General features: G+C 42.4%; 2 protein-coding genes across 3 annotated transcripts; both read right to left on the reverse strand.

The window, feature by feature from the left end:
• Positions 1-6442: 6442 nt before the first annotated feature.
• TXLNB (taxilin beta) lies at positions 6443-39441 on the reverse strand. Its single transcript, XM_036380484.2, has 10 exons — positions 39280-39441; positions 33990-34406; positions 32006-32097; positions 27784-27954; positions 22033-22227; positions 20365-20484; positions 15313-15387; positions 10058-10150; positions 8840-8935; positions 6443-7706 (listed from the first exon to the last, which is right to left on the reverse strand). The coding sequence occupies exons 2-10, from the start codon at positions 34390-34392 to the stop codon at positions 6900-6902; spliced, it is 2052 nt and encodes a 683-aa protein (XP_036236377.1). The 5' UTR covers positions 34393-34406; positions 39280-39441; the 3' UTR covers positions 6443-6899.
• Positions 39442-56117: 16676 nt separating this feature from the next.
• CITED2 (Cbp/p300 interacting transactivator with Glu/Asp rich carboxy-terminal domain 2) lies at positions 56118-58988 on the reverse strand. Of its 2 annotated transcripts, none has more exons than XM_036381231.2 (2): positions 58758-58988; positions 56118-58121 (listed from the first exon to the last, which is right to left on the reverse strand). In XM_036381231.2, exon 2 carries the CDS (start codon positions 58112-58114, stop codon positions 57389-57391), a length of 726 nt encoding a protein of 241 aa, XP_036237124.1. In that variant the 5' UTR covers positions 58115-58121; positions 58758-58988; the 3' UTR covers positions 56118-57388. The 2 variants fall into 2 exon arrangements, with proteins under 2 accessions (XP_036237124.1, XP_036237125.1); XM_036381232.2 differs by lacking the exon at positions 58758-58988 and adding an exon at positions 58671-58751.
• Between the last annotated feature and the right edge of the window lie 13101 nt (positions 58989-72089).

The following is a 72089-nucleotide window of genomic DNA, read 5'->3' on the forward strand; positions in this document are numbered from 1 at the left end:
AAGATTCGACAGAAAGAAAAAAAATTCACTGTGAAGAAAAATCAAACATGGGAACAAGTATCCAGAGACATGCAGTCTCTATCCTTGGAAATACTCAGAACTGACAGGACCTGAGTAACCTGATGTAGTTTCGATATTCATCCTGCATCTCTTAGGAAGGGGAGGTGATCTATAAAGTTCCCTACCAATATAAGATATTACATGATTATAATTTTAATGGTATCTTAAATTAGATGAAAGCAATTAGTCTTACTGAGGAGTAAATGTTACTTGCACTCAAAATAATTCACAAGCACATTCACTACCCACATTTTACAAGCAGCAATATGCGGCAGAAAGGTCATTAATTTGTGTGAGACACAGGGTCTCAAGAACAGAGATCATAGTGCAAAATTTGCAGGAGTGCCAGGTGTACCACCACCACCTGGTGTCTGCATTCTCTGTCTCCCCCTGCTATCCAGTGGTACCTGTGGGGCTCTCCAGGGTGCAGCAAGAAACCCAGGGCCTCTCTGGAGTAGAAGGGCACCAAGCAGAGCAGCAGTGTCCCTGCAGCTGTGATGTTGCAAGGCTTACACCACTAAAATGTCTTACTACAGCTCTGCAGGTCTGTAACAAAACACCTGCACCATTCAATATGTTACATGAATACATGATTAGGATGTCAGTATGGTATCTGTCAATTCACCAGTAACTGTGGCTTAAGTTGGGCTTCATTAAGATTCTTTATTGTTATGTGTGTAACAGAGACATAGAAATAGATAACAGCAAACATATTAAACTAAAGATGTGTTGGATGGGTTGTCAGCAGCTGTTCTGCAGGCACAAGGTCACTGTGATCTTTTACAGAGTTCAATCTTCTTTTGTCCTAGCTTTGTCTGGAATAGGATTAATTTTCTTCCTAGTAGCTGGTACAGTGCTGTGTTTTGGATTCAGTACGAAAATAATGTTGATAATACAATGATGATTTAGTTTTTGCTCTTTAGTTCTTATTTGAAGTCAAGAAATTCTGAGGTTTTTATGCTCTGTCAGCAAGCAGGTGCACAAGAAGCCAGGAGGGAACATGGCCAGGACAGCTGACACAAACTGACCAAAGGGTTATTTCACACCACAGAGTGAAATGTGCAGTGTATGAACTGTGGGGAGCTGGCCAGGAGCTGCTGATTGCTGCTCAGGTACAGGCTGGGCATCAGTCAGTGGATGGTGAGCAACTGAATTGTGCATCGCTCATCTTTCTTCGGTTTTATTCTTCTCTCTCTCATTCTTTGTTATCTCCTGTTTTATCACTTTTATAATTATTATTTTTATTATTATTGTTATTACTGTTGTTGTATTTTAATCTATCTCAGTTGTTAAACTGTTCTTACCTCAGCCCATGGGTTTTACCTTTTCTGATTTTCCTCTCCATCTCACTGTGGGGATGAGGGTAGTGAAGGGGTGGTTACATGGTATTTAATTGCCAGCTGGGGCTAAACCATGACACCTTTCTGAGGAGCCAGCTGAATGTACCATGCTGTTGTGAACCATGCTTGTAAACTGCAGTTATTTCATCCAAAGTGTTATGGGTGTATTTAATGATGCAGAAAATGCCAGGTGAGATAAATGGGTTGACCAAGGCAGGTGAGAGACCTGCTGCTAAGACATCTCTCATGGTGGCAGGTCCATCTCTTTCTGACTGTGTCAAGCCACTATTTCTGTCATCAAGACTTTTCTGAATAGACTCTCTAGCTGTGCAGAACAGCACCAGTTAAAGGTGTGGGTTTGTGCAATGGTCTGGCAGTCTAGCGATGGTCTAGAAGCACAAACTTAAAATCAAAACTGTCTTCAGTTGATGTAATTCAAATATGACCTTGGATTTCAGGAGGTAACACTGCATTACCAACCCACAAATAGAGGCTGCTTCTAGTAAAAATTACATGGACTTCTTCACTGTTTCTCTTCTTTCTGTGAAAAAAGCCTCTTTTTTGACATTACATTCAGCCTCCAGTGTAACAGAAGCAGAGTCTTGTGTTCTGGGATGCTGTTGTCTATAAACTTTGATTTAATAACATTTTGTAAGAAAATGTTGAAGAGAGGAGAGGAGAGGAGAGAAGAAGAGAAGAGAAGAGAAGAGAAGAGAAGAGAAGAGAAGAGAAGAGAAGAGAAGAGAAGAGAAGAGAAGAGAAGAGAGAAGGAGAAACTCAGTACATGCGTATTGCTGAGTCATTTTGCCAATTAGCCTCTACCACAGCAATTGGGACCCAAGACATGATCCTTGAAGTTTGAGTGATCACCCTGCTGCTGGCACTTGACCTGTTCTCCTGTTTGAGATCCCAGGGTGTCTGTATGGAAGTGTGAGAGGTTTCTTTGTGTGCAGAAGATGTAACACACAGTTCCAAAGGCTGCAGCTGGTCATTACTGATGCGCGTTGGATATTGTGTCTTCCCTGTCTTTTGTGTGGGGGTCAGACTGAGATTTAAAATTCAACTTTCCAAATTCTGTATTTGCTCCAGGAGATGTCTGTTAAAATGGTCAATGGAAAGGCTGCCATTAACTCTGAGAACAACATTATCCTCCAGAGTTAACATCCAGAAATGTGGATTCCTTTATGAGCAAAGGATGGGTGGAGTTCAATTGGCAATTATGGTGACCATAATTGAGGTCATGTTTCCCTAGATACCATCAGAACAAAAACCCAATGGGATCACTGCAATGAGCTGAGTTAAAATTAGCTCTTCTTCGTGATTGTAGTGGTGTATTTTTAACCTGAATTGTTTGAGTGACCCAATTCAAATGCAGCCATGCACACTGGTGAGGGCAGCGGGTGCAGCATCTGAGTGGGAGTGATGCCTTGAATGGGGACACAGGGGACAAGATGTAACTCACATTTCTGCCAGAGATGGCATTTTATTTTTATTTCTCTGGAAACTGGTGTGAAACACATGGGAAGAGATAGCATAATGACTAGCAGCACTTGACACTTGGGACTTAAGGTTCTTTTCTGTGTAGGATTGGCTGTGATACTGGAGGTGTGTTCAGCTTGCAACTTTGTTTTTCAGAACCTGAACTAGCTGGCAATGTGCAGGCTGAAGCTTTCCAGTGTCAGCCATAGGGCACCTGGACCACCTAACCTGAGAAAACAGAAATTCCAGAAACCAAATGAATGTCAGCAGATGCTGATTTTTAAAAAGCTATTGCTTCTTAGTAAGGGAGAAATAGCTGCCATCACCACCTCTCCTCGCCCCCAAATCTGTGCCTGGAGATAAGGGAATAACTGTGTGAAATAAAAGCGAGACTGAAGGAGGCAACCACAGAACACACCAGGACTGCCAGATTAGAATAATGATGATAACAATGGACACTGGGGAGGCAGGTCTCACTGCCACTTGCTGCCTCCAAATGAGTGTTGAAACCCACAGAAGTGTGGGTTTCTGTGCCTTGAGTGCAGAGGCACCTGAGGAAGTGCAGCAGAGCTGTTGTGCAGACTGCCATCCCAAAGGCTTTTCACAATGATACTGTGCATAGTCAGATTTATATTGGGTACCAGTGGAAGAAAAGAGCAAGGGAGGCCAGAAATTAATGTTGAAGAAGAAGGAGAGAATCTAGATTAGCACACAGAAATCTGTGATGGTGATTTAATCTTCTGGTCTGATGCAGTGGATGATAAAGAGGTGCTTGGTAAAATTTTACAGATTTTCCACTTCTACTGATTTCTACTTCTTCTTCTTTCCACTTCTACTCCAGCTTTCCACAGCTCTACAGGCCATGAGATTGCATAAACCATCTCAATAGTTTGACTAAATACTCTATGCAGCCTGGGATCAGCCAGAATTTTCCCTACAATTCTCATCTCTTGTAAACACATGAAGCCAAATCCTGAAACTAAAAGCTATGGAGGTCACTCTTCTGTGCTTTCAGTATTGTATGTGTGCATACATACTGAAAATGAGGAGGAAACTGCTGGGAGAAAATACAGTTGGTACATGAGAAAAGAAGAGAAGCAACAGGTATGTGAGAGAAACTCATAGTAATAGGAGCTGCAAGTATTTGAGTGTTAGAATTTTGCAGTGTTAGAATTTCAAGGGCAAAAATGAGGAAGGTGGAAGAGAGTGGGAGTAATTTTCCCAGAAGGCTGTGTATTTATTCATGAGGAATGATGCTGTAAGAATAAATCATAACTATGTAGGAAGTTTTTATCTGCAGGATCCTTGTCTCCCTGCTTGCTGAAGTTGGAAAGTATGAGACATGAATTACATAATTAAAGATATGACCATAATGATTATGTAAAATGGAACCAACCTAAAGTTGTAAGGCCATTATTATTGCATTAAATATTTGAATGTATGAGAAAACATCAACAACTGAAGGCTATTTGAAGAAAAAGAAGGGCATATTTAAAGAAAAAGGAGTTTGTTTCATGCAGGTGGTTACTAAAATGGCAACAGAATCAAACAAGATCAAGAATTAAAACCCCCAACACATTAACAAGTATATAAATTGCATTAATTTTAAAAGTCACCCTGATAACAAACAAAACTTGTAACAGAAACTATATTTCTACCAACTTAAGTCAATGGAAACTAAAAATAAGTGTATCAGGTGAGTATAACTGTTTACCTTAGGATACAGATTTGTTATAGATTAATGTTTCCACAGGCACATAACTGGCTTGGTTTTCAGAGATGGCCATTCACTTAGGGCTTTGAATCTGAATATTTGATGGAATTCATGTTGCCTAATTTAGATACCTAATAGATGTATTAAATTTAAATTAGTTGTCTTAGGCTGGCTCTAGCATCTGAAGAGAAAGATCATCTTCAGAGAGAAAGTAATTCCTTCTGACTTGGATGCCAGTCTTATCATGGGATAACTTGTCCTCAAAAGATGCTTTTCCTTCTCCACTGTTTATAAAAGGAGCTTAAGATAACTAAGACTCAAATTATCTACTTCACATGATTAAAGACATGAGATAAATCCTGTAGGTCTTGTTATCTAACATAAGGCATTCACAATTGAAAACTGTAGTCATGATAGCTACAGGCCATATCCAAACACACTTTTGCAGTTTATGCTCTGTATACTCCTAGGGTCAGCTCTGTAGCCAAGCAGTTCACAGACATATTTAAGCAGGGTATGGGCCATGTGGGCAGTGAGCAAAGATTCAAACCCCATTTTTGAAGGGTGGCATGCTGGAAGGACTCTGTGGCCACTGTTTCCCACAGTGTGTCAAAGGGGACATCTTTCCTCTTGGTTCACCTGTATTTCAACTTTGGCTTGAACAAGCCGCTTTGTCTTCAGGGTCTTCTTGGGAATTGTCTATACACATGGGTTTATTTGATTGTAAGATTTCTCTTTCCAACCTCTAAACATCCTGCTTAATTGCCCTTTTCAAATTCTTAAGCTGTCCAGCTAAGACTCTGAAAGGCCTGGGTGGAATTCAGAGGAAAGAGATGAGAAACAAGGAATGTCCCCCAGGATTATTTTAACCTTCTTTAAGCCTACTTAGGCTTAAAGAAGGTTAAAATAATCCTGGGGGACATTCCTGGGGGACATTTTAACCTTCTAAAAAGCCTACTTAGTCTCCTTGCTTGAGACTGTAGAGCTGTCTGGGTAGGTACCCTCCCTTGCCTCCTTCCTTCATCTCTGATCTTGGCATCAGAAGAAACCAGTTGCTGACCAGGGTGGTTGCATTATTAAGCAATAGCTGTTGGCAGGCAGGTGGGAAGAGCCGGTTAGACAAGAAAGGGGATGGGAATGTGGCCAGCCCCTGGAGGTGTCTGTGAGAGGGATTCCTGCTTTCCTGGTTCTTCTTTGCTTCTGGCTTATTGACTTGTGCTCTGTTTCCAGAATGGGGTGACAGGTGAGTCCTCATCCTTCTCCTGGGAGCATTAGCCCATGCAGCAGTGCCAGGAGGAAGCTGTGGTTCATGTGGCTGTAACTGGGAGGGACAGCACCATCCAGAAGCACGATCTCAGGATTATTGTTCTGTATTCTTCTGGAATACATCCTGGTACCTTCCACTCTGCTTTTTGCTCCTTGCCTAGAAACTGGGATCTGCAACCAGCTTCTAAACTTCTCACCTCGTTTGTGTGCTGGAAACAGGCATGATCCCCACTGTGACTCCAAATAGTATGATAATGTAGCAGTTTTCTGTTGGATGTAGAAAGTAGAAAGAGAATTGTGACCCCCTACCTTGGAAATCGCCATCAATTTGGAAATTGCTGTTTTCAGTTATTTTATGTGAATCTAGAAAAGATCTTTTCCCTTTCCCTGTAGTTCTGTTGAAAACAAAACCTATTCTAGAACACTGAGCAGTAAAGACCAATGGAAGATAAGGCTGAAAGCTTGTGGGTGTTTAGGTTACAGTGCTGAGTGGTCATTTCCTTGCCCAAAAATTCTCCTCTGGTTGTTGCACTGCTCATTGGACATGGCTGACCACATTTATGGTTTCACTATTTTACTTTGTAATTACAGATTCCTTTCACCTCATTTATTAAAATCACAGTGTGTCCAAGTAGGCCACCTTTTATGCAATGTCAAAATAAATAGATAGAATTAATTATGAGTCTTTAAATATATGCATGAAAATTGCATTGATTTTTGAAACATGGAAGTGCAACACTAAAATTATTTTCCTGAATGAGATGACTCATCATGCCTGGGAAAAAGAGATCCTGTGATTTCATTGTATTTCCATGTCATTAAGAAAGTATTATACTTCAAGCAGATGAAGGACTGCAAAATTTGCAGACCCATTATTACTGGATAGTGGTAGCAAAGAGAAGTGCATTACATTTGCATACAAATACGTGAGTGTGTTTTAGGAACCAATTTTTGTTTCTTAAAAAAAAAAAAAAGGTATCCGTTTAGAGGACAAAGCAGAGCTCTGGTTTGCCAAAGACAAGCCTGGACACATGGTGTCTTCAATCCACTGCTTCCATGTCTGTGTCCCCTGTTTGCTTCCCAGACTGACCCTGGACAGATCTATCTGCTGGGCCATCCACACATTCTGCAGCTTTTGGTGGCCCCTGAATGGGTACTGGCATATTCCCAGGGGACATGGGTGTGTTTTGTGTGGGGGTTGGCACGTTTTCAGGGGTTGCTGGCATGCTTTCAGTGGGTATTGGCATATTCCCAGTGGGTACAAGCACACTCTCAGGAGGCATTAGCACACTTTCTGTGGGTGTTGGCACCCTGTCTGGAAGTGAGGGTGTGCTTTTGGTGGGCTTTGACCCGTTCTCAGTGGGGGCTGTCATACTTTCAGTGGGTGCTGGTGTGTGTTCAGTGGGTGTTGATGTGCTCGTGCTGGGCTGCTCACAGGTTTTCCCAGCCTCTGAATGTGGAGTGAGAGGAGCAGGAGGTTCTGGCACCAGGATGGCATTACATGTTTGAGTGTCACAGGTCTCTGGATTGCTGCTGTTGCTTGGGAGGGACTCCTCTGCCCTGTGGGACACCCTGAAAGCTTCAGCCAGCTGCTTCAGCATCCTCTTGTCACTCTCATGCAGCTCCATGCTCTCCTGCTCAGAGGGGGAAGGGGTTGTTTTAGTATCATCTTCATCATCTTCTTCTTCTTCTTCTAAGATGCCATTTCCATTCACCTCTTCTTGGAACTGTGCTTGCTTTATTTTTTTGTACAGTTCATTTCTCTCTTCCTGCAGAGCACGACAAAGGTTCTCCAGTCTCTGGATTTTCAGCACAAAGCACTCATATTCCTTGGACCTCATGGCTTTCTGTAGTCAAAGACATCAGGCAAAGGTACAGGCTCAGTTTGGGTGCATGCAATTCATTAGTGGAACTGGCAATTAGGAAATGATTTGAGAGCAGCCTTCAGAGGATGCTGCCAGGTGGCTGGCTTTCACCAACTGCTCTTCAATAACTATGGTGTTTTGGACCAAAAATTCAAGAGGAAATTCATCCCTGTAACTACAATGTATTAACATTCTGGATACATATTCAGATCAATTTCACTCAAATATATTTGCAGGAGTACTTGCTGATGATCTGGAGAGATGGAAAAGCATAGTGGATGTCCATGCAGACAAGCAACCAAAAGCCTGCTTAGACTTTTGGTTGGTGTGGGTGTGAATTTGGAAGCAAATGAGCTTTTTTTTGTTTGTTTGTTTGTTTTTGTTGGTTTTTGTTTGTTTGTTTGTTTGTGTTTTTGTTTATCTTGCTTCTGGGCTCTGTAAGAGCATCCTGAATTGGAACATTTTCTACACCCAGTGAGGAAACAAACAAGAGATACAGAAATCCATAAAAATAGAAATAGCAATAGCACAGAACTACAAAGCTAACCAGAAAGATCTGGTCCCAGTTCAGCTTATGTTTGGGGTGAAACTTCAGGCAGCCTCTTATCTTTGAATGAGTTCCAATGTGCTTATGAACTTCCTTTGCAATGCCCCTGGGACAGCACATTTTAAAGTATGGTGAGACACAGTACTTGCTTTTGACTCTTAGAGTCTGACTACACAGGAAGTTAATGAAAGGCATGATTTTAAAGTTCATTAGCTAGAACACATTAATTCCCTGAGTGGATGCTCTTATGCAGAAAGTAGCATGAAGTGAACTAATGCCAATTTGCTTGTATGGGAGAGCATTGAGAATCACCCATTTTTAGAGCACTTAAAATTCAGAGTTACATAATTCAGTTTCTCATGGATGCAGTGGATTCCTGCACAATCTAAAAGCACTACCAGTTGAGATTGTCTTTTTCTCTAAAGAAATCCAATTATCAAGGTAGCTTGAAAGAAAGACCCTTAGATTCAAGAAGAATTTTTTCACTGATTTCTGGGATTATCTCATCTCCTAGTTAAAGTTTTACGTGGGGAAAAGGATGCATCTTGAGATGGGAAAGACTGCTCACCTCTTCAATCATGTCCAGTAATGCTCTGTTACAGTTCTCAAACCTGGATTTCCATGTAGCAGTATCCTTTTCTAACTTCTTCATTTTCTTTGTCATCTGTAGAATCAGGAAGAAAAGCTGCATCACAACAGAAATTCCATGCTAAAGATGAAATTAGGGCAGCCCCTTTATTCAAGTCTTTGGCCCTGCTCAGAGCTCTGCTACCGGCAGCTGTAGTGTCTGTGCTAAGTAATAATTCATGTTAGGGGATGGATTTCATTTGAAGTAGCTGCTATATCACTTTCAGCCTCTAGTCTGTAGTCCCAACAGTAGCACCAGTTGATTATAGCCAACTTCCAGCATACAAACCCACAAAAACAAAAGGCCAAGAATTTGCTGGATTCTCTTTGTCTCTTTACCAGACTACAATGTTAGACTGCTGGGAAGTTAAAGATGGGCTCCTCTGAGCCCTCAAGGCCAGGGAAATTCCTGCTGGACTACTCACCCATCTATACTACCTCCAGAAAACACTACTAGCTAAATAGCACTATTTTTCCTGTTGTTTTTCTGCAGGCAGAACTCTCTGTGAAGAATTATTAGGTGCTGCCTGGATCAGGGCATGAGGATTTTGAGCCTTGGTGGCAGAGCAGAACATTGTTTATTACAAATATGTACAATATGTAGATGTGTTTGGTTTTTAACTCCCATTCATTACAGGAAATAAGAACCCCAGCTGCAAGGAAACAGTCTCTTGGACAGTTTCCACATGGTGTAAAGGGGTTGGTGGGCTTCAGCTCTGCCTACACACTCTAGTAAAAGATGTGTAGCCTATGTCAAACTCTCTGTACCAGTGTCAGTCACCCAGAAGGTTCTGGGCACTCCTGGGAATATGGTCTGATAAATGTGGCTCCAGACTCCCCCTCTGGTATGTCTCAGGGATCTGTACCCAACCACCACATTATATTTTAAGTAAAATATTTATTCTTCCAGGCATTTTCAGCTTTACCTGAAATTGAGAGCTTTCTACTCTCCTTTCTGCTGTTCAGCTTGCAAAGCTGAAATCTAACCTGCTGTCAGTCGTGGCTGAGTGTGTCCTAAATCTTATTTGAACGTTGATGAAATTATTCTTCAAAAATATGCAGAGATGGTCCCATCACAGGTAGAATTATTAGAGTGAGAAATATCAAAATCTAAAAGGAAAGTATCAATTACAGAGTTCAGGCATGAGCTCCTACTCACTTTTTCCATCTCCTGTTTGAATGTGGCAAACACTTCATTGCTTTTGGCCAATGTTTTCTGAAATTCTTCAAATCTTTCAGAGTAGAGAGTGATCTGTATTACAGAGAGAAAAAAAGAACCTCACTAATTTCAGAACATCCGGGATGGTGAACTTCTTCTTTGGTAGAAGATAATGAAATAAATATTATGTTTGGGCATGGAAATTAGTTTCTGTTTGGAGACTATGAAAGCACAAACATCAGGGAACAGAAACTCTTTGCAACTTTTTATGGTTGCAAACTATTATGATTCCTCCATTGCAGAAAGATGAGTAAGAATAGAAAGAGCCAGGCAAGTGATTTTTAGAAGACCTGGGAGTTATGGATGCCCTCCTCTCCTGAATGTTGCAGCTGTGGTATCCCTCTACAGGGTGTCCAGAAGAAAAATAATTCTGTAGATATCAAGACTTGTGAAAACATTCCCCTTGCTTTGATCCCTGGCCCATCTCCATGGGCAAGGACTAACCTGAGCTGGTCCAACCACTGATGCTGTGCAGGACCATTCAGTGTGATTAAATCAAGGTGAGAGCCAGCGTGAGCAGAGCTGTGCCTGAGCTCCAAGCCTTGCTTCACCATGCAGATGTCACCAAACCCCAGCTTTAACCTGGGGGTTTCAGCCCTGGCAGAGGAGGTCAATACTGTGTGGCTGCCTGGCTGTTCACCTGCCTTGTGGATTTCTCTGAGCACTCTTCCAGCCAGGCTGGGACCTGGGTGCTACCCTGGCTAGGATGCTTTTGATGTCCAAGTGAGCTGGGGGAGAGGCATTCCCACACCACGCTGCAGTCGTGGTTTCCCTTCTTCCATCTTTCCACCTGGTGGCTCAGGCTGTGGCTAGGAGCTGCACAGGCAGTGCTTGATGTGCTTCACTGCACTCCCCTGTTGAAGAGGAGTGTCACTGCTCACTTTCTATGTTACCTGGCATGTAAACAAAGCTCACCCTTCACTTTCACACTGCTGTGAATCTGCACTGGATTCCTTCAGGATGCATCCCTGCACCACAGCTTGAGCAAGCTGAGACCTTGTCAGCTCTGTTTTGGACTGCAGCTGTAGGCAAGGCCAGCGAAGACAGAGCAAACATCCCCAGCCAGCCTCTTTTACCAGTTTCACTTCACTCTGAGAAGCAGAGCAGAATGAAGTTCTGTTGCAATGTGCTAGCATTTCAGACTACCAGACTCCATATTTTGCTATCAGTTTATACATGGCAGCCATGTGAAAGTTTATCTGTTGCTGTATTTTTTCATTATTATAATTTTTTTCATATCTAAAATCATCTGATGGTTTTGGGGGAACAAATGTTCTAAAGATCTGAGTTAGTTTTTCTGTAAGATTTTCTCGTTTTTGGCTTTTCCTGCACAGTTTGGTTTTTGTTGTTGTCTTTTTTTTGTTGTTGTTGTTGGTTTTTGTTTGTTTATTTATTTGTTTGTTTGCTGGTTTTTCCCCCTTTGGAAAAGAAGACCAGCTCCAGCTTGTTCCATTCCTTCTGGTGCCAGAACATCCCTAGAAATACTTAGGTCGTCAGACATTTCATCTGTCCAGCCTGGCAGCTCTTAGGAAAAGTGTCACATGGTGTCACATGTGGTGGCTGAGGCAGGGTGGCTGCTGAGCTCTGGGAGGGTCAAGAGCAGCCTGCAGTATTCCAGTATGTGGGTGGAAGCTGGTTGCCTTCTTTCTCCACACCAGCAGGGAGCTGGAAAAAGATTACCTAGGAAATTTTCTTTAGTGTAGAGGTGGTGTAGCCAACTCACCCCTGATACTACTGTGAAGTCACTGAAGGAAAGAAGATTTAGAAAACGTTGCTAATAGTGGGGTGGGTTTCATTCTGATTTTGAAATCAAGTACAGTTATGTTATATATCATACTTGTTCAAGCTAGTTGTTATGGTGCCCCTTGCCACAGCCACAAATGCAGAGTTCCAGGCAGGTATAACCTGGGCTGGAAGGGCCTTGGAGGCTGAGAGGAGGGCACAGGCTGCAGCCCTTCCCCACGGAGCTGGGAGAAGACACAGGAGGTTAACCCATGCAGAGCACTCCATGGTGCCAGTATCAGAGCTAGCTGACATGAAGCTTGCATGTTTGTGTTCATACAAGGCTGTAGCCAGAGCTGTGACCTAGGCACAAACAAAAACTCAGAGGGATTTGTTTTAGCAGCCCAAGTTCCATAGCGTAGGTGGGACACTGCTACCTGGTGTAGTAGTGGAATGTTGACATTTGGAAGAGATGTCACAGCTCCAAGGAGAAATGCCTGAGCTTCCCAAAGCCAGGTGATGGAGCAGAGGTGGGAATCAGAGAACTGAGGCTCTAGCCCCGATCTGTTTTAAGAAAGCTCACCTCAATTCTGTCTCTGCTTTCCCTTCCAATTTTTGCATATTGTTTAATTAGGTCAAAAACATTTCCCATTTGAACAGGGCAAGCTGTGACCTCAGCTGGGTCCCTGAGGAGCACCACAGTACTAAGAATAGCTTCTGCAATTTAAACTGAATAATAAATGAACGTTTTCACAGTGGCTGGAAACAGGCTGTGAGAGATGTCACTCACTGGGAGCGTGCACTTGTGCTCCAAGATCAGGGAGACGAGGATTGCCTTGCTGTATCCAGCAGGACTGTATGGGGAGGACAGAGGCAGCACTGCTGTGAGTGCAAGGCTCTGGGAAGTGAGGGGCTCCTCAGCACTGCCATGCTAAGAGGGTGCTACCATGGGGCCACCTCTTTGGCCTTGTTATGTTCTTCTTGGTTGCCATGATTTAGTGGTTGCCCTGTGCTGGCTACCAAATATTAAAGGTCTTGGCCAGCTTCTATCTTTTTATTTGGTTTCAATGCATGAAGCTAAAATAGTCTGCCTAAGCATCATGCCTGGGGAGCAGCACCCTGGGAAGCACCACCACAGTTTGGGTGTGCCTCCTCAGCTGGTGTCAGATCCCTGTCACCATTTGGAGCACTGGATTTGGCTGTCGCTGCCACATTGGCCATCCAGAGACCGGCTGGCATGAATATGATGTCCCCAGTTCCTTCCAGCTCAAGGAAGAAGTGAGTGTTCATCACCTCCTCTGATATTGAGTGATATCTCACTGTGAAGGCAATATTATGGCTTCTCCCTATCTCACTGACCCAACATCTTCTCATAAATTTCCATGCAGACGTTTCTCTGTTAATCATAGAATCATAGAATCATAGAAAGACTTGTGTTAGAAGGGACCCCAAAGACCAGCAGGGACACCTTCCACTAGACCAGGTTGCTCAAAGTCCCATCCAACCTGTCCTGGAACACCTCCAGGGATGGGGCATAATATCTATTTATTGCTTTGTGTTTGCATCAAGGAGCTCTTTATGCTCTTTCTGTTCTGCATTTGCACAACACCTTGCATTATAGCATCTGGTCCATGAGGGAGGTCTTTTGGTGCTACCATACTGGAAATAATAAAAATTTTAAAAAATAATATTAATAATGTTATTATTCCTGGTAATTCCAAATGAAGGCTGGTATGTAAGTGACAGAGCTCTCACACTTGAGCAACACACTTAACTGCATATTTCATTTCAGGAAGCAAATCAAATTTTTGTCTGTACAAGCCTGGGAGGAGCACATGTATTCTCAATGCTTTTACAGACTTGACTGGTGTTTTCTAAAAACAGCTTTTCTCTTTCAAATGTTCTATTTTTTTATCAATAACTCCAGCTTTATTAAGCTGGCTACGAAGGTCTGCCTGCATAATTTTTTTCTTCTGGTTGATCATAAGAGTTTAATTAAAACCACTCTGAGAAAATTGGGAGCAGGTTTGCAGTCAGGACAGACTCAGTGGGGTCTTGGAGGTTTCATTGCAGAACCTGTCAAACTATTGTCAGCAGCAGTTTATATGATGTTCTTCGGTGTGCCACTGGCTTATCTCAGCCTCTGAAAAAACACACAAAAAACTAAACTCCTCTTAGCAGGTGTCCAGGTTATCAGTTCTACACTGAAATTTCTTGGTGGCTCAAGAGGCAGCAATTAGACCATCTGCAAGGAAAAGCTGGGACAACTTGCCTGTATGATTAACTGTGAGCAAGAGCTGGGAGGCACTTCCTGATGGGTGAGGAGATTGGCAGCTGCAAGAGGGGCTGACAGACTGACACCATCCCCCTCAAGGTTCTGCTTGGGGGGAACCTTTCTCACAGACATGTCAAAGAATCTACATAATTGTTTCTTAAATCTAGAAAAATTTACTGATACTCTTTTTGATGTCATCTAGTGTTCTCATTGATTCAAGGTCTCACTCGAATATTCAAGGTGATTATTGCACTGCTCCCAAAGTGTAGTATATTCTGCCTATGGCTTGGTTTTACTGCCTTTCACTCCAGCTTGACTCCTGGTGTAATTTTGGCAAGTAATTTTATTTTATTGAAAGTTTCAAATTACAGTTAAGCACTGAAATCCTAGAGACCCCTCTCTATAAGCCCTTAGTAGACAGAATTCCTGTTAAAGTTAATGAAAATGCTGCCTTTGCACCCCAATTCAGAAAAGCATATGGGCACAGCAACTCCAGTTTGGTAAACTTGTTTCCTGATATGTATGTACTCCAGTGCTTTGCTGTATAAGAAACCTGCCTGAAGGGTAGTTATGGTGAATAATCAAGGCACACACATTGTTCTGTGGTTGAGCACTGTAAATACTCATAAATCAGCACTTTAGAATGATTAGAGTCAGAAGGAACTTTTAAAGATCAGGTAGTCCAATCCTTCTGCCTTAGGCAGGGACACTTCCCACTGACCAGGTTACTTCAAACCTCATCCAGCCAGTCTTGAACACTACCAGGCACAGGGCATCCACAACTTCTCTGGGCAGCCTTTTCCAGTGTCTCACCATCCCACAGCAAAGCATTTATTCCTCGTATGTAAAAGAAGTCTCTCCTCTTCACTTTAAACCTGTTACCTTTTGTCCTATCACATGCCCTGGCAAAAAATCTCTCTCCATCTTTATAAACCTCTTTTATACCAAAAATTTGCAAAAAGAGCCTCTTCACTTCTTTAGACTACACAACCCACATGTCAGAGTATGATTTGCAGTATGGGCATTACCTTACAGTTGGCTCGAAAATAACCTGCTTCCTTTGCAATAGTCTACGGGATGTAGAATGAGGCTAGAAGGAATACACAGAAAGTAGTTTGGATACTTTACCTGGGATGTGCCTCATGGGTTAAAAACTGGCAAACAAAGGCACACCATGCAATCACCTCTCCTACGTCACCTGTGCCTGCAGGACAGTCTCTTGCTCCTTTAACATTTTGGCCTGGAGCTTCCATTCTGCAGCTTGGTTCAGGAGCTGTGTTTTGGGCAACAGAGAAAAAATTGTTAGGTCCCTAGATTATCAGTTGGAAATCCTCATGCTCCAGCTACTCATGTTACTGTGATAAGGAGTGGCCTAACTTTCAGGTGAATATAGTTAGAGCAGTTAGGTAAGGCAGACTATTTAGTGTTATCCTGAGACATGGGACAGGCTATTTGCATTCCATGGGCATATTTGAATAGGAGTTCAAAACCTACTTGGAATTAAGTGTGCAGTACAGTTGGCTATAAAAACCGTGGCATTTAACCACATCTTCACCAGACTTCCAGAGAATGGTTATGATACTTTCTGGCATATTCATTTCAGCACAGCTCCAGCCAAATTCCTGCTCTCCAGTGAATGGCAAACTTCCTTTCGCATTACCAACCATGAGTTAGCATGTGGGGATGGCCACAGTCAGACCTGCATCAAAAAATCTGGGAGTTTTCAGAAAGCCAGTGCATAGCAAATGTCATACATTTACTGCTGTCTGTTATCTTCGGGCTCTGTTTGCAGTGGCAAGTGGAGAATTCCAGCTCAGGGTGATAAATGTCTCAGGTTAAGTAGGCAGCCCAGGAGAAGCTTAACTGCAATTTCTTCCCTGGCTTTTCCTGGGAAGGTGTGCTTCCCTACCCCAAGGTGTTTGGCAAAATCACATTCTGATCTGCAGGCTGCAGATAAAACAGGTGGAGGATTGGTTAAGGCTGAACAAACTGTAGGATGAGGTTTGCAGAGACCTTTCCTGGCTACAGTTCTGAGTCAGCACTTCCAAAGTACACAGTAATATTTTAGCAATTGGTTTAATCTAAAAGCAGGAAACATTTACCAGGGTGTTAAAGAAATGTCTCTGTTGTCTACCAAACATTTATAAAGTGTTTTATTAGTCAGGCCAAATATATTTTAGAAAATGAATGCTAATGATAGCTTGAGAAATGAGACATAAAGAAGTTATTTTACCACAGGATTTTGCTCTGTTGGACTAAATTGAACTTAAATTGTACTCTAAATTGTATTTAAAATAGCACAGCTGGGCTCTGAAAATATATTGATAATTAAAAGGACTGTGTACGTCTGGGGATTTTATACTGGAAGTGAAAGGCAAGTAGAAGCACATGCTGAAAATGAGTAAAAACTTTTATTCTAACCATTTTATTGGAAATAACACATGTAAACTATGCAAATACCACCTGGTAAAAGAGCTGAGGATGAACCCTAAAATGCTGACGGTCTCCAGCTGTTTGTGGCACAGAGACTATCTGAATTAGATTTGCTGCATATATAAACATATGTATATTGGCTCTAGAAAAATATTTCTTTCATCAATTCAGCCCTTTAATTTGGACCCACTGAATTTTTAACATCTAAAGTTTCCTAGACAAGAATGTTTTACAGCTCAATTATGAAGAAATTATGTGTCGTACTTATTTTATATCTGCCTCAATATTTATTTTGATAATTTAATTTGATTCCATGGAGATAAATCAAGTTCTTTAATTCAGGTCTTGTTGATTAAAATTTCAAATAGGATATGCCATAGACAGTAAAAAGAGTTGGCATGGGTTAAATTAGCATCAGTTTGTGCATTTATTTTCTCAGAAGAGGGTATGCTTTTCATGTACAAAAAAATGAAACAAATTTTTTAAAAGTCTGGATGAAATTTGGACTTTTAAATTTCACCTTTCTTTGATATCTAATTTTTTAGAGTGTTTTTTAGAATTTATAGGGTTTGAATGATTTAATGAAATGTGCTTCAAAAACCTTCAGAGCTACCCAGTCCCTAGGCCAGTCATTACTTCTAAGGACTGGACTTTATCTGAATTGCTTCAATCTCAGCTGGGGTTACCTCCATACCCAATGTGACTGGAATAATGAAAAGGTCCCAACTCCTGCACCATGTCTTCGGCCACAGCACAACAGATGGATGGAGAAGGCAAAGAAAAGTTGCTTCTTTTGCCTCTTAATGAAATGCCTCTTTCTTATTGACCCACATAACTTCTGCAGTCAACAAAAATCCGAGAGTTAATAAAGTCTTCTGTAATGGAAGCAAGCCACAGAGAGGCTTGCTCAAATTAGCACATGTTCTTATGCAGCCTGAGGTCATCTGCAAACACCAAGCTGGGAGAAAATGAATCAGAACTGATACATTTATTAATAGAGTATGAAGTGGTAACAAGGAGGCTGAAGTATCAAGAAACGAATAAATATTGCATGTGGTGTTTACAGAGCAGCACTTTAGTGAAGGGTGGTGATGCTACACTCTATTATTAGAGCTATGATAGCTGCTGGAGGCCCAGACAGTCACAGGGGCTGGCTTAGTGAAAATTAAACTTCTCTTTTTGCTGTCAGACTCTGTAAATTCCAATTATGTAGTGCTGACCAGTTGTGGGATGGTGATAAAATAGCATCCTTAGGTCAAGCTGTCCCTTTGTGGAAACCACACGTTAGGAACCACTGCTGCTTCAATAGGGAATTGCATCCTTTGAGGCATGTGTAGAGTGAACTGTGCAAGCAATGAGATGACCTCCTTCTGAGGTGCTCACGCTCTGCAAGAGGGAACACTTCTCATTGTCTGAGGTAAAGAAGTTTTGCACAGGGGCAAAGATTCCCACGTGGAAGAAGTGCATGGGAAGGCATCAAAGTGAGCCTTCAAAGAGTGATCAAATAGATAAAAGCATACAATAATTTTCATTTAAGAACAATTGCAAAATCCTGCAGCAAAGGTCATGCACAGGGATGAGAAAATTCTATGGAGAGAAAGATTCTGAAAGCTGTTATAACTTTGCACATTACTGAGCTGGAGAGAGTTACAGCTAAGTGAGAGAACTCCATCAAAAGCACCTTGATTTCACACATACATGTATATACATTACTCCCACAGACACTAGTACAATGGCTGGGTGGGTGGGACTAAGAGCACATCAATAGGATGGAGGTGGGAGCCAAGTGTAGGCCAGCTCTCTGGTGCTGGGCTGCCCGTGATGAATCATGACACGCCTAATTATGCCTTGACTCATTGCATGGCTTTTGGCCTTCATTTCTGCAGCTAAATCTACCTTGCTTGGAGGTGATGGGTGATGTTAGACCCACATCACCAGCCTACCTCAAGGACAGGATTTTTAAGCATGCTTTTGGACAATGGGGAAAATATTCTTTGTACACGGTGCATACCATTATACACCCACTGCATAAAGGTTTCGTAGCTTGTTTTCAAACCTGTTATTTCTTACACACAGCAAAGCCCAAAAGAAAATCTTCCACTCCCAGTTGTAGACAGTGATGACTTTCAGTGCTTTAAAAAAATGAAAATACCAAATCTCTGCATACCAGTTCTGGATAATACATATAAAGAAGTTTCGGCTAAAACAGGGACAGTCACAGATGACAAGCAGCCCCAAAATTCATGTTCTGAGAGATGCAGCATGAAAGTCCGTATTGACACAAGGCCGTATGTGCCATTTTTCCACAGAGCCAATGCCTGGTCTTCTATATCTTCTGTTCTGGTTTTTTTTCCCCTCAGTATTTGAAATCTGGTACTCATTAGCAGAACTCCCAGTGACATCAGTAAAGTAAGCCCATATTTGCTTTGCCATTGTAAGTGATTTCTTGGACATCTGGAGATTTTTGGAGTTTAAATCTGCCAAGAATCAATGGTCATGAATGAAATTGTGGGGTTTGGCTTTATGTAGGTTTCAGAGTGAAGGAGAATAAGTCAGCTGGACTACAGATTGTCATGCAGTGATATGCAGATTTGCACAAAGCCCCAGCTCGTTTTCACCCTCACTCTTTAGCAGGGAGTAAAGCTGAGCAGGAGTGGGTGTTCCAACTGCAAGATAAGTGCAGAGAAAGAGGATAAATGCTCTTATGGGCTCTTTTTGGTAAGAGGTGTATGCTGTGTTTCCCTTGTGCTCTAACAACAAGTCTTAGAGCCCCGTATTTTCATCTATTTTGAGTATTTTAAGATACCCGTTAGAGCCATGCTTGTGCTAATATATCTGTTTCCAGATATGGGGAAGGGATAAATGTCCTCTCTTTATAGAAGTGTGTCATGCTGCTCCTGAGTTAGCTGGAGGACTGGCGAAAACTAAAGCTTTCTTGCAGCTAATGAGAGCCTGTCACTCCCTCTCAGAGCTGCTGCCTCCACTGAGAAGAGGGACCACGTGCCTGTGTTGAACTCCGATCCTTTGTAGATGTGAGGATTGCTGTGAAAATACCAGGCAGTCTGAGAAAATTAATTTTAGTCTAATTGAGTCACAAAATGTGTCAGACTACAGATGGAGGAATGTCCTCCTTCCATCCCAGCTGTGCCTGCAGAGGACATGCCTCCTACTTTTCCCTGTCCCCCTGCTAGAGATGTCCTTGACTCCAGAAAGGGAGGAAGAGCAAACAAAGCTGCTAAATGGATCCAGACACTGCCTGCCTGACAGAGGCACTGGCAAACCAGTATAAGGAGGGAAACAGTGAAGGGGAGGCTTTGTAAGAGCAAGTGGCTCCTGTGGATTCGTCCAAGGCAAAAGTGATCCGTGGCAGGATGCCTGGGGAGCCTGGAACCTGGGGGAATAGCAGCATTCAGCCATTTCACTTCAATCCCACATTCTTGGTCTCCTCTCTGGTGGTTTAGCTGTGTGCATTCATGTTGTGTGGGGAGATGGAGTATCAAGTACCAGAGACAACTGAAAACCAATGGCATCACCTGACCCAACATCACCACACACCAACTACACAGTGACAGTGAGTTAGGGGAAACAGTCTGGGATCTAACCCACTGCTCTGCAGTGTGCCTCTAAATCTGTAAATGAAAATGAAAGCAGCCTTTCAGAGGTTGTTCCTTTGCATTGAGAACTGATGGTAGCTATAAAAACTTCTCTGCTACTGTACCCCAGATTGGACCTGAATATATTTGTGAAATAGCATGCAGGGCTTGTTTTGGCCTAAAGCTAGATAAAAGACAGACAAATTAGAAGGATAGGTACATACATATTCCTTCTCTTTCTGGTGTCGCTCCTCGGCTTCCTTCATCATTTCCTGAGACTGTTCCAACTTGGCATCCACCAGTTTCTGTTGAAGTTCTCTGTGCTTAAATATTTTGTCAAGGTGCTGTAAAAAAAAAAAATCTGCTGAATGTGCAGGTTTAATTATCTACACAGACCTTCATGCTTGTACATGTACAGCTATTTACTGGAACACTTAAAATCATTGCAAAACAAGAAGACACTCTATTGCAATTACTAAAAAGTTATAGCTCTGATAAGAATAAAATGTGCCAGAATTAGCATGGGAAGGGAAACTGGTGTACATTATCAATTTTGATTTATTGTAAGGGAAAAAAAAAGCCTTAGCATATTTGCCAGTTTTAAGGTCTACATATGCAGTCATCAGTACACTCTAGTGTGACTGAAGATCAAATAATTGCTCATCAATAATAAATATGCTGGGGACACACCTTTTTTGTAGCTGTTAAATGGCCAGTGGATCTAAGCCACAGTGTGGATGGTGGTGTAGACACATTGCACCTGCAGTACTTGGAAGCATGTGCACAGCTCATGACATTCTCTGTGTAAATACAAGCCCAGCATATCCCCTTTGGTCTGGACACACCTGCACAATGAAGGGCCTGGGTGACAGGACATGAGTGGGGATCTGGAGATAAGACCAAACAAACCAGAGGCCTCCTCTAGCCTGTAAAATATCTGCCTCCATGGTGACTTTCAGGACATAAATGTTGCTGATAGCCTACTTCAGTCTTAATTCACTTAGATAAAATTCATAGGAGCAATTATTCTGTGTGTGTCCCTCTGGTTTACATTTTCTTCTCATAGACACCACAAGAGAGGAGTGTACATTTCCTTCATTCAGTATAGGAATTCATACATGATTCAACAGATTTGGAAAAGCAGGTATTTTATCAGTCATTCCAGATTGTAAAGATAGATAACTTATGTTTTATTCAGTATGATAATGTTGTCTGATTGCACTGGGGCTCACAGTAAATGTATTTAGAAACTACAAAAAGACCCATTGTGATATTTGTTGATGTTTATCATAAAATAAAAAAAAAGGTAGTTCGGGATTTTACTGGAGGATTTTTTTCTGGTGTCAAAATTAAAAAAAAACCAACAATTTATTTAAATTCAAAGGGTCTCCTTTATCTGTCATCCTAATTTTCTGCTTTTGGGAAAGGGTCAAATAGTTTACAGAGCCCTTCTCCAACCTGCTTCTGGAGGTAACAGAATATATTTGTTGTCACCTGCAGAACAGGCTACGTAAAGGAAAGGGAGCTGGGATGTACTGAAAGGGAGCTGGGATGTATCCAAAGGGAGCTTAGTGGGAAGGAGTAAAGGGATGCCGGGGGAGGTCTCCAGGGATTTGGGGGAGCTCAGCAGACAGCTGGCACCGCTGGCTGCTTGGGTGCCTCAGCCCCTCTCCCCCAGCAGCAAGGCTGCCGTGGCTGCCGCGGGCAGGGCGCTGTCCCACGCAGTTCCATACCACAGAGACCTTGCTGCAGGCACGGCGCGGCTCAGAGGGCAAAGCACCCACCCTGTGAGACAGCTGAATGATGGCCAGGCTGCTGGCAGTGCCTCCTGATCCCCTGGGACAGCCAGACAATGTGCTGCCGTCCCAGCCAGCAGCCAGGGCACTGCTCACCTCTTCCCTCAGCTCATACTGGTCAATGATGCTCTTCAGCTTCTCTGCCAGCTCCGTGTTCTCCTGGCAGAGCTTCATGTTCCTCTCACTCTGCTGCTCGATCTGAGCCTGGATTTCACTCAGTGTGCCCTGGAAGTGATTAGTTATTTCTTTCCTCTTCTCATCTTCCTCCCGTGCCCGCTGGATTGTTTCCTCCTGTTGTAAAATGGGAGAGAACACAGTAAGTGAGAGGCATAATAAGCAGTTCCAGAAAAACACTGTTTCAGAGTAGCATAAGGCTTCCCTTTGAAGGATTATACGTGTTTGCATTCCTCTTTGGAGATTTTCTTGCTTTCATCTGCTCCAGCATTAGGCAAGATTCTAAATTTACGGAGCCAATTACACAGTGGCCTTGAAAAAATTAGGGAACTAAGAATTTGCATTTATAAAGATGGATGTAGAGCAGAGCTTCAGGTCAAAGCAAGCCTGAAGGAGAGGACATACATGCATGTCTTGATTCATGATACTGCATCACACCTCTTTCTTTGGAAATAGATATTTAGTGGAAACAGTTGAAAGCTCTTTTATCAAAATTCTCTTTGACTGAATTAAAAAAATCACCTTTTACAATGCCTCATTTTAACAAGGAATCTTCATATCAAATTCATGGCCTTTGGGATTTAAATTTTTAAGAGAAATCCATCACTTGCTGAAGACTCCTTTCCAATTCCTCAATTTTCCTTCTCTAATTTTTTAACCGACATAAACATTTGCACTAATTTAGTAGCTAGTGAATTCAAGGAAAGCTTTTAAGTTGTTTCCTACAGAATTAAGACAGACAGTCAGATTTAATTTTTTTCCCTATTATTGAACTTCTGTTTTAGATTTGTTTATATAAAAGACAATGCAGATAGAATCTGGATTCATTGCTTTGGATCCAGTAATACAGACTACTTTTATTCCTTCCTCATTTTTTTCCAGGGCAGTCTGGGGAAGGTAATCCTGATGTAGAATTGCTAGACCGTATCTGCTGTAGTTACAAATCAGGCCAGGACCACACTAAAAACTCGCTCCACAGAATGCAAATGGCATACTCTAATAAGGTTTCAACTATCATAGTAATTTGCATAAAAATCTCTGGTAACACTGCATATGGATATTTTCTATAAATATATTTGAATAAAGCTTTAGCTGACTCTAATAAGGTATAATTTGTATCATGAATGTGACATAGCAGGCGTTGATTTGGGCCCTGCTCATAAAGTAAGGTGAATACCAAATGACCCAATTTCTGCTTAGCATGCACAACACGAGCCTGATCTAGGACAGCTGCTGTTCAAGGTAGGGCATGTTTGTCCTTTTGCTGTCCAGGGAGCAATAGGGATGCCAACACCTTGGATGATGGGAGGAAGGCAATGGAGCCATTAATAATACCCTGGTGCATAGAAATTAATAATACCCTGGTGCACGGAGCCCTGCTGTGCTCTGCAGTTCACACAAGAACCTGTGTGTGTATTCATAAAGAGTAATACAAAGTGTGAACCCAGAAGGACTCTCTCTCCTAATAGGAAGGAAAAATTTCATGTGGAACTGGGCAAATGACTTGGGGGTTGGGTCCTGGTTCAGTACCTGGCTTGGAAATTGGACATACAGAAAATTTGCATCAAGATGAAAGAGAAGCTCTCCAATTTTTTTTTCTCAGTTGGTGAGAATGATTTTGAAACATTTTGCATTTACAAACAGCAATAGAGCTTTTTGTAGGTATTTTTTGTTTAAATCCTTTTAGCAGAAAATGACCTTCCAAAGTAGAGTTAAAAATGCTGCTCAGAAGATGCTTTAGATCTATTGATTTAGCATTTCCAAAAGGAAACATTTAATTTTCTTTTGAAAGCACATGTTTACGAACAATGTCATCCTTGTTATTTTTATTTGAAACTTTTTCCAAATTTGACTTGAATTCCTAGGTAGTGTCGACTAAGTTAGAATTCTATTTTATCTCTGATACACCGTTTAAAAAACTCCTCATGTCTCTTAGTTCTCCATTACATAGGTGCAGCCCTGAGCAGGCAGAAGAGTGCACGTACTTCACTTCAAGAAGTCAGAGTGAGAAATTGAACTTGCATGTCTGAAGTTGTCTCACTGTGGCTTCAAAACATCCTTCCTCAGAAACATTTCATTGTTCTAATGCAGGTAGCCTTATAACATGTCACTACTGTGATTTAAAGCTCTGCAGAGTAATAAGTCCATATGAATATAAACCAAAAAAAGGTGGATTGTGCATATGTCACACCAAACAGTTCTGTAACAAGGTGAAACGAGACATCCTGAGACTACCAATCATGCAAATGTAAAAAACCCAACCCTCTGCATATATGTTACTCAGAAGATCTTATTTCCAGCTCTTCTGAGGTAGAAAAATGATACAACACAGAGCACAGAGACAATACAAAGATTCATGGTTAAAGACACTGAGCCAGGAAGCATTTATTTGCAGGATGCAGGATTTCTCTGTATCTGTTCTGCTTTGGAGAAAAATATACTTGAGAAGGATATTTGCTTAGGAATGGGGGCTGGTATGTGTCCTGGGGAGCTCCTCAGGGGCCCTCATTTGTTAAATCCTTGAGATCCCAGTCACAGATTAAAGGGAACTGGCTGAGCAGAAGGACAGCAGTGTGGCTACAGCACTGAGCAGAGACCAGTCATAAACTCTTGTTCTCTTTTCTCTGCCCTTTCTGAAACTTTGCACTCCCTGTTTACCCTTTCAAACATATGTTCTTGTCCTAGTGCAATACTGCTTTTGCTCTCATGTTTTGCTGCCAAGAATGTAAGAATGTAAAACCTTGTTAAAATTAAGACAGGATATTTTGCAGTTTGGGATTTAGCACAAGAATGTGAGATCATTTGTGAACAGAAGAGTGTGATTGATACTGGAGTTTTTCTCATGCCTCTCTGGGGCAGTTCCAGAAGACTATTGGTCTGCTGAAGCCATATCAGCCAAGATGATATGAGTGAGGAATCCTTTTTTCAATGAACTGTGCTCTTCATTCCCAGGCACCACGGTCTGAGCCAGTTTGGAGCTGAGCCCATAGCTAAAGCTGTTGACTTTTGTGACATTTGTATGAAAGTCATTGCTTAATGCCTGATGGCAGGGAGGACGAGGGACCTGAGATGTTCATGTCACTACAAGATGCTAAGTAGCTACCAAACTGTCAGATAATTGGCAGAACATGAACTCCATGCAGAGAAATGAGTTGCTGTTGCTCTTAGCAGAGCAGCTCTTTATTGCAGTGGGAACACATTCTGCTATTTCACAAACCTTTATTCTGCTTTTCTTGGAGGGAGAATTAAACATCTGTGTAACTGCAAGGAAATAATCAGAGTAGCTGGACTACATGTAAGTGAGAATTTGAGGCTGGTATCCAATACTAACCAGAAATTTTTCTTCTCTGATCTGCCCTGTGGATTTTCAATGCAGCTCTGCATTGAATACATATTCATCACCACTTGGCTGCACGGATGTGCAGTTAATGGGAATTCCACACACCAGATGAGTGAAGATGACATTTACATGACATGATGTGCATATAATGTACCACATGGTAAGTCAGAGGGGGTTTCTGATCTGGGCAGGCCAGCTTTCTCCTTTGCTATTGAAATGACATCCTAGCTTCTATTTTCCACGTTTTGAAACATAATCAAACTGCTAATCCCAAGCACTAAAAAATTATGAATCTCTGTCATGCCAAAACCAAAATAAAAATATTTAAGCATAAGATTTTAAAAATTCCATTTGATGGATTTTCTGGTTTTGAGCCCTCTCAGTACAGTCATGAGTGAAAGAAAATTGCACTAATTTAAATAAATAGAACATTAGTTTCTGGACATTCACAGATATCTAGGAGCTAAAGCATAACGGCAAATATTCCAAGAACTATGCTAAAATTCTTAGAGAGACAAAACTGGATAAAGATAATGAATGTTTTTGTTTATTACTTTACTTCTCATGCATTCTGCAAGTGTACTTTGTCTTACTGTCTTATTTAATTTTGGGATTTTTTTCTACACAGCATGGGAACCCGAGGAAAGATAGTATTCTGGGTTTCTTAAAAGGTCTCAAAATTCTTAGAAAGAAGTGATGAAAATACAAACACTTCTTCCTAATACCAGATGACCTCAGGCATATTCCCTGGCTCACCTGGCAAAGATACACAATAAAAATAAGAACAGAGCCTGAAATTTATATGTTTATTTAGAGAACCTAGTCACAAAGTAAAGCAGTCTAACAGGTAAAAAAATGTTGAAAAGAGACTTTCCTAATTGTAAAGATGAAATGTGCATGGAAGTATTTGTATACAAAGAGAATGGAAAAATCATGCTTTCTAGTAAGAAGATTAATAAGCATAAAGTAGCTGTGAAACTGTATGAGGAATTCAACAACATTTGCTCCAAATATATTTTCCAAATAGAATTAGTTTTTTTAAATGCCCCAGTCTTCACTGATTAGTTCCACTGATATGATTTGCTTAGGAACATCAGTTAAGGCTATGCAAAGCACTGTACACTGTATCCTTAATTCACTTTAAACCTGCTCGTATTTCTTTTGAAAGATTTTACCCACAGGTGGCCTGGCAAATCACTGTGGATCAATATTGAGGAATGGCTCAGGTCTAATACAAATGACAGGCACAAAGTTAATTTTCACTAGCAGTTCTGCGTGACTATAACTGAACACAGAAAGATTTGCTTCTAGCTTTCCTATGTATTAAACTGCTTTTATCCTTCTACTAGGGCACACACTGGTTTGAGTGTATGAGTGACTATTCCCTCTCCCAGCTGTATTCTTACCAGCACACAATGAAAGTCAGAGCAAGACCCTGAAGGCCAACTCCTGAGCCAGTGGAAATGAATGAAAATGCATTACCTGTAATAGAGGTTGTATCAGGAGGAATTCTTGCTGCTGACAACTCCTATGTGTAATTCTATACAAAACTATATCCCCATAAAGAAAGGCCTTGAATAGATCAAAGCAGAGGCCTTTTGTACACTAATACCAACACTATCACTAACATGCACTCAGAAAAAAAAGGATGATCACAACAGAAATATTCTTCTTGAATATACTTTTTTTTTCAAGGAGCATAATCATATTATAAATTTCACATTTAAATGGTGTGATGCATCGAGCAATTGGTAGACATGGTGTATGGATCCCAGCATTTTGACGCTCCTGAAAATTTTCTCTTTTAACTGATTCTTGTAATCCAAACAACTTCCACAAATAATGTTGGCATTCTTCCTTTCTTGACATTTTGTGTCTTTAGACAAATGTCCTGAATGACTGATCCTCACAAATCACTTGAGAAAGTCCACGTGCTCGAATTACATGAAAACACCCACCAGCCTCCCGTGAGTCCACTGGAGCAAAGCTGCTGTTCCTGTGGTTCTGTCCATGCACATGCATTTGCATCTGCACTTTGAGGGACATGGTCTGTTAGTCCCACTGCTCTTCTCTGCCCTGAGCTCCCTAATAATGTAAGGAGAGCTTAGAGCCAATGTGGGCAAACCCATTGTCCAAAAGTGCTGGGATATTTCCAAATGAGAAACAAAGGGGTCTTGGTGTAAATGGACCTCAAGATCAGAGTGTATACATAATTATTATTATTGCATGTGTAGATGCAAAAGTGCCTTTGATTTGGTACTAGAGGGGCATGGCAAGATGTCAGCATCATCTTTCCCCTCACTGCTGGGTACTGTGCTAAGGCTCCCACTCACCTTGAGGTTCTTGTTGTGCCTCTGGAGCTCCCGGCACAGGCTCTCGAGCTTGCTGCGGGCGAGGATGGCTCGGCTGTGCTCACTCTGCAGCTGGTCCTTCTCCTTGGTGATCTGGGCCTGTCTCTTCTGTAGATACTTCAGCTTTTTCTGCTCAGCACGATGTTCTTCAAGCTGGGCGAAACAGGGATTAAAAGAGGGAAACATTGATTAAAATGAAACAAAGCGGGATGGAAAAGAAAATGAGCTCTTTTGGTCTGGGGAAAGTCTTCACACTTTCTTAACCTCTTAGGAAATCTTTTGTATTTACCAGTACTAATATGATAGGAGAGAAGAACCTGGAGATTCCCAAGCATGCTTGCTGCAACAGTCCCAAGTGTGCTGTACTGTGGGTAGGTGAACATAATTTTTAACATTCTTGTCACACCATTTTAGCTCTTCCTTCTTTGGTTTGAATTTCTTTGAAGGACATCTGTGAGGTTTTTATTTTTGTTTCAACGTTTGGAACTAGAGCAGTCAGTAGTGCTTTATGTGGTGAGATTTCTCCAGATCATGAGGTGATACAGTGGTTGCTAATTCTATTTTATTTTTCAGTTTCCTGAAACAGAAGCAGTTTCCTAAATATCCAGGAACCTGCTGGACAAAACAACAAAAGAAGAGCTGAAGACCAGGAATGCTATTCATGTGGGGGCTTTGTTGCTGATGGAGGAGAATTCTCTTCAGAGAAGAGTTTCCCAAAATGACATGTGGCACCTCCTCTTGCCAGGCTCCTCTGGTCACAGGACCATGTGAGAGTGTCTGTCAGTTGTGTTTCTGAAGGTCCTGTCATCACTGGGGTTGGGTCATGGTGCATCAAACCTCTTTTGGGCTCTTTGTCTCTGTATAATTCCTGGAGGAAACAGGGACAGTCCCTGCTCTTCCCTTGGGAGCCTGCTGTTCTGTGGGTGCATGACTCCTGCCTTCCCTGGAAGGCTGGTAGGGAGCAGGGTGGATTTGAAGGGGGCAAAGATGACCTGCAACATAATTGCTAATAGTAATGCCTGCACAGTCTGGTTATTTCTTTTGATGCGTGTCCATCACTGGATGTTTGGAAAAAAATTGCTGTACTGTAAATTAACACCCTAACAGTGAGGTCAAAGAAGTCTTTCACCTCTGAAGTTTTTCATGATTTCATCTCCTGTTCCAACACACAATAACCCTTCTCACTGTATCACAGATGTGCATACATTGCAAGGTATTTCTGAAATCCAGATGTTTTCTGATTGAAAAACAGTAGAACATGAGCTTAAACTTATGAACCTTAATAATAACAGTTGCTGCTAGGACTACATTATCTAATAATATACTACCACTTGTACTAATTAACCCCAGTATGACTGGGAAAGTCTGTGAGCACTGGGGAATGATGTGCAGCTCAAACAAGACAGTCAACAGCATCATATTTTATACTTTCATCTGTTTTCTGTAGATGTTCAGTAATTTATGTTTACAGTAGAGAGCTCTATGTATTATTAATCAAATCACAGCTAAGTATACCACAAAACAATGCTCTCACCAGCTTGGAGTATATTTACAGTTAATGTCCAACTTTTAACACATGTATTGTCTACTTTTGCTCCTGTAGATCACAATACAGGCTTTTGCATCTAGTCAAGCTGCACTAGCTGAAATAATTTTTCTAGTATTGTAGGAAAATAAATTTATTTTCTGTAATTAAGGCTGAGATCTTTTTCCTTCATAAGATTGTTTTTATCCCCTTCCCCTTGTGGAGGGATAGAATGTAAGAAAATAAAGATAGTGCAGAAGGTAGTCTCACACCTGAGGAGCTGCAGCTGTACTAATCACCAAAGATTAGGAAATTAGGAACAGGCCTGCCCTTAATAGGCCACAGCTGTGTCCAATAAGAAGAAGAGTGCTACAAAAGAGTGTGTTAGCTAGGTGAGAAGGGAGTTGGAGTTTGTTGGTTGTGCTGTGAAGAAGAAGTCAGTGCTGTGAGGAGCTGCCCATGAGAAATCACTGAGCAGGCATGGGACTTTTGCAATGACAACATCCTCTTTCTGTTGAAAAACATAAAAAGTGCTCTTTTTGCTTCGCATTTTACATGCACAGCCTGTGCTCAGTGGTTAATGATTTATCCAAATTTCATGATTCACTCAAACTGCACTTGAGATAGGGGGCTCAGAATAAAGTTGGTATTAATCTTGATATGAAAAGCTTTCCATGCATTTTTTTACCTTTTTTCCCCCTTAGTGCAATATTACTTGCACTAGAAGCCTATATCTTCAAGTTCTCAGTAATATCTAAGACACGGTGTTACTTTTTCAATGAAAAAGGCAATTCGCTGATAAATAGGAATGCCAAAATGGTCTCCAATGATAATTTTTAATGAATAATTAATGAAGTAGAAGCTAAAATTAACTGAAAATAGAAGCAATTTTGACTTTTGAAAGCTGTCCTAGAGAAGCAGTCAATTTAGGAAAGAAAAGTTTATCTTGATCCCATTGTAGACAATGTCAGAGCTTGTATTTATTTTTTAGCATATTGTTCTTGCACCCAGCACTTGTAAGACTCGCAGGACCTCTGAAAATAATCCAGTTATAAACAATTCTGTGACAGCTGCTTGTAAGCTAAAGCTGTCGTAAATCACAGTCTGCTTTTATAACCCGACACACCAGATTTAGGGAATGAGATGTTCTCTCTTGGTGAGTAGCGTGGCAGAGCTTGTGCCCAAATGCCTGTCTCACTTCCCCATTCCCCCCTGGTGTGGCTTCTACCTTCACCAGCCCATGCTCCAGCCTGTGTAGTGTACCCACAGTTGTACAGACTGTGCCAGGGCATGAGCTAGCATGGACATAACATTGCTGGGTGGCCTCTTCAGCTACGGCCAGCCCCAATGCTACTTGAAGCAGGGGAAGCACTGCCAAGCACCCAGCTCCATCTATCGCATGGCTACACCTTCCCCTGAGCTGTGCTGCAACAAGTGTTTGTGTCACCACATGGCTCACCAGACCAGGGAGCTGATCTGGCTGGAAAACAGCTCAGCAAAAGCAAGACATGATCCCCAGTGTGTGATGGGGATGGACAAGAGGGAACAGGGAGAGTGGTCACAGCTACAGCCAACTGCTGACAAGCCATTAATCACCACATGCCCCTCAGCCACTTCAAGTGAGCAGGGTAAGCCTGTCTCCAACAAGGTTTTTGTTGTATTTAAGGAATGATTTATTTCAGTAACATTGCACAGTATGTCAGAAACAAGTGTTCAGTACTTTTGTTTTAGCACCTTGTTCCTGCATGGGCTACTGGCAATCCAGCCCCTGTTTTATGCAGTGCTGCAATGTCATTTGAATGCAGTGGAAAGTACTTGGTAGAGGAAGAAGACCTATTTCAGTTAATCCGTGAGCATGAAGTCCCTTTAAGCATGAGATATACTGTGAACAGCCTGAACCCAATTTATGAAATCAGAGGATTTTACATGAAAAATCGAAAGCTAAATTTCACTTCACATTATGATGAGACATGGACACATCTGTGCATAAAACCAATTAAAAAGTCAATGTTCTGCTTCACACATTTTTCAGCACTCCACAAAGCATAAAATGCTGCTGCCTTGTCATTTGTAAGATTTCCACAGCTTATCATCATACAGTCCTTTGACTACAAAGGAAAATATCCCTTCATCTGAAAATAACCCATCTTAAGTGTGGAAAGAACAGTCAGGTAGGTGGCATTGTTACAGGAGTAACATTATGATGGCAGGGGCTTTGACTCTTTATTTCATTGTGCTGTGGATTACAACTGGTCTCAGTTGTCTATTATCTGCTTCCTAATACAGGAAGCTTTATACTAAATCCTGTATTATTTTCATTTTGATGAAATCACCAATGCATAATTTAAAGCAATACCTGGAACAGAAACATGCAAAACTCCTTGCAAGAGGTGAAGGCAGGAGCCTACACACCAGTCTAGGGTGTGGGTCAGTTTGGTAGATTTGCCTTTAAGTACAAATATTCTGCCTCATCAACTTTCTGGCCCAAATCTTGTTTTCCTCACTTTTTACTTTTTTTCTCTTTTCTACCCATAATTATCTGACCATGACAACTGTATTGGATTCACTTATCAGGACAGCCACTACTGGTATGTGAGGTTTGACCATGCTGCATGTCATGTATTTTTTATACTTCTTGTGTAGGCAGTTTGTACAGAAAAGAGCCAACATTGTACTCACCAGCTCAGCATACTTCTTAAACAACAGGTCCAGCTTCTCTTCTGGAGTATTCAGCTTATTCAAACTTTGCATCAGTAGGGTGGCTTCTTTTCCTTAGAAAAAGAGGAAGCAGAGATTTGATGCTAGATAGTTTGTGGTTGATGTCCTGTTATGATATAGGCTATTTGAAATTGGTTGGGCCGTAAAAACACAGGGTGAAATGAGGCATTTTGGAAGGAACGGAACAATTTTTACTGTAAATTTCTGAGTTTTTCTTTGCCCCGTGAGAACAAACATGCTAGGAATTTCCTCCATTTCACACCTCAGTAATGGGCTTTTTTCTAACAAAAACATTGTCTGTGAGATGCTTTTGTCCTGTGTAATCTGATTTCCATTCAATGTCTTTGCAAGATGATTAGGTCAGACACATGGCACATTTGACTGAAATAGGACAGAAAGGGCCTGGGCCCCAAAGGCTCAGGAACAGCTCTCTTTGTAAGTGAAAGTGGATCAAGTCTGGTGTATTCAGCTCCTTTGCTGATAGACCCACACAAGACATGAAGAATATTAAGTCAGATATAGAGACTATGGTGTGGAAGTAAACAATCAGAGGGGTGGTAGGTGCTGCCAGCCAGGTCTGGGCTACGTGATGCTCGTGTAAATCGGTTCCCTGGCTTGGTGGAGAATGTTTGTATTCCAGAGGGAGTCTAATAACTCCCTGGGTGTGCAAAGCCAAATCACTGCACAGCCATTCAGGTATTGCTTCTCCTCTGATACCTCTTGGTTTTCATTTCAGCCCCAGGTATGAGCTTGAACACTGCTTGTTCATAAGATACAAAGTGCCCCTGACATCCCTGGAGATAAGGTTGCCTGTGGTCCCAGGGGCTTGGACATGCTTTTCCAAATGCTCCTCCTTCCTGAGACTGTTACACAAAATCTGCTTTGGGCTGGGCATTTTCTAGGTTTTCAGTTCTAGTGCAGACTAGGAGTACTATGTCTGGAGAAAATCCTTATTTCACACTAAATTCTCTCAACAGCATCAGCATAAATAAGTGGAGCTAAAAACAATCCTGGTGTGAACTGTCACAAGGGCAGATGGAGAACTGTGTGTTGGTAGGGTTTTCACTGAGCTTGATAAAGTACCAGTAACAGCACCAAAGCCAAGGCAGTAGAAACTGAGGAATTTTCTTCTGGATATTAAAAGAATTTTTGAGGAAAAAAATCCATGCCATGTCCTATGCTTAGTCCCTTGTCTGTAAGAATGTCTGTGGTGATTAATTTACAGGCTTTGTCTGCATTTGGGTTTGGGTTCTGATGCAAAGGAGAGGCTTGAAGATTGGCTGGAGTTAAATGTAGGCAGGGAAATAATTTACATCTATATTAGATTAGAATGTAACTACATTGCTCTCTAGTGGCTGCCCAGCAGAAAGTACATGTATTCAAAAACTTGCTAAGACTTCTAGCTCAGCTGACAGCCCTGCCAGGGCTGAGGTGTTAGAGAACAAATGTATTGGCTAATTTCATATATATTATATGATTAGTCCAGGGGGTTACTAAATGAAAAATAACCTGGGCATCACAGTAAATTTATTCTGCAGGTCCCCATGCTACACAGTAGCACCATTATTACTGTTGTGACCAGTGAACAGTCATATCTGAGCAGACAGGAGAAGAAAACAGTCACCAAGGTACAGATGAGAGGCTAGGTTTTCCTTCATCTAAGTGACTTTGTCCACTGTGTCATTGGACTGACAGCTCTGGCTAACCAATGTGGGTGGTCCAGTAGTACATCAGTGTTGTGTGGTACTTTTTTTTGTAAAGAACTAATATCTGATATAGCCTACATGTTGGATAGTGCCAAACATTATCAGTTATAGAAAAGTTGTAATGGTCACTGTAATTTTCAGTGGTAGCTGGAGGTCCCTATCATCCATGGTAAAGAGCAAGGACCAGGGAGTTCTCACTTGTGTTTGCAGAAGGGCTGTGTGAGTATGTAAGTATTTACCTAGTCCCTTCAGGATTTTTTTCTCCAGCTTCTGCTCCTTGTTGCCACTGGGCTCCTTTGCTTTGGAGGCATCCACAGGAGCCAGCTTCTCTTTCTCACTCTCTTCATTTCCATCTTCATACTCTGCATCCTCCAAGCTGCCTGGCTCTCCCTTCTCAGGCCTGTCTGTTCCTGTAGCAGTGCTTTCCTTCTCCATCAGGCTCGTGGCAGACCCGTAGGTTTTAATGATGTCCTCCAGCTGCCGGCCAAGCTCCTCTGAGATGTCACACACGGCTGCTTCGGGCCAGCTGCTTGGCTGCTCCATGGGCACTGGAGCAGGGGATGGCAGGCCAGGGGCAGGTTTGTCCCCACTCTGCCCCTGCATGTCCTGCCCAGGTGAGGTGGAAGACTGGTCATTCTCCATGCTTAGTGCAGCACCTGACAGAAAAACAAATGGAGGGTTAATTTAAAGGCATAAAACTAGCCATACAAAGAATTAGCCATCAAGCTGTTCCCAAAGCTTGGCCAGCATGTGAGTGATTTTGTGTGAAATTTGGGATGGCAGCTTATCCATTGGTTCTGGCTTGACAAATATGTCACACTTAGCTAAATAACCAAGGTGATTTGCCTGCAAGGAGAAAAGCAAATTATATACTTTCCAAGAGAAAAGCCTACCCAAATCTAACACTTAAAAATGAAAACCTCTTATTCCCCCTGCCAGCAATGACACATGAAATGACATCTCAGTCACTTATACCATTTTCCTCCTTGAATAAAATATTTGCCACATATTTACTTTTCTTGATCTATTTACTTGCAACACTGGCTTCTGATATGGGCAGCTTCACTTCAGAGCTGCATTAGTTTCATTTCCTGTTTCTCTCATGTTGACACATCTTAAGTCAATAATCACAAAAAATATTTTAATATTTTTAATATTTTAGTATTTATATTTTCAGTGCAACTGCAAATTGCACTGTGCCCTTGGAAAGCCCAGCATGGTGCTTGATCTACAAGAGATGTGGTTTGGTACCATCACAATAACAGCAAAGAATAAGATTAACAGCTATAAACCACCCTTCTCTTGTACTTGCTGCATGCTGCTGACAGCTTCTTTGACAAAGTACAAACTGCAGAATAAATCACAATGAAATAAACCCAACCACACATACACAGTTGGATAGTCCATTTATTCCCAGTTTGCAAAGGGAAGCTTTTGTTTTCTCAGGTTTTTTATCAGCTGTATTCAGCCAGGCAAATACAGAGCCCCCAACATAGCTGTGTTCCTGCTCTGGCTCACCCAGGACCTGGTAATGAGGTTGTCAGCAAGAGCATCCTGGGCACCAGGAAAACTTAGAGTAGTGAAGGCCCCTTCCCTCTTAGTGGGAGAGACTGCTGGCACCTCTGTGTTGCCCTCAAGAAGTAATGCAGAGGTGTGAGGTGCACAGCTGGACCTTGATCTGCAACTATCCCCCACTACTGCTTGACTGCAGACTCTGTCCTCTTTCCAGCCATGAGTCCTTCTCTCTCTTTTCCAGACTGATTTTTGTTCCTCTCCTTAATAATATAATTTATAATGGTGCCAGTGGGGAAGAGGAGAAGAAGCTTACTTGGTTGGTTCTTTCCAGTATGTGAAGTGATTGCTTTCTTATTTTTTAAAAGATTTTGAAAACATGGAGCTGACTGAGAATCATTTTGTTCCCTGTTCAAACAGGCTGCAACATATGTTTTCTATAGTGTCTAAATTTCTACAGCTTCAAAACTATAAATAACATGACCAAAGGCATTATATGGTAAGAGGGATGTCATTTACTGTAATAAATGACTCAGTGTTCTTAAATTCTCCCCAGTCAAAGTGATGTTTGGAAGTGCAGTGATGGCCATCACTAAGGCAACATTTTTGAAGATTTGATTTTCTAGCTATATGACCAGGCTTGCAGATAAGATAGTCAAATGAGTTATCATCTCTCAAGCAAATAATTGAAAGCTTTGAGTGGGCTCAGGAAGCACTTGAAAACTGTTAGCTATAAATCCATGCCCCTGCAGTCCACCCGTAGATACAACTTGCCAGCAGAATTGGTTTAGGAATGCATCTGGACCTGCTCTCACAAATCTGTCACACAGTCATGTCCCATTGTTTCCTCACTCCTTATGCTATAGTCACTATATCAATGCAAAGTATTGTAAAATTATAGTGATCTGATTTGATGTCATATTGAGTTTAATTGACATTGAAAAATTAGACCCTATATGTGCAATTCAAGTAAATAATTCCAGATAGCACAAATGTTAGCCTCCTGTTTGTGATCTTTTTAAACTAGAGTTAATTGACTGCCAACTAATTCAAGGTCAGTAAGAGTATTGTAAAGGCTAAGCTAGACACTCCACAAAATATGTGTTTATTTCTGACATGTTCAGGCTAGTGTTTACTGTTGCAATCATTAATTTGAACTAATTGGCAGTTGGCAATCAATCAGCTAGAAAACCCAGGACTACCAACTCTTTTTTAGGCAGAATAAAACTAAGAAAGTATATCCCAGTTAAAAACAGCTATTTTTGTTATATGTCATCACAGAGGGAGAGCAGGACTGCAAAATGCTCCATTTGCAAATATTAATTTCTTTTCTATCTCCCCCTCTTTGTAAGAAGGCTCAAGGCGATGTTCTCTCTGTACTCCGACCCCTTGGCTGCCTCCCAACTTCATCAATCATGTGGTAGCACTCTCTGGCTAAAGGTCTCCTCTTATGTGAATGACAAAGCATGTCTCCAAATACTGTAGGCTTTAAATACACTGTGGCAATTGATCTGTGCATGATGTGTCTCAGTAACAATAGAAAAACATGGGTGAAAGAAAGAGAAACTGGATTATTAGAATCAAGGACACAAGATGCTTACAAGCTGGCCTTGCAGGAAATCTTCCCTAACGTACATTCCTGGCTAGAAAGGGATTTGTTATAATCAGTCTGAAACCATGGCAATTCACAACTGCTGAGTTTCCATCCACCAGCCCAGAATGGTGAGCAGGCAGGAACCCCACAAAAACGCAGCAATGAACTTCTAACCCAAAGGTGCCCACCCACTGGGTCATGCTAGCAGTTGTATTTACACACACAATAAATATCCTAATGTTTTATTTTGTTCTTCCTCAGACTAAACCAGAGGTCTGATAACTGCTTTCCAGCACAAACACAATGCCTGTGAAGACTTCTGTACCTTGTTTTGCACAACAGCTTCCCCAGCGCTGCAGTTTATGTTGAGGGAGTTGCCTGCTTACAGCCTCTGATGCTGGGAGTTTTTACTGCAGCTGGCCCCAGTTCTCCCTTGTACCCCAGCCTGCTTAACCTTGATGTACACAAGGAATTCTCCCTTATCAGGCCATAAAAGACTTTCAGTGCCAATTTCAGCAAGACCCAAAGTGTTTGCATTATACTCTGTCTTAAACACACTAATGCCTAAAAATTAGGTGACAGAGTCCAGAAGAGGAATTCCTTGGTTTTTCAGGCTTGCCCAAGTCTGAAAAAAAACCAATTGCCTTGGTTTTTCAGACTTTTTAGACTGTCCACTTTTTCAGTTTTGCAAGTCCTACTAGCATTACTGTTGCCTCCAGGCACTGAATTTCCAACACAGCCTTATTCTGTTTTATGGAAAGGGGGAGGACTGGCTACTCTGACTGAGTCTGAGCATTTCATCTTGTTTACTCTTTTTCTCCTGCATTCCCAAATCCTGGACCTGTTCCACAGCTGTGAGATCAGCACCTTTCTTGGCTCTGGTGTTTTGGATGGAAACTTGACACTTGTGGTTGCTGCCTACAAATAGTCACTGTGGTTCTCCTCTCCTTCAATGGGGAACATCCCCAAGAGCCAGCGGGTGCTGCTGCCTCCCCACTGTAAGGAAGACTCATCTCCATTCTCCTTCCTCTGTTAAGAACTTGAGAAGACTCAGGACAGAAATGGAGCTTTCAGCATAGCTGAGCATACAGCCTAGCCACAGCTGCGTCCAGAGGCAACAGCAAAAGGTGCATGCCTCAGATCAGTCTGGTTACATGCTGAGTTTGTTTGTCTGCAATTATATCCCTCAATATTTCACATTTACAGCACAATTTGCCTTCACTGTGCTTTGAAAACAGCCAGTATTTCCAAAGTAAAAGGCCAGTAGGCAAGGGCCAATGACTGACTTAGCAGAGCTGCAATAGCCATCCCACTGCTGCTGTGAAAACTGTTCCTGTGCTGGGGTGTGCCAGCCCACCTCTCTCACTGCTGGGAGCTGGCATTGCTGCCCGGGCACTCTCCTGGCATGACCAAAACACAAATTAAACATCTTCTTCTTAGCTTGTCTTACGGCTGCCTTGAAGACCGTCACAGAGTTTTGTTTATCTTTTATAAACAGTGTGCTTCCCCTTCCTTCTTATGGGATTTGCTTCCTGATTTCCTTCTTGCAGCTTTAACTTCTAGAGGGTTTACAGACTGGTCTATATTTAGTTTTTGCATCCCCCTATATTCAGCAGAAGGACACATGGCACCTGCTCTGCAGCCAGGAGCTATTTTAAGCTCTTCTAAAATGGGTGATGGTATTTAGCACTTTATGCTGAAAGTTCACATACAGACACATTTCTCTAAAACAAAGCTTTATATATATTTGCAGCAGCCAACACATGCTGATAAAATCTGATTTTTTTATCTTTATATAACACCAGATTGGTCTGCAGTGACACCTCAAAGCAGCAAACATTAAACTCTGGAAGTGCCCCTGCTCTGATCACCCTCCAGAAAAATACAAGTACCTTTTTAGAGTCTAGAAAGACAGTGCCCTATGTGTTACTTTGGAAAGCAGAGATAAAACCAGCTGTATCAGCTACCCACTGCATTTGAATAGCTTTATGGTTTATGTGCAATTTCCTAGTACAAAACTGAACAGACGTTTGGAGGTTTCGTGGCAGTTTTCCATACAGGCTCAGAACTAGATTTGGAGGCTTTCTGAAGCCTCCTGCTTCACCTTTCATGTGGCACCTGAACCTTGACCACTGTTGTAGCAGACCACTCATGGCCCCCAATCTCAATTCAACACAAGCACTACCAAAGTAATCTTAAATTTCTCTTGATCACTCTTGAGACAAGAATTTCTTACTTCTTCCTCTTTCACTAGCAGCCTTGGATACCTCCCTGTTTTCCTCAGATCTCACATGGTGCCCAGACTTTCCTAGGGCTGTTCCTAGAAAATGCAGGTTGACGCTCCCAAAGGGAAGTATTTACATTAAAGCCCTTGTGCCATGTCACCAAGCAGTGACAGCAAGGAAGCTGTTCATCAGACTTACCGCAGCAAAGAGAAGATCTGAGCAGAGGAAAAAAGCCAGGCAGAAACTCAGACAAGGGCACTCCAGCAACAGGTTCTGTAGTCCTGCCACTGAGGAAAGAGAGAGGAAGACAGAGTGAGGCGGGAAGGACAGAGTGACACAGGAGGAGCAAACAGTGCAGGGACTGAGCGCGCCCTGTGCAGGGACTGTCTCTGATAGGCGCAGGGGAAGCTGCCTGCTGGCTGGCAGCATGAGCCAGCTATGTTGGCTATTCCCTGCCCTGACAGAGATAGCACGAGAGATTAGAGACTTGGGCCATCAGAAAGAGAAAAGAAAGGAAGGATACGTGCACAGCTGCTACCTTTCAAATTTAAGTCTTAATCCCTCAATGACTTGAGGCATTGTGCTGTGTGAAATTTGTCCGTATTAACAATGGATTGGTCGAACTTGGTTGAATTTTTCTGTGCTACCACAAAGACTGGGATGGATTTCCACAATGTGAGCTCCCAGCTGTGACTGCCCTTTGCAGCCTGGAATTTGGGCAGGATTTGTTAAAAACAGACTGATTCTTAATCATAGACTCACTAGCTGGAAGAGAAGAGACCACAGGAGGTCTTTAGTTTAAGCTCTTGCTTGAAGGAAGCTCAGCTGTGATCTCAGACTAGGTCTCTCAGGGCTTTAAATTGGTCTTTAAAACCTCCATGGATGGAGACTGCATGACGTCCCTGGGAAGCCTGTTATCTGGCTTGGCTGTCATGGCACTGAAAAAGTTTCTCTTTCTACCTAGCCTTAACTTCCCTTGTTCCAGCTTGTGCCTATTACCTCATGTCTTCCCGCTATACAGTCCTATAAAGATTGTCTCTATCTTCTTGATAATCTCCTCCAAAGCTGTCCCTTTTCACAGGCTGAACATCCAACCTCTCCTGACAGGACAAGTGCTCCAGTGCTAGCCACCATGGTGCTCCTCAAAAGTTGAATTGATCAACTTTTCCATTAAGGCAGTGATACTAAAAGAAGTGAGTGGTGTAGCTGCCCCCAATCCCAGCAGCTTCCAAGCAAATATTGTAGCCAAGATAACCTGCCTGACCTACTTTCTGCATGTGACTGTGCTGGATCACGTTGGCCCAAAGTTGTTGATACAAGCAAGCGGAATGCTCACCAGGGAACTCAGCTGCATGCTGCTTATGCAGCAACCAGCATTTCCCACTTCTGTGACCCACAAGCCACTCAAGCACCATCTTGAGATGCCATATCACCTAAGCACTATCTGCTACCCACTCCCTAGAAGGAGATGTAGGTCAGTTTAATGCACAGATATGCAAACAATGGAGAAACGATAGGCTGGTACTGAAGTGGCAGCCAGGGCTATGAGAAGAGAAATGGGACTTGGTCTCCACTTAAAAACAAAGAGGCTCAGAACAAAGGGTGGCAAAAACTATAATGATTTGGAGTATGCTTCAGACTGATCCATGGCAACAAAAGAACCAGAAATGCTTTGTGCCTGATTTACAGGGGATGTCAGAGAAAGCAGTACTGGGCAGCTCAGTATCAAGAACTACCAGTTCAGAAATAGTCTGTATGTGAGCAGCATCTCAGACTTTTACTGGAGAGGACTAAAGGTCTTGCTATGTTTGTGGAGCTGGTGGGGCAAAAAGTTCATGCTTGAGGTGGTTTCTCATTAGTCTTACTTCTCTACTTTGAAAAGGCCACTCCTACAATCTAGGGATGCATGGGCATTGTGGCTTCAGGGAAAATCAGTTCCTCCAATTTTCTTCAGACACTGGTGGTGGCTTGGTAGAATTCCTAAGGAAGTCGCTGATTTAGGGGTGAGCTTGCAAGGTCAGGGGCTTCTGTAGAAAATCTTTTGGAGAGGGCTGGAAACTGGCTGGGTATATTTTGAGAGAAGATAAAACTCTGGGGATGTTTGTGACAGGGCAGTGTGATAGATCAGAATACCAGTGAAAATAAGAGTGTTAGTATGGGCTCTTTGTGCTCCTCCTGATTTGACTGAAGAATTCTGTTCCAGTCCCTGTTCATTTTTCGTTGAAATAAAAATCAGCTCTGAGATCAAAATGCACAACTGAGCTACCAAGGAGCTAAGTAACAGCTGAGCTGTAGAAACTCACTCTGGCATAGTCTCACTCCTTGGCAAACACAAGGCAAGACAGGTTCAGCTTTGCTCTCTTTCACTGGCGTTAAAGCTATTACGTGTCAGCTCGTTTTTGCAATAGCCTCACAGCACGTATGGGAACGCTTATCACAGCTCAAATGAAATTATGGGATTCACTGGGCACTGGGAACTTGGTCATGTCCCTGAGACATCAGAGTGCGCTGATAATGGGAAATTAGTTGGGGTCATCATTATAAAAATCAGCTACAAGTAGTAAAAAGCCACACATTCTGAGTTGTTCCTAAATATGCAAGTAAATAAAGCAGTCGGTGGTAGAGTCAGGAAATAGAAAAGCACAGATAAAATCAGTATTACTAAGTTTGTGGGGAGTATGTGGGTGTAGCTTCAGAAGATTAAAAGGGATCTGCTGGATTTCGAGCTGTGAATTGAACTGTCATAGAAATGGAAAGGAAAACTCAGAGAGAAAAATTTAGAGGAGTGTGTTGAAACTGCCATGCAGGCAATTCACATGCTGAGGGCAACCAACTGGCACTTGGATTCTGCATGCTGGGATGGTCACATCTGGTGAGCTCAGGAGAGAGTGGACTGAAAGTGCTTTCTGTGGAGCCTGCACAGTGTCTGAGGTTTTAGCTTGGACCTGTGAAGCACAGTGTCTGAAGTCTCAGCTTTTGCAATGTTTTAGGCATTTCATGTCCCTGTTTTGGGGAAGAGAAAGAAATCATTCCCTAATACATGAGAAAGAGGAGAAATGTACCTTCCTCACATTAAAGCTAGATGACTCCTTGAGAATTTTCAGGAACAAGACTGAGTTTATTTTACAGATGTGTTCAGCTATGAGCTGGATTGCATATCAATAACCCTAGGCTCTCTTTGTTGCATAGTGGCATTGACACAGAGGTCATAGAGAATATCACAAACAAACTGTCTATTTCTGGATTAAACATAATCATCATCAGCATAAATCTATTGAAGGATGGACTTCCCAGGGGAGGAAAAAAACTTCTACCTGTATTGGTCGTTTGCTCTATACAATAGAGAACGTGTTCAGCCTTACCAAATGGAAGGACAAGTTCATCATTAAGTCAATGTTATTGAAGCTTTTGGGTTTCCTTCCTATCTACCTCTGACATACATTTTGCCTTCTTTGCCTAGGCCATTTTCCACAGCTTCAACATTCACCTCTCACCTGCTCCCTCCTCTCCTCACTCCCTCCAGCGCTAATATTGCTTTTGAGAGTTTTGTGTGTTCCTTTTGTGTTCCATGGGATAGTTCAGGTGAAAGACTGATGCTTCATATTTAGAGTCTCTCTCTCAAATGCTCAAAGGCTTTAAGAACTGTCGACACTGAAGACAGTACTGTGTTGGATATAACCACTTGAAAAAGTTCTGAGGGTTTATTTTTCACCACAAGCAATGGCAAGCCTTAGTTGTTCTACCACCTAAACGAACACTTAGTTTCTGCAGAAGCCCTAATATCCTCTGGAAGCCATACAGACTGATTTGTCCTGCAGGCCAGTCTTTTGGCAGAAGGCAAAGAGGCTGCAGAGGTTCTCCTGCCTTCTGCACTGGCAAGGAAAGGGCTGTCTGCACCCTTCTGCAAATTGTAGCTGCTCTCCTCCATGACCCTGCTAGCCAGCAGCAGAAGGAAATTTGGCGACTAGCATTTCCAGTCCTGTCACACACAGGGTGCAGATGTCAGTGGACTGCCATGGTCTGCTACTTCAGTGCCAGTTCTGTATCAGTGAGAGTATAATTTTTTATTCTTGTGCAGGAACTTCTCTAAGAATTTGAATGAGTTTTTCATGGCTTTCCTCCTGAACAGTTTTTGGTTTATTTTTTGACAGATACAGGTTTTTCAAATTATAGTGTGCAGGGACAGAACGACTTGCTGTAATACCACTATTTCAGTCAGTTATTTTATAAACATCATTACAAGGTCAAACACATCCTGGGCTGCATCAAAAGCAGCATGGCCAGCAGGTCAAGGAAGGTTATTCTTCTCTATTCTGCCCTTGTGAGACCCCACCTGCCCAGCTCAGCACAAAAAAAGATGTAGGCCTGTTGGAGCAAGTCCAGAGCAGGGCCACAAAAAGTGGGAGGACCTCTTATATGAAAAAATATTAAGAGAATTGGGGTTGTTCAGCTTGGAGAAGGGAAGATCTGGGGAAACCTTATAGCAACCTTCCAGTACTTAAAGGGAGCTTATAAATGAGAAAGAGCGACTTTTTACATGGACAGATAGCGATAGGACAAGGGGCAATTACTTCAAACTGAGAGATGGTAGATTTAGATAAGATATGAGGAAGAAATTCTTTACCATGAGGTTGGTGAGGCATTGGAACAGGTTGCCCTGAGAAGCTGTAAATGCCCCATTCCTGGAAGTGTTCAAGGCCAGTCTGGATGAGGTTTTCAGCAACCTAGTCTAGTGGAAGGTGTCCCTGCCTGTGCCAGGGAGGTTGGAACTGGAACTGGAACTGGAGGTTCCGACCTGAACCATTCTATGATTCTATGATTCTGTGATTCTATGAAATAAAAATTATCTGTTCTGTTTAAATATGACCATAATATACTTATGTCATAACATAATAATTTAATATACTTATAACATGATAATATACAGTAACAAGCAGGTATGTAAAATACAAAACGAAAGTATAGTGTTGATGAAGAATTTAGAAATGCCTATAAACATAAAACGTATAATTTGAATTTAGAAAGAGCCCTCATAACGGATCTTGAGACACAGAAGCACAGTGACATGTGAAGAATGGTCTAGAAGTCAGAAGGCTGCTCAGTCTGGCAGGTTTTTCTGCCATTGGCACCTACAACTAAACCAGTATAGGGAGAGTCCTATGATTTTCCAATAAAGTTTGCTACGACCAATCTCCACTGGGTTTAATTTACTTGGATAGAAACATTGTAAACACCAGGACCGATAGGACATTTTCTACAGTGGTCTCTTGGGAATAATTTATCTCCTGTTTAGTCCTCTGTTAATGTGAAAAAAGGAGGGGAGGGGGAATAATATATTTGCATTCCACACTGTATCAATTTTCTACAGATTTCCTAGCTCCACATCAATCTCAAAAAGGTTGGAAGGTTGTGATTTGCCTTCTAATAAGATTTTATGGCCTGAAGAGTTTGTCATATACCTAATGTTTGCCACGTTTTTTTCTTCCAGAGCTCAAAGATCCTGACTACCAATGGCACTTAATAATGCAGCCAAATTAGCTGACACAGAAAACCCCAACAGGCAACAGACTTAACTATTTTAAGCAAATAATTTAATTCTTAATCTACATCAGTAAGAATATAATTTCTGCAGTGTAGCAAGGAAACCACTCTAAGAATCTGGAGGGAATCCCCATGGTCTGCTACTGAACAGTTTTTGATTTATTCTTGGAAAGATTCAAGTCTTTCGAAACTTTAAGAGCTAGCAAAATCAATTATCAGGGTTTCAATTTTCTCCGGGCAATTTCCACCGCTTCAGCTTGCCCAGGAGACAGACTCTACATAAATACATTATGCTACGTGCTACTTGGAGAATTTGGCAGTCAAGAATAGCTCCACTTGAAAAATCACACAAAAGGTAAAGAAAACCCTCAGGTGAGGCATGCAGTCACACCTGAATGCATATTAGCAGTTTGAAAATAACTCTTCTCCATATATAAAAGTAATTTATTGGGAAGGGAAAGAGCAGTATTAGCTGTTTCTAGTTATTCTGGTACTGCAGTGAAGTTACTGCTGATTTACACCATCATAAGTAAGCACAAATCTGGCATGAAACTTCAAAAAGGTACTGAATCCTGAAACAATCTATTTTTTCTAATTTCATGTCATGTAATTTCATTTTAAAATGATACTCCTCCAGCTTGAAACCATCTTCTATCAACACACGATGGGAACAGAGTTGGGCCAAGTCAACCATCAACCCCAAACATTTTCTGAGCCTGCCAGGGGAAATCTCTGTGCCCAAATCAGATGTGATCATGCTGTAAATCACATATCAAATGTAACTGGGAAGTCTTTTAAATGATAGTGGTATATTGGTCAAGGGTGAGTTATAGAGAAGAAATTATCTATTATGGTATGATAATGTAGACAATTATTTTGTAAAAGGTACTTGTCTTTGTCTTTTCCTCCCTTTTCTAAGTCCTTCCACTTGCATCAGTTTCATTATCAATATGTATAGTTTATTTTAGATTGCTGCTAGAACTGGCTTATACAAATTAGAAATGGGAAAGACTCATTAAAGGCTCAGTCCTGCAGCTGCTTCATGTGTGGAGCTGTCATTGATTTCCCAAACAGCACCTGCTTGTGAGCAGCAGAGAGAATAAAGCAAATTAGAAATTGAAGGCTTGAATCTCTCAGCTGTATGAGCTGTATATGGTCAGGAAAGCATCTCATAATTGGAGCCAAGCATCTTTCTCTGGAAAAGTCCAAATTCTGCTGATAATCATAAGGAAACTGAGGGGGGCAGGGGGCTGAACAACACTGAGGTTATGACTAACCTGTCTAGGAATACTGGAGGAAAGATTAGGGCCTGACACAATGAAAATGACAGATTGAGATAAATGATGCTTGGAAATCAGGGAACATTTGTAGTGAAAGATAAAGATCTGTAAAAAGAAGTGGGAAAATAAGAGACAGTGATGGTGAAATAAGTCCTAATGAGGATCTTATTTTATAGGATAATGACAGGGTGGACAATGAACTGTTAGTTCAGAAGGAATGATCCTGTGATCAGCAGAACTGGCAGCACTACCCTGATGTCTAAAACTGCTGCTGATGTAAACACCAATGACCTATTTTAAGGCATGCATGGAAGGAGAATCACTACATGGAGAATGCAAAAGGATGCAAGAGGTATATTGGCACTGGAAGATCAGAACTGAAACGGTGTCAACTGGATTTTTTATAAGGGTTTTCTAGCTATGCAGAAGCACCTTATTAAACATAACATTTGTGGGTCCAAAATAATAAAGAAGAAAAGAGAACCCTAGAGATGAAAGGATGAATAAAGAAAAGATCAGGTGAGAGTGAGCTTCATGTTTTACTAAGCTGAAAGAAATACAGGAGGTAGCATCAATGTCCCCAACTTGTTAGAATACAGTAAATCTTCATTCTGTGTACATGAAAAGCCTGTGCAAGTCATATTTATGGGGAAAGGCAATTTGGTCTCCAACTTAGATCCTGGACTTGAATAGGAGTATACAGAGAGATACATACATAATATTTAGCCTTAGGTATCTTCAGATGTGTCTCCAAAACTCCATTACTATGAATTTAAAGAGTTGTTTTTCCTCTAACAGCATGCTAAAGGAGAGGATGGGTCAGATCTCAGTGCTTTTCAATAGCCTCAGAGCAGTTATGTAATTTGAGACTCTCAAACTATTTGGAGTAGGAATTGCTGAACTAAGGGAAGAAAATTAACTGTTTAGCCCCCCACCTGGAATCAGAGAGAACAATTCTAGTTCACTTGGAAACTCATCAGCAGGCAATCTGTAATATTGTCTGTGCTTCTATAGTATTGCAAGATATATCACTAATTACTGTTTGCTTCTGTGGTTTCCAGTGTTTTCCAGTTGTGTAGTAGCTTGCATGAAGATTGTAATATAACATATTAACTTCAACATCAAGCAGAAGTGAACTGCAAAAAGCACATTGCACTCATTATTTGAAAGGGTAAACTGAGACACAAAGCGTTACATGTTAATGCACAATAAATAAGGACTTACCCAAGGTCATGCAGATGGGAACAAGATGTGCTCAGATTCTTTTCTACTCTAATTGTGGCATGCTTGCTTAATACAGGAGGACCAGAGTTGCATACTTAGAGTGAAAGGGAAGTCCACCTCACAAAAATGTTCTGTGTCTTTGTGTGTTTTATGTGCCTTCACTTTCTGCAAAGGGTTTACATAGGTTGAAAAATTCATGTGACCTGCCCAGCCAGCTTGAGCAAAGATGGTCTAAAACCCACATTGCTTTTAAAAAAGGAGGGCTGTTAGGTAAATACAGGACTGCAGGGCCTAAATGTTAACCAATCAAATCTATTCCCGTACAAAGGAATTGTAGTCCACATGATCAGGGAAATGAGTAATTTTGATTTTCATTAAATTAAAAAAAATATCTGTGAGATCTCAGAGAAATTTCAGAGGTTGTGACAACAACAACCCATACAGGAGAATGCAAATAAAATAACAGGACTGTAATATCATTATTCTAATGACTAATAAATATTACCTTTTTTTGGCTTGTTTTCCTTCCCGCCATCATTTGATCTTTCATCTGTCTTCCCTGTCTTGTAAGATAGACAGTGAGTAAATAACCAGAGCCACTATTCCGTTATATGATTTTGCTTTCCTGGTGCAGCAGGCTCCTACTGTCTGGTTGCACCTCCAGGCTTCTCAGTGTTGGCTTCTGTGCCATAATCTCTTCTCTCTAGATCAGCTAGCAGAGCAGGCAAGAAGGATAGTCACAATTCATATGACTGTGGACTGTTTTACCAACAACAAAATAGAAAAAAAGTAAAACCAGTCTTTAGTCCTATCCTTTCTCACTTATTTGCCAGTCACAAAGAGGAAAAGCTTTTTGAGGGCACTCTAGTCATTAAGGCCCTCAGAAACCTCCTGTGTGCCAGCCAACAGCAAGCAAGGAGAAAATACAGTTCTTTTGAGTCCCATGTTCTCTGTATTCTCTTTCATTTTATGTTACCAACTAAGGTTTGACTAGCTGGGTCCTTGTGAGGCTCTATCAATTTCTAAATCCTGTTCCATGACCCAGTTCCTTCATAGACCATCAAGTGTCAAGGATACCCACAGATCATCAATCTTCCACATAACCTTCATCAACAAAGTGGAAGAAGAAAGTCATGCAGCATTTCAGCATGATCACCTGCCTCAGGCAACAAACGCTGAGGAGTCATGAATCTGGTAACTCTTGGCACAAACAGGCCTAAGCTGGCAACTTGCCTTTCTAAAGGAAAGTACAAAATCTCCCAGATAAAAATGGATGCTTTACTGGCAGTGGAATTGGTTTGGATGTTAAATATTATATACACATATGTTTTTACTTTTTTAGCAGAACAACCAAAAAACAGAAGTGTCTGTACCCTGTAGATGTGACATACATGAAAGTGATTCATGAATGTAGTTAAGCTTCCTAAAAAAGCAACATGCAATTTCCTCACAATGAAAGAGGCTGACCAAAGCCACTGACAAGCACTTTGGAGCTGCTCATTTTTGTGAGGGAGGAAAAAAAATTTAGGAAAATATTAGTCAATCACATTTCCATCTACTTTCCTTTCCTTCTCAGCAGTTAAAGAGCACCTGCTACCAGGGTGATACAAAACCATCAAAACTAAGAAAGAAGACATTTTCAAGTCTTTTCACTTTAGGCTGAGAAAAAAGCTAATCATAAGGTCACGGTAGTTCTTAATCAGAATGATTTTAACAGTAATAAACCCCAGTAAGTTAATGTCAGAGCAAAATATGGACCAGAACATTCTCTAATCCATTTGTGACCCAAACAACACTTTAAGGTTATACTCAAATATGTGACCCTATATTTGAATTAAGTTAATAAGAATATCAGATAGATTCTCAGTCATCATAGTGATTGCAAATTCTGATGCAATCCAATCAGAAATTACCACTGTTACATGAGGTGTTGGAGTTAGAGAGGATGGTTCCTGTCTGCATCTGCAGTGCTGTGCTCAATCCACATTTTAATTGATCCAGCAGTGTCTCCAGCAACACCACTCCAGACTCTCAAGGACTGAAAAGACCCAAGACTAATTTACACCACTATGGTATAACCTGACCAAGCAAAATATAGTCCTCCTAAAATGAATAATGTATTCTGAGCGCTTTTAGGCTCACTGATTCTGGTGGGGTGACTTTGGGGGAGCTGAAGTAACTGCATGAGACTAAGAATATGCTATGTAGTTTTGGCATAAAGTACTGTCTGCTCTCTAAAAAGGATCCCAAGGCTGTGGCTATACTGGATAAGCCATCAGTCAGACCTTGATTTTTGACTTGGACTTCACTGACCAAGCAGTTGTCTAGGTCAAAACTGGACCCAAAGACCACTGATCTACATTTTCATTATAAAGTATATCTGGAAAAAAAATCACAGGTGAATAATAAAGTTAAGTTCTGTTAATCTTTACAACTCAAGACCAATGTCTTTTGAAAACTAAGCATAAAAACCCCAAACCAAAATCAACTACAAACAAAAACACACACACAAAAAAAACCCCAAAAACCCAAAAAACAAAACAAAACAAAACAAACCCGAACAAATAAACAAACAAAAAAACAAACCTAAAAGAGAGAGAATAGAATGTAACTCCTGAACTTTGCCTTATCTACAATCACAGTTATGAGAATGCCATTCAGGGCAAAGCTGTTATGTACAGTAAGAGCTGGAGAGATCTGAAAGAGAGGCAAGGAAAAAAAGTAGTCTCTGTTCCTTCCTCAGGCCAAAATACTGAGAGTTCAGCTTTGGAATTTAGAAGTGCTCTGCTTCACCGATTCCTGTGGAGCCAATCTCGCCCTTTAAAGACACACCTTGGTAACAGACCTTGGGGGAAAACAACACAGTCCTCTAATAAAGGACTTCATTGCTTGCAATATTTACGTGTAAAACAATGTCAAAAAGATCCCTGGACTAAGAGGTTTGGCTAAAGGAATCAGTCTAGTAGAGTCGCTGTGTGTATTAATCTAATTTTTGTGAAGGCATTGTGGGATTGCCAAGAAGCAATTCCTGCACTAGGTAAAGGCTCTGCTCCATAAGCATCCATCACTAGTCATTCTGACTACATTCATTCAGTTAAAATGTATACGATAAATCAAATTAAAAGACTGCTCTTTTAAATACTTTAATCAATAAGAAAGGCAGGGCTTCAGCAACACCTAGCTACAAGCTTCCAGTACTGCAGCCTCTCCGCAGCACTCTGACAGTGAGGCTTTATCTGTCGTGGTAAATGACTGACTCTGGTTCAATACAGAAACTGTGAACTGAAACGAAGAACCTCCAAGTAAGTATCAACAATTTAAACAGCTCCTTGTAAAAATCTGTCTGATTATCTGTGCATTGACTTCTTTCACATAAAGTGCTTAATTAAAAATGTCAGGCAAGGTCTCAAAAGGTGACAGCTCAGACGGAGACCAAGAAGTGACACGATGGGACGGCAGGCTGCCCTGCAGCAGGTCCCTCTATGCAGAGCCAGGGGTGGGACAAGATCCCTGTCAGAGGTTCCTCTTTTCCTTATAGGGCAAAGTCACAAGGTGACTTGTGACAGACCAGTTGTACCCCCACCACCATCCCAGGGCACTGCTGCAATAATGCACCACACTGGCTGGCCATGCATCCCAAAGCAAACACGCTGCCGCCCCAAGTACTTCCAATGGTTACATTTGCCCCGATTAAACTGGAGTGAGGACATGAGGAAGCACAAGGCCTGTGGTTCTTCCTGGCCACTGAAAGAGTCCCACCAGACAAAGCTGAGATAGTGTGTTACATGGGATTTAGGAAGAGAGGAGGTGGTTTTTAGAAGCAGCACTGAGCACAGGCTTCAAGCCCATCCTTTGGCTACAACAGTTTCCAGTGTGACAACTGATGGGAATGGGACAGCTGATGGGAACAGGACTGCTCCCTGCTCACAGTCCAGCAGCAGGGACATGCATCCTGTCTCCAACCTCAAGAGCAGAGAAGCTGATGCTCAAAACTGCGGGCTTCATTGACTCCATCCAGCAGCAGCTTTGCTCACTTATATTCCCCTAAGAAAATGCAGGTTTTTCTTGTAAATAATGGTCTGTGAAGAAGGTTAACATGTCAATACCTCATGTTTTCTCGAATTTTCCACTTTTCTGGCATACAGTGTTATGCCCTATCAGACATGATGAGCAAAACCAACCTGTCCTGACCACTCCACTGATAGGCACCAGTTCATAGCATGTGGTTAAGGCTTTACTGGTCTTCAGACCTTTTCCCTAAAACTTTCTGTGTTGTGGTCACTAATTTTTTTCAGCCTTCTACTTAGAAAGGCTTTGGATTTGAACATTACCCTTCATCTCCTCGTTGGATCACACACTAGCCTTAGTGCCGCCTGCTGATAAGCAACCCAAAATATAACCTTATAACCCTTATAATCCTATAAGGAACCTAAATATAGCTATTTAGTTTCTGTACAAAGCAGATATGTGTAAAGGTTGGTGTCTTTCCCCATCATTGGGAAATCCTAGGAATTCATTTCTGTCTTCAAATACATACTCTACTTCATGTAAAGTTGATGGAGGGCATATAAGTGTATGAGGTTTGTAGACAGAGATAATATCACTTATTAGACCAAATAATGTAACTTGAAGTAAATAGAAAAGATTTTGAGTATCAAGCCTTTAAATACATATCCTGGAAGAGAGAGTGAGTGAAATCTGAAATACTCTGTGTTACTTGTGTTTGAATAGCAGCAGATAAGACATTTTATATACTCTCAGAAATGTCCCCATCTCCTGCACAGTGCATTATTGCTAGCAAAGCAGCCTGCAGCACAAAACTCATAGGGCAATTCTTGGGAGGCTCTTGGTCAAAACTGCCCTCAGCATCTTATGCTCTTCTCACAATGAGCATCTGCTCAATAATTAGCTTTTGAGCTTAGGAAATGCTGTGTACTGGCACTAATAAATTCAGACACAGTTTTAGGAACGTCACAATTCTGAAAGTTTCTTTTATTTTACTTTACTGCTTATAAAATGGGCAATATGTTGCCAAATGAACACTCCAATAGAGAGAGATAACAAAATGGTCCAGTGAAAGAAAAAGGTGTGAAAAGTGGTTAGCATTTCACGAAGACCGATAAGGTGGAAAATGTTTTGCTTGGTTTCAATATGGTAAATAAGTATTTCAAAATCTGTTTCAGGCCTGTGATCAAATTGGCCCTCTGTAATTTTTTAAGAGGGGGAAAGGCACAGCAGATGGAAAGGGACTGAACCAACTCTATTAAAAACCGGGTGTTGCAGTTTTTTTCTAAAATGAGGCAAAGAGAGTAACGGGGAACCTACCGTAAAAGCAGCTCATCTGTTCAGTCACTTGATGTATCTCTTTATTGTTGCAGTTACTGAGACTCAGCTTTATCTTGTGCGTGAGCACAATAGTGACACCATATTGAAATGTGTAAATATATTTTCATAAACTATGTAAAACACCTCCTCTTTACTGACAAAATGATGCACTTAGAATACATGAAATCCTGAGAAAATGCTGCTGCCTCAAGTTCCAAATTCCTCTGATTCCTCATCTGAGTTTTATTGCACGTGCGCTGTTATCTGACAAATATATCTGCCAGACTATTTAAAAAATACTTTGTCTTATCATTTAAACAGCTCCTGTCAATGTTACCTAGTCCTTGTTCACACTGCTATCCCTATGAGTGATGATACAGAAATAGATCTGGCTAAGGTTGGTGTGCGTAGCCCAGATCTGTAACATTGGCATTTCTTATTCCTGTCTGCAGTAAAGCCAAGGTATTTTTGAAGAAATGAAGGCTTCAAAAGGGACAGCTGTAGGGTCAGGGACAAGAACTGCTTTTTCTGACTTCATTTCCCTCCGCTCATTGCTTGTGAGCCACGATTTTGCTGAGGTTTCTGATACAAGGGTGTACTGTCCCCTTGGGTACCAGCTCACACGTTAAGCCCTGGTGTGCCACCAGGGAGGAAACAGAGGCAGAGGGCAGGAGGAAGAGGGCAGGAACAAGGTCGGAATAGGATGACTCCTATAGCCAGATGTTGATGCAGAAGTCACCTATGCCCTGATGAACTACTTCTGTGGGGCTCCACAGCCACAAGCCTTTGGCTGAACACCAGTGATACACAGGGCTTTGTATCCAACTGAGTGCAGAAAACATCTCCCTGGGGAAAAAGTAAAAAAAAAAAAAACAAACCAAAGAGTGACTAAAAAATGAAACAAATGAAAGGAACTCCGCAAATCCAGATGTTGGAATTTTCCAATCCCCCTAGCAAGACAAGATAAGCAGGGGATAATCCTTGTTTATATAACTTTTTTTTTTCTTTTAATTTTTTTAAAATAAACCTGAGACCAACAGGCATGTTTTCACCAGGTTTGTGTGCTTCTTTTCCAAATCCGCACCGAGAAATTTCGCTAGGGCTCGCACCCCCCTCGGGCCGGGTGCTGGGGAGGGACCCCCGTCGGCTCTCCGGGGGTCCCTCGGGCAGGGCAGTGATGAGCACTGGGCCGGCTGCCCTGGCTGAGAGCCGGGCCCCTCCTGTGTCCCGGCAGGCCTTGTTGCGGGCCGCTGGCCCCGCACAGCCCCTGCCCGCGGCTCGGACGGAGATTCCCGGCTCGGGGGCGGCTCTCGGCCCCCCGCCCTCAGCGGGCCGGCGCAGAGCGCGCTGCCGCCGCCGGGGGGCGCGCTGGCGCCGCGGCCGCCCCGCGCAGGTGGCTGAGGGGCCGCGCCGGGCCGGGCCGGGCCGGGGCTGCCGCGGCGCCCACGGCCCTGGCGGGCAGCGCCCCAGCCCTTCGGTGAGCGGGCAGCTGCCCCTCCTGCGGCCTCCAGCCCAGCGCCCACCCGTGAATTCTTGACTCCGGGGAACAAGGACGAGGACGGCGTCAGTCTGTGCCTAATTTCCCACCGAGCGCGCGTTGCGTGGCGGGCCGGCTTAGGGCTGATCTGGCGTCCAAATAAAGCAGCGCGTCTATTTATGGCCGTGGCTTAAAGAGGAGCAGATCTCATGTACCATGTTGGAAGTTCTTGAAAAACAGCCAACGTACAGAGGTCAAGTTTCCTGTACTGACAGCAACTTAGCGGGATGCGAGACAGCAGTGTCCTTCGTGAGGAGCTGGAGAACTGGGTCACTGTGCATCCTTCGCTAATCGCTGGGTTCCAATTATAAATTACTTTAGTCTATTTGGAAGCAGCGTGGAGGAAAGAGAGAGGATCTACTTGAAAGCCTGTAACTGCCTTAGCCATGAGAGCCAGTGGGAGCATTGCCAAGGGGTTCATGTCGGCAAGATGAGGGTCAGGCCCCCAATATTGCTCAGTAGATGATATAATGAATAAAAAAAATACACACTTGTGGTATCCACTGGGATCTGACTCTTCATTAAAAATTAAGGGACAAGGCAGACAATATGATTGTTTGGCAAATTTCCCCAGGGTCTACTTTTAAGAAATCATAAAACCCCTTAGCGATGCCTTGCCCAAAGCCAGTGCTTTCTGTAGCTGCTGTTACTCAGAGGCAGCAGCTCTTAGTTTTACATGGAGTTTTACACAAATAGACTCTACCAGTATGCCCATGGAACTGCCTACTCTTGGAAAATCTTGCATGGAAGGATTTAATGTTGACAGACTTAAGTAGTGATGTTTCAACTGTGAAGAATCTGTTGTTTAACCAACTTTATGAAGCAAAAGTGCCTATCATTAAAGTGAGAGTATTCCCTTTGGTTTTAGAAGATCATTGAGGCTTTAAACATCTATGCAATTTGGTATGCACATAATTTGATAGTCTGTTTTACAAGAAGTTGATTAGAATCAGAAAAATCACCCTCCCTAACTCCCGCAGAAGAGGGCAATGAAATGTGCACAGATCAAACAGCCTTAAAATGGAAAAAGGATTTATATACTGGCAAATTGGGCAATGGCTCTTAAAACTACTGCTGCATTCTTCTAAACACTCTTTTACGTTATTGGTGAGTTGGTAAGTTATGATTTACTGTCATTTGATGTAAAATTTACTGTCACAAAACATTAGCAATCACTGGCTGAAACCAGAAGGCTGCTTTTTTTAAATTCTTGGTATTGAGTTTTCTAGGAATGGACTGTCACTGCCTGCAGAGTGCGTTTTTGTCATCTCAGTTTTTCCCAAAAGCGTACACTTCCTTCTTTTTACCTTTTACCTAATACTTTAATATTTACCTTTTTTTTTGGTCCATAAACATGTTAGCTGTTTTGTGTCTGTAAGGCAAAGGAGAAGTATCACTTTTCTCACCAGCTGGGGCAATCTTAGAAATAGTAATCACTTTAATTTCCCAGCTTGATTCAAAACACTGCTATTTACACTCCCATTGTGTGGTGATATCCTCCTGTTTATGTGACCAGGTTTAAAATTTAACTACATCCACCATGCTGTTTTTCTTCCTAATTCAGAAGACAGGGATTAAAAAGTAAGCAAAAAGAAGGCTCGGTGGTATTGCTCCTCTGTCAAACTTGGGAAGCATGGCTAAACAGGATTACATGTATTATTAGGGTCCTGATCCCACAGCCCTCACCAAACTAATAACTTGTGCAGGAGCTTTGCCAAAGGCCAAAGGAGGGCAGAAGGCAGCAACAGTTGGCACTAAGTGTCAGCTGCCTTAAAATAATGGGCATCTTTCTCCAAAATATTTTAAGTAGACCTGTCTGTATTGGTGTCAGTGGCTTCAGTTGGCAGCAATTCCTGGGGGAGGGGGGTCAGAGATGTCCCACTGTGGAATACTTCAATGCTATATTCCCCTTCTCCTAAGTCACTGGAAATGAAATGAAACTGGTTCCAGTGTCACGCAGATCTGGATTGATGCAGCAATATCCTGTGTTACCCTGTGAGGTAAGAGAGAGGCAGAGGGTGACACCCACCACCCACCCTTCCCACGTTACAAACACTTTTTACATAGCTCTTCCAGGGGAGATAACAAATATACAAAAGAACAAAATCTACTATATAAATGAAAGCAGATTTATAAAATTACAAGTTTAATAGATAAATATAATAAATACTTTATGCATCATAACTCTGGACAACTACATTTAAAGCAAGTATGTTGGCAAGTCACAAAAAAAGTTGCGCCCTCGGCAACTTTATTTTTCAGAAAACCACACTGACAGGCATATTACAATGTAACGCATGAGGCTTTATGCTGTAAGTATGTTCAAATCCCGCTCACCTACCGAGTTCACCATGACATATATATGGGTGTAGTGTACTTTCTATCTTGGAATGTCTTTTTGCACACCAACACGGTTGTACAGATAAGATGTTATGTTCTACTTACCAGGGACAGTGGGGAAGAGTTTTGAAGAAAAATACTGGTAAATGACTTCTAGAAAAACTAAAGCATTTCTTAACTTTTTATTGACATTGGCAAATTAAAATAGAATAAATTAACAATATTTTCTCAAAAAAATGTTTTGTACAAAAATACTGTCAAAATTTCCTGAAAAGCTTTCAACACAGTAGTATCTTTTTATGTACTGAATAAACTATATTAGCACAGTGTCAAAACGCTGAAGACAGAAACAAAATTAAAAAAAAAAAAAAATCTGTGAAATGTTTGCCACTAGTCAACATTCCATCCACACCATATTATTGTCTGTACATATGGGGGAGGGGGACTGGGTAGCAGACTTTTTAAGTAACAGTATTACTTTTCCTGATCTGGAAAGGTTTGGCCCACATCTGTTAAGCTTCCAGTTTAGCGTATTCAGAAAAGAAAAAAAAATTAGTCTGCACTGCAATGCATAGTTAAAAATTAAGCAAGATGGCAGCTTTTGTGCAGTAGTATCTGCCCTTCAAAGTTCATGCAACCAACTAATGCAATTTTTTCCCTGTTCACTCAGAATTTGAATGCAGTTCAAGTCACTGGAAACCATAGTTTACAAAATCCACAAGATTAAGCAATTTGCCAAGATTAATATCTAACAGTCCGGCACTGTGGGAATTCTGGGCATGTTACTGTGAGGAAATTAAGAGTGGGAGGTCGGGAGGGGGGCAACCAACATAAAAAGGCAGAGTTCGCTAGATATTATTACTACAGGAGGGGAGGTGAGTGACAAAGCTACAGAAAGAAAAAAAAAGTGGCAGCGATTAAAAAAAAAAAAATTATACAAGCGCATAGTTGACTCTGCTTTCCAGATTCTCACCTTTTCAAGCCCTGAAAAGTGAGACACCGTGTCTAGGGGAATGTTTTCATTCGCACCGATAAAAGTCCTTTGTTTGTTTTAAATGAATCAGCAGCTCACCCTGCTGGGCTGCTGTTTGCAAACGAAGTCTGTCATGAAGTCAAACTCGTTCTGTCCCAACCACAGCTCGGGAAGCTCCTTGATGCGATCCAGCCCCATTTCGATGACTAAGGACATGAGGACCTCCTCGTCGATGAAGTCCGTGTCTATGACATTGGGCGGCAGCATTGCCGCGGGGACGTGGGGGACGGCGGGCGGCAAGCCGCTGCCGCCGCCGCCGCCGCCGTGCTTGGGGTTGCAGTCCCTGAAATGCTGCTGGCTGCCGCCGTTCAGCTGGTGGCTACCGGCGTGCAAGTCCGGCATGTAGTGGCTGTGGGGGTAGGGGTGGTGGCTGAAGTACTGGTTGTTCAGCTTCTGGAGCTGCATGCTGGCGCTCAGCTGTCCTCCCGGGCTGGCGACGGGGGGGGCCATGAACTGGGAGCCGCTGAAGCGGGCGGGGGGCGGCATGCTGCCGGCCGGGTGCCCTCCGCTCACGCTGCCCGGCCCCATGGCGTGCCTCACCCCGCTGCTCGCGTTCATACTCCCAGCTCCGTAATGTATATGGTCGCCCATCAGGGCGCTGAAGGCGTGCTGCTGCGGCGGCTGCTGTTGCTGGTGGTGGTGATGGGGGGTGGGAAACTGCCCCAAGCCCATCCGATGCGCAGGGTGGTGGTGGAGCCCGCCGGATCCGTCGGGGAATCGCCCGTGGTTCATGGCCATCATGTGGTCTGCCATGGCTCACCTGGAAAGTTAGTGTGTGAATATATTAGGAAAATACACCCTCCTCGGACATCCAGCCGCCCTCTCCCGGACCAGCTGCATCTGCCTGGCCCTGGCAGAAATTACTTCGCTGGTCCTGCAGTCCTCTCTCCTTCCCGGTGGAGGGAATAATTAAAAAAAAAATCTCCAAAAAATCTACAGTGGCTCCACCATGGAGTACAAAAGGAAAAATAAAAGGAGAGCCCGCGGAACGAAAATCCCGGTCCCCTCCGCTAATCCGGCGGGCAGCACGCATTCCCACTCCAAGTCGCGCATACCTATCGGCGGGGAGCGTCGCATTCGGCCACCGCCGCCGCCTCCCCGCACGCTCTGGAGCCGCCCAAGCCCCCCGGCTTCTCCCTCGAAGGCAGCGGATTCCCACGGCACTCTCGCTAACTTGAGCGGAACAAGCAAAGAATTGGCAAGTCCCACCTAGCCGCTGTCAGCAACTTTTGGAATTAAGTCCCAATTATTTTGGTGAAAATACGGTAATGAACAGATAAGGACATGAAGCCAAGCAGCTGAAAAGCACCTTTCCTCGCGTGTTTATACAGTCGCGTTTTTCCTGTTGCACACAAAAGGGACACCCGGCACCAGCCACGAGAACCGCCGCACTCACCTCCCGGCTTCTTTCTTCCTCTCCTTCAAAGGTGGCGGTGGAATCAGTCAGCGAGAGTCACCCAGCATAGAGAGGGCTTCTCCGGCTCCCTCTCCCCGGCGCTGACGTGACCGGCGCCGCGATCGCTGCCGCAGCCCCGGAGCTGGTTCTCGCCCCTCCGCGAGGCGCATCGGCACTTGCCAACAATGAGCTGTGTTCCTTACACGGCTTTGGCCGCGGCTAATATAGGATTTCAGAAGGGAGGAGCAAAACCCTTACAGGCAACCAGAAGTAAAACCTGGAGCAAGCGGGGCGGGGGGGGGGGGGGGGGGGGAGGGAAAAGGGGGGGAAGAAAAGGGAAAAAAAAAAAAACCCGAACACCCAGCACCCAGCGCGCGGGCGCAGGCAGCGGGGCACACGCGTGTTCGGAGACACGCGGGAAGGGGACAGGCGGCTCGGGAAGGCACCGCGCACCCCGCGCTCAGCGCCTCCCCCGGGAACAAAGCGGGGCTCCGCGGCGGGGCGGCAGGAGCGGCACCCGGCGCACCCCCCGCACCCCGCAGCCGCTCTCCCGCCGCCCACGGCCCCGTCCGGCCCCGCGCCCGGGCATCGCCGCTGCCCTTTGCGCCCCGTCCGGTCGTGCCGCTGCAGCGCCGCGGCCGCCGACACGCGTGGGACTGAGCGCTCCGGGCAGGGCGAGGTCCGTCCCTCCGGCGGCGCCGTGGTGCAGGTGCCCGGATCCGCCGGAGTGAGGCCCCAGATCCCGCGTGGGCGTCCATGGGGCCGGCCCCTCCCCCGGAGCCGAGATCCGAAATCCACCTTTTTCCACAAATACGGGAGCTGTATGCGGGAGGTGTATGTGGGGATACCGGCACGCACCCCACTTCCCACGTCCCTTCATCTCCTGTTTTTTGCCCGCTGCCACCCGGGCTGTGCAGGGCGAGTGCCCACCCACTCTTCCCCTTGGCCGGTGTTGTGGGGTTTATTACAGTTATTTACGATTGTTTCCATTGGAATGGCAAAAAACCCCAGAACATGCGGGCTTCGGGTGGGCACACGCTTTGCACGGGCAATCGACCTGGCTGGGCAGGTCCCCTATCGCTCCCCCTGCCCGGCAGAGCCATGCCTCGCTGCACAGCCCCGGCAAGGACCACGCGTACCCAAGCTGCCCCCCCACCCCCGAGGCCGTCGCTCCTGCCTTTTGCTCCAGATCCAGCTCCTTTCTGAAGGGCAGCCATGCTGTCCTTCAAGTAGCCGGGAAGAGCTGAGGGGCTGGGGGAGGCATGCCACAGGGAAGTGCTGAATGGTGGCCCACTTTTCCACAGTGCCTTTGCCTGGCCTTCTGCTTCCGTGTTTGTTTTTCTTCTTGGAAGCGTCTACGGGCACACAGAGAGGACAGTGATAGGCAGGACACTCCCCCGGCACAAAGAATTGTGAATATTCTTGTGAATATTGAGGTCAAGACGGCCATCGTGTAGGCTGAGATGGGGTTTCTGCTCCTCCACGTGCTTTGCAAGGATGCAGCACAGTGCAGGAGGGCCTCCCTGGGGAGCCATAGGTGAGACAAATGGGATGCTTCAAGAGGCTCTCCATGTGTCAGCATCTTGCCCCCTTTTGGGTGGGCCAGATTCTTACTTGGCTGCAGTGACTTACAAAACCTAAAGGATAGTTAGCTTTGCCTCCATCTCAAGGAGAGACAAGGCAGAGCTGGGCTCCTGGATGCACTGAGGGGATGTATGAGTGTCTCTGTGCGGCTGGTGCAATCCTTTGGCAAAGCCACATGGGCAGATGGCAGTGGTTGGGCAGACATGGGATACCAGGAAAATACCTGGCTGGTCTCAGCTGTGAGGGACGAAAGGGGTGAAATCAAAGCGCTGGGAGGACAGAAAGCTTTAAAAGTGTGAGTTACTTCAAGGAAGTTACCTTATCCTGGAGCTCTCTTTCCTGCAGCAGTTAAGTAGGGTGCCCACCATGATTTCACCTTTTGATCTTCAAATGCATGTCAGTAGATGGATGGAGGAATTGCCACTGAACAAGGATCTCCAACACAGCCAGAGATGGTCAGAAAAATGACAGTACCTTTCTGGAGTTTTTTCCTTCTCATTGGTGTGCAGGTTTAGCAGGACAAAACAATGAATAATATGGAGATCCTGTTCCATTTGGCAAGTAGTCAGCTGTGTATCATGACAAGTGGTTTGTTTAATGTCACATATCCATGGTGATACTGGTATGCCTTTTTGCTCTCCGCTGCTTTAAATTTGTGATCCTTTTTAAAGCCAAGCACACATCGTATCACTACCCGTTGCAAACGCCCTTTCCTATTTTCAGCTTTCAGGTGCTAGAAGCTGCCAGCTTGCCAAAGTGAGTTAGGAACAATTGGTGCAAGACTGCCAGAAGCAATAGTAGGGAAGTCACAGCCTCCATGACACTTGACTCATACAAAACATATCTTCAAGTATTTACAGCCCACATACAAAGAACTAGGTGGGATGGTGCTTTCTCCAGCAAAGTGGGAACACAGTCAGTTGGTTGCTTTCCAGGAATTGGCTGGAAGAGTTGCGACTGGCAGCTAAGGGAATGCCGGACAAAGCATGAGCCCATCACCATTGAGCTCTCAGGAAACTCTGAATTTGTTTGCTACTCCTGATCTAAGCCATGGTTATTTAAAGAAATCTTCTCACTCATGCTCTTCAAAGTCTTTTGCATATGAGTTGGTTCCTCAGTCAGACAGCAAGAAAGCAGGGCATTGCATATCAGGAGAGAGCTGGAGATGGCCAGGGGTGGGAATGAAACCAGCAGGATTCAGAGTGGCTTCTCAAGTGAAGAATCGGAGTAGAGTTGAAAGCAGAATGTGACTGAAGGGCCCATCTAGGACAAATCACTGAGAAATATCAAACACGACAATGGAAAAGAAAGATGCAGCCCTGCTTACTCCTTCCAGAGTGGAATGTCTGCTGATCGTGGTGAAAGGAAGGAAAGGAAAATCACAAAGGAGAATCCCAGATGGTGTGTTTTTAGATATCTACTGGAAATGTTTAAGCCTTGCTCAGTGTTGTAATATATCCCTGGAACAAGATACCCAGGACAACAAATTTTGGACAACAAGTTGCCCTTCTTTTGCAACTTTGAAAATGTAATCCCTAACTCTCTGTAACTTGTCTGTCCTAGATGATGCTGGAGGTGAGTTTCTATGTGTTCCCTCCCACGCTGACACAAGGCAGTCAGGAAAATCCAGGTCAGGACAGCTACCAGGGTTATCTGATAGGAAATTTTATATTAGAATGATATCCTGGAAGAAATGCCCTTTCTGTAGAAATGACACACTGCTATTGAGAAGACAAGCCATGATTTTCTGGCTGCTCTCACATCTGACCTCTTCAAAGCTACCTTCACCTAAGCTACCCACCCTTCTCAGAGGCACCTGGCAGTTGGGATGGAGGAGGGAACTGTGGTGCAGGATGTCCCCAGCTCTTTGCTGGATGGCTGTCCCTAGTTTCACTGCCTACCCCAAGAAAAAAATGATGAGTTTGTTCCAGATGGGCACCCAGGAAGCAGAGAATTCTGTTTTGGTCTCTCAGCATGCCTTTGTATTGCCCCCTGGAATTCCCTTTGTTAGAAGGCCAGTTATGTTTTTTTGCTGTTGGAGTTTTGATTATCAGGGAACTCTGTTTTCTGGGTTTCTGAGAGAGCTGTTATTCTTATGGGATTGAGGGAAAAGATTGGACACAAGATTAACCATGGGTCTAGTTATGAGAACCTCTGTGTATCCAGGTGGGAAGGAATTACCATGGCCAGTTTGGCCTTTGGAACAGCCCCAAGGTTCAGACTATGGCAGAACACATAGGATTAACTCAGTTTATTTAGTTCAGTATCAGACATGAGTTTCCTAAATCCATCACTGCTCCCCTCTGTTGGTCCAGACACTAGCCAGGCATTCCGAGAGCTGAGCATCTAGCCTCCTGTTTCAACAATCTGCTATCCCAGGGAAGGCCACTGTTCAGAGTGGTGCTGCACCTGACATACAGGTGGGCAGCTCAAGTATGGATGAGATGACCCACTGAGGATTGTTTTCAGTGGTGGCCTGTGTCAGCAGGAGTTACTGGAGTGATGTCAAAGCACATCTGTATGGTATTCATAAGAGTGGCTAGTAGGAGAAAGTCAGTGGAAATGCAGAAGGAGACATAGAATGTGGTATCTCAATTAGTCTGTATGTGATTAATTTTTTCTTTGACAGGTTTGACAGGATAAACCATCTCTGTGCTGGTTGCAAGTGGTTACAGTGCTGAGAATTGGGGTTACAGGTGTGCTTTATTAGCAGTAAATCATTCTGAAAGGAGTAACCCAGGGTAAGGAACTTCCTTGAAGCATTAGGGGATATGTTAGAGGGTTTCATGTATTTGCATCTCTTGTAGATATGCCAGGATCCAAAGATGTACACATAAAATTGGTGGTCAAAATTAAGGCACACAGGCTATGCAAAGTGTGTTACTCTCTTCCCACACACATTTTTTTTTTGTTTTGTTAGATGGATCAAGATACTAATGTGCCAGTATATTTTACTTTGATAACAATGAATGTGGCTTTGCACCCTTTATCTCCATGATCTTATTCATGTGAGAATGTCTTGGCAAGCTCCATTTTTTACCCTTATATGCCCTTTTTGTGCAGTCTTTCAAACTTGTGTAATCACGACTGAGAGTATTCCTTAAGTGTAATTTCACTGCAAGGTGTCTTTTTTGAAAAAGTAACTGCAAAAATGGGAAAATTTATTAAGAACATTATTTTCTGAAGAGCCACAAGAGGATGTAAATATATTAAAATAAACACACACATAAGCAAATAATGAATCAAGCATCATTCCATTTGTACTTTGTCACACAGAACCCCAACACAGACCTTTTCACTACTCTTTATGTTTTGGTATCAGTGGGAACCAGAAATAACAAAAGGAAACATTCAGGTGCTTTTGACAAAGCAGTGGCAGCTTCTGTAGTAAACTGAATAACACAAGCTTCAACTAGAGCACAGAGGTGGAAAGTGGTCACCAGGGCTAGGCTGTATGAACAAATATTTTTTTCATTTGGAGACCAAGCTATGTACTAATACTACTCATTTGGGTAAAGAAAGACTTCAATTTTTTTTTTAGAATGAGAAGTTTTATTTAATTAAAAATTACTAGAAAGCAGTGTGCATACTTCTAAGTATGTATTAGGTCTGGATGAGTACACCTAAAGCATTTGTTGCATACATTCTGTGATTAATTGAACTGGTGGTTGACAAGTAATTTATTTGAAGTCCACTGAATAATTGAAATTTATTATTAGAATGAACTGCAATGCTAATAAAAAAAGATTTATGATTACAAATATAAGGCTCAGTACAGATACATCTATACACATGATTAACAGTCATGTTTTTTGGACAGAGCACTTCACACTGTACTCTGCTGTCTTGTATCTGCATACAAACATTCTATTTTAAGTGGGTGAGGCTATGCAGGAGGTAACATTCTTCTCACTATGATTAAGGTTGACAAAATCTTAACTTGTCAGACCATCAGCTGATCAAATTGACACAACTTATATCCAGCAACTGTCTGTACTTGGGACTGGATTTTCAGGTGATCACATCTTTATAGCACAACAGTCCACTTGAGACACTGATCTGTGTGAGTGTCTGGCCTGGAATTCAATAATACCTAATTAAAATATAATTATATTATTCCATTGATTAAGTCCAGATTGTGTCTTTGCAATTTCAGTATTTCTGACTTGAAGAAAATGTTAGTAAAGTTAACATAATGGTTATTATAGAAGAGAAATGTTCTGCTGCAATGCTGAACACCAATTTAGATATGGATAAGCACGTACTTTGGATGTGCTTATTGGACCTAATGGTATAATATGCAGCAGAATCTCTCTAAATCACATGAGAAATGCTGACTTTTGTGGGACTACATGATTTCTGTGCACAGCAAACAAGTGTGTGCAAATATGGTGATGTAGTATGTAGGAAAGTAGTTGTTTCATATAACCACTATGGTCATTTAGGCTTCTCCAGCAACTTTGCCACTTCAAATTTTTATTTAAAGAAATAGGGAAGTAGTTTAGTCCTCCTCTTGATGATAAAGGGTTACAAGCAGCTATGGTGTTGGTGTCACATGTCATACATTGTCAGCAGACATTTGCAGTTTCAGTTACATTTTCTCCTTTGATTTGATTATGTTCTTCTCCTAAATTAAATAATTATAATGTGTGTACTGTGTGGTAATGGCAGCGCTATCTATTCCAGGTCTTTAGAAATATGCTGTGGGTTCAGGGGAATTTGTAAGCAATAAACCTTCTCATCTAGTTTGTCATTTTAGGCAACTTACTTTCCATACACCTTCTCCAGTGGTTTATTTTTTACAAGGATGAAGAATCTGGGAATCATTCCAGTCTGACCTGTCATATCAGTGGATTTTCACTGCCTTTCTTTAGTTGAGAACCTTTTTACTGCAAAGCTGTATTTTGAGGCTTTATATTCCAAATTTGGTCTCATCTCAAGCCAGTGCTTCACATTGTCTGTTCTCTGTAACACCAATAGGTTATCTTTGTTTTCTGTGGCAAGGGTTAATCTTGCTCAGACAGGCCATTCTCAGTGTAGAAGATGCCTATCTGTGCTTCTCCCTTCCTGAGTGCTCGCTGCAGAGGAGCCTTGCTGCTATCCCTCTCAAGATTAGTTACACACTTTCTATGTGGATTACTTCCTGCTTTCCTTCAGCCTTTCATTTTGGCTGGCACCAGCAAATGTTGTTTCCATTTGTGTAAGTAGCTGTTTCGTGGGCCCTAGGATTTGGAAATGACATACTCAATTCTAGTATGTTTTTTAAGTTTTGCTCTGAAATATGTACAGTAAGTCTGACAAACCCATGAAAAATAATGAAATATAAACAAAGAAATGTAAATATTCAAAATAGTTTCTATTTCCTAAAACTACTCAAAACTCAAGTTTGGTAGCTCCTTATTTGGAAACACACACCCTGTTTTCTTATCAGACATATCTTTATGAGTGTTGCAAACTACACCATCAATTTTTTTCCCAATTGATTATTTTTGGTTTCAGTTGTTTTTAGGAAAGCAGAGCAGATGTATGTAATTTTTCACACTTTGCCGTTCTTATGCGTCAGCCTGATGATATCGTACTCAAGCACTAATAATACTACTACTCGCCTTTTACATAAATTACCACTTCACAGCTTCAGAGCATAATACCAACATTACCTAATTACTCTAGAATTGAGCATGCACTCTTTTCCTTTTAGAGTAGAAGCTTAAATGGATTTAAATGGTCAAATGTAATCAGAAAGGAAAACAAGTCCTTTAATAGCTGTGCAGTGGTCTCATCAAAAGGCCAGAAGCCAGGGTATTTGTTCTCTCCTCTCTCCCAGCTCCAGCAGTGTAATTAAAATCAGACTTAAGCACCCGAATTCCTTTCTGCTTCTGAGAGTCCTACATAGACCTCACTTTATCTCTCTGTAAAGTGGAAAAAATTGATACCTTTCTCCTAGAAAATGCCTAGCAGAGATCTTTTTGGGTTAATGCCTAAGAATCACTACTGTGGCCACAGATATTTGACATCAAAGCATTTTACAGCTATCCTAGTTTTCTGCATTTATTTCAGATCATGAGTGGGGCTCCAGCCACCTTAATGTCAGTAGAAATAGTCATTTACCATTACTGACTTCAGTGTAGGCAGGATCCACTCTGGCATTTTTAATCTCATCCAAAAGGTAACCCTTCCAATAACCTTGTGTTCAGTCCCACCCAAGCAACAGGACAAATTTCTCCCCTCTCTTTTCTGCCTTCCCTGTGTCCTAAATATTCCACTCCCAGTGCCTCTTACCAATTACCTCTGCAAGACTCTTTGGAGGCTCTTGCTTCCTTTCTGCTCCAGGATGAATTTTCCCTGCAAACTTTCAATCCTCATAGCTCTTGTCCAGGAAGATCACTGCAATTTTCCTTCCAAATAGCCCATTTCCTGCAGCTATGTGCAACACCCCCCAACCAAATCTCTCACAGGGTGAATGGCAGCAGTCCAGCAACATTCTATCAATCAATCACAGTGAAGTTACATTCTTTGACAACTTTGCATAACCACATCCACTGCCTCTTTCTTCCCTGCAGACTCTTGACACCCCAATAACCAATTTCCATACATTTAGGAAATGTTAAATCCAACAGCTTCCCTCACTATAATGCCCATACACAATAAACATGGTATGGAAGGTGTTCAGCAATAGCATGAATATGTGTTAGGGCTCTTGCATCCATCTGAAGTTGTCTTAAAGATCATAAGAAAAATATTTACTCCAAGGGTGAAGGCTGACCTACACGTGTACTTCGGTAAGGTTGCCTGCAGTTCTAATCCCCTTCCCAACCCCACCATTCCCATGCCAGGGTAGGAAGAGGATTATTACTACTAATGGACATGTACATATTGCTTTTACTCCTCCAAGAGTTTGAGGAATATCCACCACTCTGTATTTTAACTTAGAGATTTTCTACGAGTCGTCACATTTAAGGGCAAAACTCCTGACAGTTTGCAATGTTTTGAACATTTTGTTATTGTCTTTCATGTATAAAAAATCTCCAGGCTAGTTGACTGCTCAATATTATTAGTATTAGTATTATCTTGAATATTATATGGTCTTGAATATTATATTAGATCTTGCAGAACAAAACAAAATGTTCTGTGACTAATACTGACTTAAATTCAGTCTATAGCTCTGATTAATGCTATTTTAAACTGTCATATTGCTTCTCATGTATTACGGCTAGCAATCCTGTGCTCAATTTTTTTCTTTTTTTTTGCACAGCACAAGGGAACTTGATTTCAGAGAGAACAAATAGCTAAAAGGACATCTGAAATTCAGTCGCTTGTATTTTGCCTGAAGACAGGTATTCATAGCACAGGAAAAGCTGCTGGTACACTAAGTTCTGTATCTGCCTAACTAGCAATGCCAACATTAATGTCTTCTAGAGAACTTGTAATGCATCTGGCATTCAACAATACTTGAGGAAGGATTTCCTCATGGCTACAACTGAGAGGACAAAACTTTAATATAAAGCAACTCACCAGCTATATCATCACTGGTGGAGGCATAAATCTGAGGGATTTCTGTCTTAACCCTGCCAACTCTTGAACACTGGAAATTGAAGGCCCTTGTCATTTTTATTTTCTGTACAACTGATGAAATGGTACCTCCGTGGCTTGTATAATCAGTTCGACTGATTACAACAGTTAATGGACTGACTCTGTTTACATGAGCAGAGAGGCTGTGTTTCCTTTCTTTTTTTATGTGTGTTTAAGTCTCCTGACTTTGGTGGTAAACAAAGCTATTTACCACAGTAACAGTTTATGACCAGTTTTCTACAGATTAGTTACAGGCTGCATTGAAAGACTATGTCCTTTTACATAATTCCTTATTATGAACTAGGTACATAAGCATGCCATGTGCCACATCCATTCCATTCTTCATTGAACAAATGTTCATGTACTCTTTTTTTTAAAAGTCATCAATCTGCTCACTTGGGGTGCTGAGATTCTAGGATGCACTGCAGTCAGTAACTCAGGATATAAGCAGCACTTGGTATGATTGACCTCTACAAGTTCATTTGGTTTATTCTCTAGACAGCTTTCTCTTTCTCCCTCTTAGGTTGGATAACTGAAATTTTCTATGAATATTTTTTATATAATCACGTTATTATATCTTCTGTCATCCATTTTTTTTATTACAGCTTATTTTCTGAGTTTGACCACTGCAGCACACTGAGCAGACACCTTCATTAAGCTGTCCATGGTGATGCCTCAATCTTTTTGTTGAAAGGTTACAATTAATTCAGAATCCATCTGTGTATTTGAGTAGTTTAAATCATACCTTCCAAGGTTCATTACTGTGCACTCATCTACACTGCATTCCCTTTGCTGATGCATTACTCAGTTACTTGGTGTTGTCAAGGCTTACCAAGGTGCCTCACCAGCCTTGTCTTGCCCACTGCTCTTAGAGATACAGCTTTTCTAGTAGGACCTCGATAAGTACATTAAACAATGCCACTGTTTGTATTGATCCTAAAGGCACCCCACTACTTAAATGCTGTGAAAAGAACCAAGCAATTATTCCTGCTCTGCCCCTGTGTGCTATCCCCTAACTGGATTTGCATCCATGACTGGCAGGGTGTTACCCACTCTTCTCTTCCTGGCAACTGGCTTTCCTTAGTAGCCTTTTGTGAACACCCTTTATTCAAGGCCTTTGCACTGTTTAAGTAACATCCCCTGGTTCCCCATTACCACTTCACAAAATTGCTCAAAATCCAAAGACATCAAAGCCTTCTTTCTTTTCACAAACTTTTGTTTGTTGACCCAGAAGATTTTGTTGCTATGAGTGTTGTTTTTTCAGTGTTCTCTACAGGTGACTTTCAGGTCTGTACTACTGCAGTGCTGCTGTGATGGGGAGCTACTTTATAAACTAAATCTATTTCAGCAGGCTGTTGTGTTTTGTACAAGTAGCAATCTCTGCAGAAGCAGTTCTCTCAGCCACTCAGGAGCTGAAGAAAAAAAGGTAGAGCAATGAAGTTTCCTCAGTAATGATGCATCCACATACACACACCCCAGTTTGGGGCTTGCTGAGGGTTCACTTTTAACCCTCTAATCTCATGCTCATGTAGCTAAATTTGGTACTGACTGATCAGCAGCTGCCACCTTGTCCCTCAGGAAAATTCCTCAGGTTTTTTTGCCTGAAGGAGAGGCTTCTCTCAGACACCAGGTCTATCAGGTGCACGAGCCTGGGCTTCCCTCCCCCTCCAGGGCTCCTCTCTGCTTGGCACCCCACAGCTGCCTCACGCCAGCCTTGTTCATCCCTGGTGCCTCTTCTCAGGCCTCACACAACAGCTTCCACAACTCCTCAGTCCTCAAGTGGATCGTCCTCCTCTTCCTGGCCATCACCTTGGCTAGCAGCACCTGCCCAAGTGCCCCTTTTGCTGTGTCTGTTGGGGCAGGTGGCTGAGCACATTTTGGGATTTGGAGCAGGTTTGCCTTGGTGTCTCCTTGAGCTGGGAACCATGAACCTGGAGGAGAGTTGTGGTCCTACATGGTGAGTTGCTTGGCTGGGCCCAGGGAACGAGCTAAAACTGTGCACAGGGATCACCTAGCTTTAGGTGAATCACCTTTATAAAACTCTTCTTCATAGGTGTGAGGAATGGAAAATTACTTAGAGAAAAGAAAGGATTTGAGATCACCTGGTGCCAGAAAATAGTACTAGAGACTTGTGACAGTGTGTGGGAAGTGGTGCAGCACCCGAGAGCAGAAATTGAGGCCTTTCACAGGAAGGGACACACTTTCTTCCTTAAGGGGATTTGATGTGGGTGGTTTTTTTTGGTTTTTTTTTTTTTTTTTTTTTTTTAATTCACTGGCTGTGAAGCACTGGTAATGGGTGGGACACAGCTTCTGTTTAACCTTTGGCAGTGTGGATGGAGTTGAAACTGTCACTGTCTAGGGAGTTCCATCTGCAGCTGTGCACTGAGCATCTCTGATACTGATGGGGTTAGACCAGCCTTGTCAGTCCTCAGATACTCCAGAAGAAAACACTGGTGCAGACAAGGCCACTGCATCCCAAACAGCAGACACTGCAATTTTTGAAGATTGCTTTGCTTACTACTTGTTGGCCTTTGCTAGTGAAAAATAACAGGCATAAGTGTGTCAAGATGAGCTTTGATTCTGGTCAACATATGACCATCATGCCAGCATGGGGCAGGAGGCAAAGATGTGAGTTTGGTAGTGTGGGGCAAAGGTTGGACCACCTATTTTGCCAGCTTGTACAACACAGAGTATCTGCGTGACAGAACTGTGGATTCCTTCAAGAAACATGCAGTTGGATACCTTTTTTACTATTCCATGTGGCACAAGGAGAAGCAGCAGCTCTTACCCTGAGCAACTTGCACCCCAATTCATTTAACTCAATGGAATATACTTTAGGGCACTGTACTTACCTTATGGCTGGTGCTGTTGATACCACCTTGGTTTCCTGAAGTTTTCATTTCATGGTATTCTAGTTTGGCAAATAAAAAGCTTAAAATATTTTTACATTCACTTTCACATTAACCTTAGAGTAGACCTTCCAAATCTGACATGCTGAAAATAAGTGACACTCATTTTGGATTAATTTTAAGGCACTCTTAAAAAGTATTACCTTCCCCCCTTCTGATAAAAGAATTTTGCAGTTAGTTTCAATGATCCATTTAAAATCTCATTCTGCTTTTGAGGTCTTTTTGTAATCTAATTTAAATTTCTACTGCTTGGAAGACCTGCTAAGAATTCTTAATTGGTATATGGAATAGTAAATATAAAAACAAATGGCAAAGAATAGTGGAAGAGAACAAAACAGTTGGAATGCAATAGAAACAAGGAGTGACTTTGTTCCCACAATTCTAGCAATGTAGAGTTTTATCAGCATGCTGAATGTCAATTCTCTTCCATAACTTTCTATCCTCTTCTTCTACAGGATTTTTTCTTTCTGAATTATTTTTGGAATCATGGCTCTGCAAAATTCCATTTCCTCTCTTCACCCCTCTATTCCTCTACCAACTTCCTTGAAACCAAGAAATTAATTTCTTTCTTTAATAATTGCAGTGTGGAATGGAGATTATATCACAGAAATTAGAGATGCAAATGGGCAAGTTAGGTCATTCAGCAGTGCATCTGCACTGTGTATGCATGATGACTCCCTATACTGTAACATGTTCTCTAGTGTTTTGTCCAATCCAATTTTGTAAATTGGGTTGACTTCTATTTAAATTGTGAGGCTGTTCTATAATACAGAGAGATTACCAAGAGGAATGTCCTTCCTACATATGACCCAATTTAGAGATTTTATTTTCTTTTTAATCAAGCTTTTGCCATATAACTTTTTAAAACTTGCTAAAACCAACACACAAATCATCTAAGATCACTGGAATGGTGATGCAGCTTGCAATCCCTTTGAAGGAAAACTGAGGATTAATCTTGTCAATAAGTGCATTATGGGGACTGCTTCCACAGCATTTCTTCCCACACAAACACCCATTGCCCCAAATAGGAGCTGCTCAAGTGCAAGAGCTGCAAAATCAATCCCCCTTTGTGTAACATCCCTTGAATAACAAACTAGAAGTGCAGTGTATTATTAGTTTATCTACAGTCTGAAAGTCTCTCAGTTGTTTTTGCATTTGAAGTACAAAGTTATTATATAACTGTCTGAGCAAAGATCCATTAATCTAACCCCAGAAATCTAAAGATTATTTGCCCTAGTTTATTTGGTGGAGAAGGAGACAGGAGGCACAA

Source organism: Molothrus ater, chromosome 3 (assembly GCF_012460135.2).
Source record: "Molothrus ater isolate BHLD 08-10-18 breed brown headed cowbird chromosome 3, BPBGC_Mater_1.1, whole genome shotgun sequence".
NCBI lineage: Eukaryota > Metazoa > Chordata > Aves > Passeriformes > Icteridae > Molothrus > Molothrus ater.

Coding starts and splice junctions, on each gene's coding strand:
- TXLNB (XM_036380484.2), bottom strand. CDS start 34,392: ATGGAGAATGACCAGTCTTCCACCTCACCTGGGCAGGACATGCAGGGG. Junction 10,151..15,312: donor AGACTGTCCTGCAGGCACAG/GTGACGTAGGAG, acceptor TCTGTAATACAG/ATCACTCTCTACTCTGAAAG. Junction 7,707..8,839: donor TACTGGACATGATTGAAGAG/GTGAGCAGTCTT, acceptor CTTTGACTACAG/AAAGCCATGAGGTCCAAGGA.
- CITED2 (XM_036381231.2), bottom strand. CDS start 58,114: ATGGCAGACCACATGATGGCCATGAACCACGGGCGATTCCCCGACGGA.